This window comes from Haliotis cracherodii, unplaced genomic scaffold, assembly GCF_022045235.1.
Source record: "Haliotis cracherodii isolate W230 unplaced genomic scaffold, xgHalCrac1.p SCAF_7, whole genome shotgun sequence".
NCBI lineage: Eukaryota > Metazoa > Mollusca > Gastropoda > Lepetellida > Haliotidae > Haliotis > Haliotis cracherodii.
This window is the reverse complement of record NW_027266330.1, coordinates 27,480,742-27,539,383: the sequence shown is the minus strand read 5'-3', so window position 1 is coordinate 27,539,383 and position 58,642 is coordinate 27,480,742. Positions and strand designations below refer to the sequence as shown.

The 58,642-nt window shown below is 41.5% G+C and overlaps 3 protein-coding genes across 4 annotated transcripts; 1 reads left to right on the top strand and 2 right to left on the bottom strand.

The window, feature by feature from the left end:
• Window positions 1-2,205: 2,205 nt before the first annotated feature.
• Window positions 2,206-24,286, bottom strand: LOC139447497 (protein O-mannosyl-transferase TMTC4-like). Its single transcript, XM_071228896.1, has 17 exons — window positions 24,019-24,286; window positions 20,680-21,029; window positions 20,373-20,592; window positions 17,876-17,963; window positions 17,492-17,604; window positions 12,501-12,590; window positions 11,420-11,575; window positions 10,911-11,113; window positions 10,195-10,375; window positions 9,734-9,790; window positions 8,561-8,632; window positions 7,593-7,672; window positions 6,448-6,558; window positions 5,602-5,743; window positions 3,596-3,710; window positions 3,196-3,378; window positions 2,206-2,646 (listed from the first exon to the last, which is right to left on the bottom strand). Exons 2-17 carry the CDS (start codon window positions 21,009-21,011, stop codon window positions 2,471-2,473), a joined length of 2,319 nt encoding a protein of 772 aa, XP_071084997.1. The 5' UTR covers window positions 21,012-21,029; window positions 24,019-24,286; the 3' UTR covers window positions 2,206-2,470.
• Window positions 24,287-33,597: 9,311 nt separating this feature from the next.
• LOC139448773 (putative ankyrin repeat protein RF_0381) lies at window positions 33,598-35,490 on the top strand. Its single transcript, XM_071230309.1, has one exon. It carries the CDS (start codon window positions 33,598-33,600, stop codon window positions 35,488-35,490), a length of 1,893 nt encoding a protein of 630 aa, XP_071086410.1.
• Window positions 35,491-36,483: 993 nt separating this feature from the next.
• On the bottom strand, window positions 36,484-55,046 carry LOC139447298 (protein O-mannosyl-transferase TMTC4-like). Of its 2 annotated transcripts, none has more exons than XM_071228593.1 (17): window positions 54,967-55,046; window positions 51,937-52,284; window positions 50,909-51,128; window positions 50,159-50,246; window positions 49,610-49,722; window positions 48,993-49,085; window positions 47,547-47,711; window positions 45,255-45,457; window positions 44,592-44,772; window positions 43,343-43,399; window positions 41,495-41,566; window positions 40,435-40,514; window positions 39,919-40,026; window positions 39,286-39,427; window positions 38,636-38,750; window positions 37,994-38,176; window positions 36,484-37,650 (listed from the first exon to the last, which is right to left on the bottom strand). In XM_071228593.1, exons 2-17 carry the CDS (start codon window positions 52,242-52,244, stop codon window positions 37,514-37,516), a joined length of 2,265 nt encoding a protein of 754 aa, XP_071084694.1. In that variant the 5' UTR covers window positions 52,245-52,284; window positions 54,967-55,046; the 3' UTR covers window positions 36,484-37,513. The 2 variants fall into 2 exon arrangements, with proteins under 2 accessions (XP_071084694.1, XP_071084695.1); XM_071228594.1 differs by having other exon boundaries at window positions 37,994-38,074.
• Between the last annotated feature and the right edge of the window lie 3,596 nt (window positions 55,047-58,642).

The following is a 58,642-nucleotide window of genomic DNA, read 5'->3' as shown; positions in this document are numbered from 1 at the left end:
TGATGCCCAAATATTTATCATGTGTAATTCTCACTTTTAAACGTCTTTGCAGTGTTACGACTACATAGACTGCGTTTACATTTAACCATAGCCTTGGTATGGCATTACAATCAGAGATCCTATATTCTATGTAAACAATCAATTAACTGAAACGTCAAGACGTCAGGCATTTTCATATGTGTATCCTTGATATGAAACCAAAGAAGCATAAATGGGTCCAAAAGGTTTGAGCGCCTACACTTCACCTATCCTTACAGATAACCTGGGCCCTGTTCGTCAAAGCGACTTTAGTACTACGACTGTCCTTAGCGTTAAGATCGCTTTGTGGAACGGAGCCCTGACATAATTTCACCAAAAAGGTCTCTTTTTCAGGCATGTTATATTGTCGATGTGAAAGTGTGAGAAAACTGAGAAAGCCATTCGAGGGCCGTGCAACTGTCGCCAAGTGATCCACCAATCCCCAATGACCTGCAGATGCTTAATAGAAACATGTGGAACATCAAGTAAAATGTATTGCCTGAGACGCATATTTTTACATATATCCCATTTGAACATCTTGTAGACCCGTGAAGATCCGGGGTAGCATAGGTCTTCAGCAACCCATTCTTGCCGTAAAAGGCGACTATGCTTGTCGTAAAAAGCGACTAACGGGATCGGGTGGTCAGGCTCGCTGACTTGCTTGATGCATATCATCGATCCCAATTGCATGGATCGATGCTCATGATGTCGGTCACTGGATTGGCTGGTCAAGGCTCGATTATTCACAGACCGCCGTCATAACGCTGGAATATTGCTTAGTGCGGCGTTAAACAACAAAGAAACAAAACATATTGTGACAGCAGCTAAACAGAACATGTGTATGCACATGAGTTGCTGCCACAGACAGGGATGATCCAAATAACGGATACTGACGCATGAAAAAAAATATTCATAAAAATAAAAGTTTATTTATGTAGAGTGCGTACTATACAGCGTCATTATTGTAGGGTCACCTAGGTATGTTGGGTGTCAAACATGAACATATGCCAACAAGCATCAGAGGTCTGAGTATGTTGACAATGTGATAAACAGTGGAAGAACATGCTCTGAATGTCCATGTCACAGTGATTAGATGAGTTTTATAAAACTGGAAAACTTGAAAACGACTAATAAAAACAATGAAAAGTGCAAGATTGAAGGTGAAAGCTTCCCAGAACATATACATCTGAACGCAAGCAACTTAAGCCTATACATGACAAGTAACAGTCAATGTAGGTTAAAATGTATAATTCCAGATGCATCTGAACTTGGAAATTGAAAAAGCGACGCATCAACATATATGGGAAACCTATTCAAACATTATTGTATGTTTTGTCAGATAACATTGTATAGATACATTTATACATGTTGAGAGAGAAGTTAATGCATTAAACACATCCTTCATATTATATTGTATTGTATTCGTGTTGTGTATGTGTCTTAAGTGGTATTGGTGCTATTTCACAGCAGGAGACACAAGATAGTACATGTGTGCCTGTGGAGTAGGGCTAAACCCAACGCTGGTTTGAACACGATTCCAGCTGTATCAGAGAGTGTTAGTTTAATTCATTTGGAGGGCCCAAGCTGAGTCAGAGACGCAACTCAACACCGAAAATTGAATCGCTCGGTCACTCGCATCTCCGATACCTAAAAGGGTAAATAGGTTTCTATCTCTGAACATGTTGTTTTCACAAAGTCATCTGAAGTCTTCCTTTGGGCACAAAACTCGCCAATACAGGACGTTGGCAATACTTCAAGGACGTAACTGCCCTCTTTCTTTTCACTATGCAAACTTGTCATTACCCATCCTTAACCCTCCTGGTTACAGAAACAGATCCATTAGCATCACATGCATTGTGTCCCCTAAACCTACCATTACACGGCAGCTGTTAAACAGTTTGAGGTGAAGCTGCTTTGTCAAGTTTGTTAAGGCACATTATACGTTTCAATGAAACATGCTTGCTGTAAATATATCTGAAAACTATATGCCTTAAATTGGCTCGGTTACCGCTACTAAGAAGGTAGTGTCTGCTGTTTCATTGAATTATAACCCTATCGATGATCTTGTTATTTATCATTTCATCAGTTAGTTTGTAATCAAACTTTCACCTTCTACCAGTAAACTGTAACTTTGTTTCAGTTGGTAGAAATGTTACTCAAAATCAAACATAACCAATTCACTGCGAGGTAGGATAGTTTATTTTATTGTTCCCATCTTTCTGTGAAGTGCCTGGAGATTTTTCAGGATAAGTGAATCTATACATGTCTCTCCCCCCTCTACTTTAGATAACTTCATCATTGTAAATCCAAAGAGAATGAAAACGTACTTCAATTGATTTGCTGGCACAATCTAGCACATCAACACACGAGCACACATATAACATTCACTGATTTTATTATAAAGGAACAAAGACCATACAAAACGTCGACTGCAATACAAGATAAACATTGTTTATATTATTTTCCCATCTTCCATAACCAATTGACCGACAGGTGGGATTTTCCCCATCTTTCTGTGAAGTGCCTGGAGATTTTTCAGGATAAGCGGGTCATTTGGCGCTAATTTCAGTGCAATCAAGTAGGCCTTCTCCGATTTCTCATTGTTCCCTGTCCGATAGTATAGTACACCTGAAAACACAAGGGCAACGATATATTTAAATATATACCAAACACGCAGCGTGTATCCAAGTTTTGAACAGGACTGCTTCAACTTTACTATGCAAATGGGTGTCCCTTTGATCGAAGCCTTGCACATATTTCGAAAGATTGAGGATTTTATAAAATGTGAAATGTGAAATAACGTATGTATGGATCATTGTTTCTCCTGTCTTAGTTATATTATACACACTCAAGAATGGAAATTACATTACTAGACATTTCTTTGCAATAATTCACCGTAGAAGCAACCAATAATGGCGTGGGTACCGAGAACATGAAAAAATGGAAGTGATGTTTGTTATGTCATGCTCTGAATTTTCTTGTCTAAGCTCCATTATTTACAGACCGTCGTGATATACCTGAAATAGTGCTGAGTGCGGCGTAAAACAACAAACAAACAAATATTCAGAAGGGTCTGGGTGATATCGTCTTGATTTATGTAATTGAGCTTTAGAAGTAACAGGGTTTCACTGTACATCAACAGTAAGGAATGTTGACTCATTAGTACAGTTGCCATACCTAGATTTAGATGTAGATACGGATTCTGAGGGTCTCGCTGGATGGCCACAAGTAGGTGCTTTTCACTTTCCTTGTACCTCTCTTTCTTTAGGTAAATATTAGCCAGGCGAAACGTCAACTCTGGTTCATATTTCAATACCTTCAGAGCCTTCTCTCCAACCTCAATAGCATGGTCGTATTTCTCTGGATGAAAGAAAGTAATTGGGTTATATATATGCGATGAGCGCAGTGTGTAAGGAAAAATTAGCAGACATGTCTCTGCAAGGTAAGCGTTTATGAAACCAATAGTTTTAGCTTGTTTTACTCCACAGATAAACAGAAGGAATATATGGAGTTACTAGAAATAAGAAATGTCAAATTGTACTAAGCATATGATGATAGAACCCTTGAAGTCTCTTACTTAGAACATCGAGAAGCTGGAGGAACTTCACCCAGGCTGCAGTGTGTGTTGGTGCACCCTGTGTTACATTGTGAAAGGCGTCGATGGCTTGTGTGTGGCGTCCCAGGTGCCAGTACTGGAGGAAACAAACATTACTGTGACGGCTATGGCAATATGGCCGTGGAGTTTCCCACCTCTATGAAATATGCTCTTGTCGAATGGATGTCATGGATCACGTTAAGAACAGTTATATCCAATGTTCTGAGCAATACACTTCATACAACAGTGCCACCCAACTTGCAACTACCTTCATATGAAAACAAATAAACAGAGGAAAGAGGTAGCATGGTATGGACATGATTGCGGATGCATGAACTATTCGTTTTACCTAAAATGTTGGTTTGTGTCTTTTTATCCCAATAATGACGTAATGTGACTGCATCCCTTATTCAGACACCCGTGAAGATTCCGGGGTAGAATAGGTCTTCAGCAAACCATGCTTGTCATAAAAGGTGACTATGCTTGTCGTAAAAGGCGACTTACCGGATCGGGTGGTCAGGCTCGCTGACTTGGTTGAAGCATGTCATCGATCCCAATTGCGTGGATCGATGCTCATGATATCAATCACTGGATTGTCTGGTCCAGACTCGATTATTTACAGACCGCCGTCATATAGCTGGAATATTGCTGAGTGCGGCGTTAAACAACAAACCAACCAAACCAACCAACTTATTCAGAATACATGTACAGTTATGAGAAAAAGAGGGTGCGGCAATACCGATTTATCCCAGTAAGTTATGGTCACAATCTTTGATAAACAATTACTAGTACAGTACGTGTATAGGTTTAACAGAGCATTGCTCAAGTAAATTTCGAGGTAGATCTTGACCAAAACTCTGGTATGAAGTGTAGCTTAAGTATATACCAGGGTATAACTGTATCCACACGACCCAAAAGAAACACACACACTGGACCATGACGTTAAGCTGTGTCATTCGATATGGAAGACGAGACTGTTCACAGAGCTCATGGCGGTTTGAATACCACCCCACAATGGGCGTCAGTTATTATCAGTATTCGACTGCAGACGAATGCATTTGAATAAACATTAAATTCCATTTCTCTATCATTTTGACCTCACATACACAAGCGATTAAACATAATGTTTTAATGTTTACGACTTTGAAACCAATTCAAAACACCTATTACATGAATGACACCTCCATAACCCTGGAATCAAACTTACAGTTTTGTTTTCATTATCGAGCCTAGCTAGGTTCCCATAGTAGTCATGCAGACAGAGAAACTGATCCCGAGTCAGAAGTCTGTCTTGCAACATCTGTTGGATGTTCAGCTCAAATAACATATTGAATTCCTTATTAACGAGACATCTCAAGCTGCCTCGATAATGCAACAAAATGGATGATGGAAATGTAATTATTGACTGTGATGCACTAAATGTAATGACGAGTAAATGCAATATGAAGAGCGTAGTGCAATCAAGACGCTTTTTTGTAGATTTGTCACTTTGTGGAAACGTTACTTCCTGCTCTATATTAAATCTGATTAATATGGAATTGCTTACAATTGCTTTCTCGATCCCTTGGTTTATAATCAGCACAAAATGTAAACACATGTAACTTAACTTTAATAGATATAGTAACAGATGAAACATAACATAAACATAACATAAACAGATATGAACACCCGTAAGTCATTGACGTCTTTAAATTTCGAAGAACCTTTTGTTTGAGAGCCTTTGCATCTTATTTTAAGTTTGTGGAATGTAGAACAACATTCACTTGTGACATCGTGTTTTCTCTCAAGCGTACATCATGGTTAACATATGACGAAGAATCGCTAAAGAAATCCTGGCAATGGTCCTGAACAGGCAATGTGAATGATATGATGGCCGTCAGGCACCGTACTATTCCGTGAATGGTGTTCCTCTGTATGGCAATCCTCTATTAACAAGTCGACATGCCATATGCTGTTAACGGAGATAACAACTGAACATGGACACTTACCAGATTGCCAAGGCTATACATGCAGTCTGTGTGCACCTTACAGTGCAAGAGAGCATTGCGAAAGCTGGCGTCGGCTGATTCGGTCTTGTTCAACTCTGCCTGTATAACCCCCAGGTTCATCCATGTCTCCACGTGGTCTGGGCTGGGAATATAGTGCATGCAGATTGAGTTTAGGTAACTGTAACGTGTATATGTAGGGACAAAAACCAAAAGGGAGGCAGCTCCGTTTGCGAAACCTGCGAAGAAGAGACTTATGCTGATAGACCAAGGTTTATTTTCAGGTGAATCCCAGATTCAAACTCACGATTAGGAAACACACTGTCAGGTAACGCCTTAAACCACTGGACTACCATGAGAAGAATCCTTGATGCATTAAGTTTACAGCTGTGATTATAAGATTTGTTTGTTTGCTGTTTAACGCCACACTCAGCAATATTCCAGCTATATGACGGCGGTCTGTAAGTTATCGAGTCTGGACAGACAATCCAGTGATTGACAACATGAGCATCGATCCACGCAACTAGGATACAATGACATGTATCAATCAAGTCAGAGCAATACTACCATCGATATTGAAACGCACGTGCAGTAGACATTCCTTCACACGACGGATCAGTGCGCACTCGATTTTCATTCTTCGTTCCCTTGGAAGTAAACAACCCAAGCTGCCTTTGAGGCGATGAATGTTAACAGTCACATTATCATCTCATTCTACCGGGTACCCATTCATTGCGGGGTGATCTGAGGCACAGTCAAGCAATGTAGCCAATGAACTTCATCAAGGCCTAGTGCAGTAGGCAGAACTGCTGACTGACAGTGTGTAGTAGGGCGAACATGGTACAGTACCTGACACTTACAGCTTTCTCCAGCAGCCCCTCCGCCTCAGCCAGTATGTCTTTGTCTTTGAGGATCGAGGCCAAGTTGTTGACCATTGCACTGACATATTGAGCGTTCAGTCTGAGGAAGTATGAAAATAGGTCAAGAAGTTAGAATATATTAGCATAGGTGAGGTGAAATGGGGTTTAACGTCGCGTCCAACATGTATTGCGACGTGCATGCCAATTTGTAGTGCTAGTCCACTGAGAAACCATGCCGCGGTTTATCATGAATACCCTACTCAGACACAGTAAACTGACTCCGAGCCGACCAGTTTTTGCTTTAGCCCCTTAATGCCGAGCGCCAGACAGGGTAACAACAAGTACCATCTTTTAACGTATTTTGGTATGAAGCGGCCAGGGATCGAACCCTGGACCTTCAACTCTCTGGGCGGACGTTCTACCACTTGACCACGGAGGTGGTCTATTAGCATAGAAAGAACGAATCAAGGATGTGTTATACACATCAAGTTGCATGCTTCAGCGCGTTAATCAAAAGTTTAAATATTAGAAATTCAAATATTTACCATTTAATAAAAGCGACAAAACCGTTTCCATAATTACAAGAAAACTCTGCTAAAAGCAGAGCCCTATGTACGATCTCCTCTGTATCATAACTTTGTGTTGATTGATAATTATTGAATAGTTATGATACAAGGTGTTCGTGAAAATGTAAGCGTATCCTGCCCCACGTGTGGCATCCGTCACAAACACACGGAAAGTCAAATTAAATGTCCACCTGAAAATACACGGGAACATTTGGTGCAAGTCAAAATAGGGAATTGCATCGGACATAATTTGTGTCATGTTCATTGTGTTTACGGATATGTGAACATATCCTTCCTCACCAGTGGCAGGAGTCACAAATACATGCAAAGGCAAGTCAATTGTTCAATTAAAAAATGCAGGAACATAAGGTACACATAGGGAATTGCATCGGACATTATTTGTGTAACTGATGCGTCAAATTTGTAAAAAACAATAACTTCTGAAGCAGAGCACCAACATTAAAAGTCTCGTTGATTCAACCATTTATACGTGATATCCTTTTCATTTTGGATCCATATCGGAAACTGTTGCACCTGGAAACATGGCGACGCTACTCTGCATACGTACTTCAAAGCCACCCTGAATTCATCAACAGCAATGTCAGTATTGTTGTTCTCCTTCTGTAGTCTAGCAATGTTGAAGTGGATCTGCGAACATGTGACATCGTCGGGTTACTAAGTGGTAGTGCCCCATCAACTACAGAGTATAACACTTGAAGCAGCAGTGTATCTCCATTCTACCATTACAAAAACGTGACAGAACGTTTCACTGCAACGAGATGTGATTGTCATTTGCGGAACCACATCACGTGACTTTTAAACACCTTTGGCGAGTGTTACGTCACAAAAGTTTACATAAGTCAATTAACGTGACGTCAGAGTTCTTAATATTCTATGAAACACGGTGTTCCATGCATATAACTTTCTCCCCTATTTTGCCTTTTACGCCCAACTGGAATATGTTAATCGAGACTGGTTATCCTCAGGCATTGACGTTGTATATCTACATGACAGGCTCAGAAAGGAAATGCTTTTTCACTGATATCTTTCGTGTCAATTACCAGTATTTCTCTAAATTATATTAGAATCGAAATGGAAAGTATGTAGAAGGTCTTTATCATCCAGTTACAATGACGTACAACTCAACATGTGCAGTAGAATACAACACAACACAATACAATAAAAATACAAGCGACAAAACACATGCCATCATCATTATATATCTCTACTGGAATCAGCGTCAATTTTGACTATATCATGATTTTGTGTTTATGGAATTCCCATCAAACAGTGATAATACCAGGTGTTAGATAGTACAGCTGAGGTATGATATTTCATTGTACTTACAAAAATATGAATGCTTTCACTAATATTTAAGATTATATTACCATGTTGTTGCCGTTGGTAATTTAGAATCTGTTTGTTCATATTTTCTTCATCAGATTGAATTGATTGAATAATATAAAGATTTCGTCAACCCATGCGCGTAATAACGATAGTGGTCACCCCATGGTGGTCATGCGGACTGCTACATACCTTAGCATTCAGCGGACACACTTTGACTCCAGATGTGAATAATGCCATTTCATCTCGGTATTCCCTGCTTCTCTGAAGAGAAAGATGCACAATGCTCGTACATTTGTAACTTATCAAATTGGTAAAGGACAATCCAGTAAATCATGCACCAACTTCTTAATCCTTACCTTTTATCCTTAATCCCAACTGTCAAGGTATAAGCATGTTTTGAGTGAACGTTTAACCAAACTGGGGGCAAGCATTTTGGCTTCTGTATTAACCTTTATACTATTTTGAGTGATTACAACGGGAGATTATTAGAGGTCACGTTGCTGTGGACAATGGTTCCAGTTCATCACAGCTTAGCTTCGGTGAGGTGAAATTGGGTTTAACGTCAGGTCCAAGATTATTGCAATTATATAGCGACGTGCATGCACGTGTGTGTGTGTGTGTGTGTGTGTGTGTGTGTGTGTGTGTGTGTGTGTGTGTGTGTGTGTGTGTGTGTGTGTGTGTGTGTGTGTGTGTGTGTGTTGTGTGTGTGTGTGTGTGTGTCTGTCTGTGTCTGTCTGTCTGTCTGCTTGCACTAGTCCGGACTGATGCCGATTTATAGTGCTAGCCCACTGAGATACCATGCCGCAGTTTAACATGAATACCCCACTCAGACACAGTATACTGACTCCGAGCCGACCAGTCCTTGTTTTAGCCCCTTAATGCCTAGCGCCAGACAGGGTAACAACAAGTACCATCTTTTAACGTCTTTTGGTATGACGCGCCCGGGATCGAACCCTGCACCTTCCGCTCTCCGGGTGGACGCTCTTCCACTAGAACACGGAGGCGGTCTGCTTATCTTCGTGTTAGCTTAGTGTGGGAGGCAGGCCAATGTGCGTTGGTGCGAGTGTGCGACTCGGTGTGGCTGCTTGTGCTAGTCCGGCTTATGTCGACGTTACAGAGCAAGCCGACTGAGATATCATGCCGCAACTTTACAAGAATACCCAACTCAGGCACATTACTCCCAACCAACCAGTCCTTGTTTTATTCCCTTATTGCCTAGCGACAGGCAAGGATATAACAAGCATCATCCGTTTATTTCTTTTACTCTCCGGGGAGACACTCTGTCAACTAGACCACGGAGGCGGTCCCAGTATCACAATAAATAATCACCACATATATATAATGATAGTGAATGTAACTTACCTCATTAGAGCGAAGGACAAATACCAAAACAAGGAACATGAACACACCGGACATAACCTACAGAACAGAACACAATGTTGAAATCATCATTGACAGAACAGAATTTCAACAAAAAAGAGGGCGGTCGGGTACCCTAGTGGTTAAAGCGTTCACTCGTCACGCCGAAGACCCGGGTTCGAATCCCGACATCGGTACAATGTGTGAAGCCCATTTCTGGTGTCCCCCGTCGTGATATTGCTGGAATATTGCTAAAAGCGGCGTAAAACCAAACTCACTCACTCAACAAAAAAGCCAGACCATCCTAAGTTCTTTCATTGACTTCTATATAACTATTGGAGGCCAAAGTAAAACGACTATGCTGAAAACAGAATGTGTGTTACCTCCGTCCTGGGGAGGAATTTCATGTTTGTTCCCACCTCCCACTTAGTTACATGCAGAGGCTTACACGTTCACAAAGCTACCTGTTTTGCTGTGAGATGAACATGAATGCAGATCTGCCTTGCCCCGAGCACCACCAACATACAGAAGCCAGCACAGGACAGGTACAGGATCCTCTCTGCGATCACGAAGCCCACACGGAAAAACAGGTTGCTGGCGGGCAGGAAGGGAACTCCCAACACTGCCAGGGATGTTATCAGGATCCTGCAAGGTATAACACGGTAAAAGTACAACACTCTCTTGTTGCTAATGCTCGAATACATACATACATACATACATACATACATACATACATACATACATACATACATACATACATACATACATACATACATACATACATACATTTGAATTTCCTGAACTTAACTCAAAACGACCCAGCCATCCAGAAAACGTTGATAAATAAGAAGCAATATAAAGATATACATGCAAGATAATTACGTATTTTTTCTGTTAACAATGTGTTATTTACCACCAGGACACTTATAAATATAAGCGACAAAACCCTTTCCATATATATAAGAAATGAAAGGGTCGACTGTACGATTCCGACTATATCATGAGCATGTGGTTATTATAACTATCAAATAGTAATGACACCAGGTGTTCGCAAAAACGTGAGCGTCCCACAAGTAGCTCTCGTCCCAAACACATGCACTTACTTCACATAAACATGCAGTTACTTTACTAAATATTTCAAATGCATGTATATTGCACACATGCATATTAAACAATATACCTGCGATTTCTAGTGAGTTCACCCTTGTAGCAACCATAGAACAAGGCACCAAACCCAGTCCAGAGAGCTATGACTGCCAGTATTCTGGGATCAGCCAATGAGGTGATGACAGGTATACAGCCCATCGACCAATCACAACACAGCCACCATGGATTCAACAGCAACCAAGTGTTCATTGCATAAAGGTAGTTGTAGTTTAACATCTGAAACAAATTTGGAAGTCCTATTTTTATTCGAATCCTAACAAAAGTACTAATACCGATAATAATAATATGAGTTCATGATGTTCACGTACAAGTTCAATATCAAGTTACACAATTTCACAGCTATTTTGCCTTTTACGCCCGATGGCACCTGCTTCGTCGGATAATCGAGACTGGTTATTCTCTGGCGTTGACGGTTTATATGTGTATTCACATCCATGATAATGTGTCAGAAGGGATATGTTTCTTAGGGTATAGTACTGTGTGACATTCAAATGTTATCAGTAAACCTATACAGTATCTCACCTTCAACAGTGTGTCCTCTACCATGGCATGTGGATTATCATCCACTGAAAAGTTAGGTGTTGATGATCTCATTATCCACAGTCTACTGATGAGGAGTACCACACCAGTCAGTAGCAGGACGAGATGACGTTTGATGAGACCCAAAACCCATTTTTGCTGTAACCAACCAAGCAGATATAAAAACAAGCAGCCTAAACCGATTATCCATGCATCACCCATTGCATGTTTAGATTCCATTTGGGGAGCACGGGGGGCCCAGTCGTCTGAGGCGCCGCAATTCGCCAGAAACCTATGATTGTGGGTTCGAATCCAGGTTGGCCTCGATTATGTTTCTGGTTTGTCAGCACCATACCCGTGCTTCTGGGTTTCACCTAAGTGGTAAACGTCTGAGACCTGCATCACTTCGGGCTTTCCTCTCACATTAAGCTGACACGCCGTGATATAACTGGAATACAGTTAAAAGCGGCGTTAAACCCAACTCACTCACTCACTTAGATTCCATATGTTAAGGGCAATGTTACTTGGACATATACTCAGTCATATCACTATGTGTCACCTTAATGTTGGAGGAAAGGAAATAATGTTGTGTTATTAGCTTTCATTTTATTCGTTTATTGTGTTTTTAATGTGACTCTCCATCAACCCTTTGTTTCGGAATGCAAACAATTCAGCGGGGGTGTAATTTCTTTTAATGAGAAAACAAGAACCAACTAAACTAAAATATATACCAATGTTTGATTGTGGCTAAAATTGAAACAAACAAGAAAAGGTTGTTCGATGGTGATATATTTGATACAGGTTTCATAGTTCTGTTTTTGAAACTGAACCTCAAATGTATTCTTTCTTTTTCCGTCTGTTTATCATTTCAGACAGACAGACAGACAGACAGACAGACAGACAGACAGACCACATTTACCACCTTGACATGACCATGATATGACAAACTGGACATGGGCCAGTTTGCAGTTATTGTATAGAGATAGAACCAGTTCAAGCAATATGTTTAAGCAATATTATTGAGGACGAACAGTTCATATAATTCTTCACGGGGAATAAAAGTCATTATTTCTCTCACATTCACCTTGCTCTTGATGTGATTGCTTTTTAATGACATCAGCTGGAAAGGGTCGACTCTACACACAACGACGATGTCAAACACGCTACAAATACCCTGCAAATACAATATACATGTAAACGTGAGACATTGCAAGACGGTGTAACTAGCCTCTACACACAACGACGGTGTCAAACACGCTACAAATACCCTGAAAATACAACACACATGTAACTTGAGACATTGCTAGAGCATGTAACTAACAGCTACACACAACGACGATGTCAAACACGCTACAAATACCCTGCAAATACAACACACATGTAACTTGAGACATTGCTAGAGCATGTAACTAACCTCTACACACAACGACGATGTCAAACACGCTACAAATACCCTGCAAATACAACACACATGTAAACTTGAGACATTGCTAGAGCATGTAACTAACCTCTACACACAACGACGATGTCAAACACGCTACAAATACCCCCAAATACAACACACATGTAACTTGAGACATTGCTAGAGCATGTAACTAACAGCTACACACAACGACGATGTCAAACACGCTACAAATACCCTGCAAATACAACACACATGTAAACTTGAGACATTGCAAGAGCATGTAACTAACCTCTACACACAACGACGGTGTCAAACACGCTACAAATACCCTGCAAATACAACACACATGTAAACTTGAGACATTGCTAGAGCATGTAACTAACCTCTACACACAACGACGATGTCAAACACGCTACATATACGCTGCAAATACAACACACATGTAACTTGAGACATTGCTAGAGCATGTAACTAACCTCTACACACAACGACGATGTCAAACACGCTACAAATACCCCCAAATACAACACGCATGTAAACTTGAGGACGAAAGGGGTTCCTAGATGTAAAGGTATCGAAACATGGAGTGATAACTGTGTATTCATATACCCCCACATACTACGAAAGTATTTACGTTACTCTTTGCTGACGACGTTGTTACATTCTCAAGTACTGTGACCTTCTTAAGTTAATAAATCAATTAGAATTAGATTGCAATAATTTTAAGCTCAATATTAATATACATAATAGAAAGCTCATTGTTTTAAGGGCATGTGAATAGGCCTTCAGCAACCCATGCTTGCCGTAAAAGGCAAACTATGCTTGTCATAAGAGGCGACCAACGGGATCGGGTGGTCAGGCTCGCTGATTTGGGTGATGCATGTCCTCGTATCCCATTCCTTGGATCGATGCTCATGATGTCAATCACTGGATTGTCTGGTCCAGACTCGATTATCCACAGACTGCCGTCATATAGCTGGAATATTGCGGCGTTAAGCAACGAAGGACCAAAAGGACAAAGGCATTGTCTTCAGTAAAGCTAATAAACTTTCAAAAAAGGTCACATGGTGTTTCAAAGGCAAACCATAAGAAACAGTTACTTCTTATGAATATTAAGGTGTTACATTTTCAAATACGTTATCGTGGAAACATCACACTATTAATACAGCGAGTTAAGGGAAGGAGGTAATAGTCAGTCTCCTACATAATTCACACAATGTAAGTGATTTGTCATATAAGACATTCATTAAAATCTTTGATACCAAGTTTCCCCCGATTCTATCATTTGGCTCGGAAGTATGGGGGCTATATGAATCTAAATCGATTGAATTAGTTCATCTTTATGCGTGGGAAAGATTTCTAGCGACGAAGCAATGTACTGCAAATGTATTGGTGTATGGAGAGTGTGGACGTTTACCGTTATACGTTTCACAATATATTACAGTAATAAGTGCGTGAGTGAGTGAGTGGGGTTTAACGCCTCTTTTAACAGTATTCCAGTATTAACGCGGCGTGTCAGCTTAATGTGGGAGGAAAGCCCGAAGTGATGCAGGTGTTAGACGTTTACCAGTTCGGTGAAACCCAGGAGCACGGGTATGGTGCTGACAAACCTAGAAACATAATCGAGTCGAACCTGGATTCGAACCCACAATCATAGGTTTCTGGCGTGCCCAAGGCGCCTTAGACGACAGTAATAAAGTGTCAGATGAAAATACCTAAAATGTCATGTTACCGCTTACCAATGTTACACTATGGTTTTGTATGAAACTAACGCGAAGACCTTCCTCTATAAATGAGGTTACGGTCATTTAATGAACTATCAATGTGTCCCAAAAATCAAGATTCTTTATAATGTCACTAAGACAAACTTTTGCTGTTATATACATGGAACTGTGGATTATTGTTGATTCATCAAGTAAATGCTGCTACTAAAAGTTATACAAATCATTAATATCTACTGAAAGCTATCTAATGGATGTGAACCCGAGAAAGTCACTATCACAATTTAGATGTAGTCCACAGAGATTAATGATTGAACCAGGTAGGCACAATAATGCACCAAGATTGTGTACGCTATGTAATTCAAATTCAGGGGAGGATGAATATTACTTTTTGTTGGTATGTACTAGATATAAAATACTGATACAAATATATATTTAAAACGGTTCTATTTTGTTCATCCAAATGTATATACATTTGTTTCTTTGGTGAAATCTGTTAATATAAATATTATTCGTATCGTATCAATGTACTGATATATAAATGTCTTGTCATGTCAATTAGAAAGTAATTTGTGTGCACAGCATTTCTGCTTATACATTGTATTACATGTACTATGGAACTGTGGTCTTTCAGGATTGAGAATAGGGAGATTGATTGACTGAAGAATGACTGTGGATGTAGCTGCGATGGCAGATGTTTTTGCCCATGTCGTCTATTTCAGCTCATTCATACATGTACTGGGGTGGGAAACAGGATGAGGTGAAATGGGGTTTAACGTCCAAGATTATTGCACTTATATAGCGACGTGCATGCACGTGTGTGTGTGTGTGTCTGCTTGTACTCGACCGGACTGATGCCGATTTATAGTCCTAGCCCACTGAGATACCATGCCTCAGTTTAACATGAATACCCCACTCAGACACAGTATACTGACTCCGAGCCGACCAGTCCTTGCTTTAACCCCTTAATGCCGAGCGCCAGCCAGGGTAACAACAAGTACCATCTTTTAACGCCGTTTGGTATGACGTGGAGGCGGTCTACTGGGGTGGGAAACAGGATGACGTGTTTCGCGAACACCTGGTGTCATCACTGGTTTTCAATGATCCATTCACATAATTTTCAGCGCTAGTTGCCTTTTACTCCCAATTGAATCTGTTTCGTCGGTAATCAAGACTGGTTATTCTCTGGAGGACTTTTTTTCATATATTTGATATAGTGTTTTAGTAATCATATTGCAAATACCTCTCTAAAATTGGTATACTGTCTTAGTTGTTGAATACACAACGTGATCTCTGTAACCGATTTATACAGCTATTATACTTCAGTGATGTGTGTATGCAACATAAGGTTACATTTAATTTTCCCTGGGACATGTGGTTGACCCAGTTGTAAAAGTGTTGGCTCCGCACTACAGTGACCAAGATTCAGAAGGTGGACACGACACACAGACACATACTGGCCAGTACAGACACCAGAGAGAAGAACTCAGGACGATAACTGACCAGGGATGAAACACTGAATACACTTACTATGACAGTGATGCCCTGTTCCTTACAGAAGGTGGACACGACACACAGACTCATACTGGCCAGTACAGACACCAGAGAGAAGTACTCAGGACGATAACTGACCAGCGATGAAACACTGAATACACTTACTATGACAGTGATGCCCTGCTCCTTACAGAAGGTGGACACGACACACAGACACATACTGGCCAGTAGATACACCCGATGGAAGGACTCAGGACGGTAACTGACCAGGGATGAAACATTGAATACACTTACTATGACAGTGATGCCCTGCTCCTTACAGAAGGTGGACACGACACACAGACACATACTGGCCAGTAGAGACACCAGAGAGAAGAACTCAGGACGATAACTGACCAGCGATGAAACACTGAATACACTTACTATGACAGTGATGCCCTGTTCCTTACAGAAGGTGGACACGACACACAGACACATACTGGCCAGTAGAGACACCCGATGGAAGGACTCAGGACGGTAACTGACCAGGGATGAAACACTGAATACACTTACTATGACAGTGATGCCCTGCTCCTTACAGAAGGTGGACACGACACACAGACACATACTGGCCAGTAGAGACACCCGATGGAAGGACTCAGGACGGTAACTGACCAGCGATGAAACACTGAATACACTTACTATGACAGTGATGCCCTGTTCCTTACAGAAGGTGGACACGACACACAGACTCATACTGGCCAGTACAGACACCAGAGAGAAGTACTCAGGACGATAACTGACCAGCGATGAAACACTGAATACACTTACTATGACAGTGATGCCCTGCTCCTTACAGAAGGTGGACACGACACACAGACACATACTGGCCAGTAGAGACACCCGATGGAAGGACTCAGGACGGTAACTGACCAGGGATAAAACATTGAATACACTTACTATGACAGTGATGCCCTGCTCCTTACAGAAGTTGGACACGACACACAGACACATACTGGCCAGTACAGACACCAGAGAGAAGTACTCAGGACGATAACTGACCAGCGATGAAACACTGAATACACTTACTATGACAGTGATGCCCTGTTCCTTACAGAAGGTGGACACGACACACAGACACATACTGGCCAGTAGAGACACCCGATGGAAGGACTCAGGACGGTAACTGACCAGGGATGAAACACTGAATACACTTACTATGACAGTGATGCCCTGCTCCTTACAGAAGGTGGACACGACACACAGACACATACTGGCCAGTAGAGACACCCGATGGAAGGACTCAGGACGGTAACTGACCAGGGATGAAACATTGAATACACTTACTATGACAGTGATGCCCTGCTCCTTACAGAAGGTGGACACGACACACAGACACATACTGGCCAGTAGAGACACCAGAGAGAAGAACTCAGGACGGTAACTGACCAGCGATGAAACACTGAATACACTTACTATGACAGTGATGCCCTGCTCCTTACAGAAGGTGGACACGACACACAGACACATACTGGCCAGGAGAGACACCAGGGAGAAGGACTCAGGACGGTAACTGACCAGGGATGAAGCTGAAAGAACATATGTCACTGCATACAAAAGTGTTACAAACAAGTACACAGAGACAGCGAATTTCAAAAATATTATCTACATACAAGTTATAACAAAATTAATGTTCCCTTTCAGACTGCAGACAAGCTGTTGCAGTTGCGTCCAATGCGTCCAAGGACCTCATAATATCAATGAAACGCCACATAATTGTTTGGTTAGAAAGTGTACAACAATCGTTGTAATGATTGCATACACACAAGAAGCATCAATAATGTTGACAAACAAACTTACAGTCGAGGCAGGCCCTCGCGTAAAGGAGGAATGACAGAAGGAAGGTCAAGGCACAGAGCAGGTCAGCCCGACCCACGACTCCAGCAACCTGGAACAGAATGATGCCAAGGACATCTTGCTTAGTTTAATGTTTGATATATAAAGGTAACTTGAGATTCGAGTTTCTCCAGATCTTGAATTAGTGTATGTGTGTGAGCATCGGCGCAGCGAGAATACTGGAGTTTGTTCAGCCACATTGTCCTTTACAAAAAAAACAGTATAGAAAAAACAGGATCTCAATAAGGAGATAAATATATAAATGGATGTACGGAAATTTTTCATTTGAACACTCCGCCTTACGGCGTCGTGTTCAAATGAAATTTCCGTACATCCATTCAGCATAACATCACGCAAATCTTACAAAACGAAATATTTATCGACATTGTAACATGAACGTTAAATAAAATCGATATTTAGGAGGAACTAATTTACTGAGCGCATGACACAACAAAACTGTCGTTAGTAATACGTCTCCTCGTGCTCACCTTCGAAAAGATGCATGATATGGGGTGCCGCGAAACCGATCAATGGTTTCGAGGTACTCCAATAATGATGGTCCATTTTACGAAAGGGGTGGTCACATGTTCAAGCCCATTTCTCAGAAAATAAACAAACAACAGGAAATATCACAAATTTAATTCTTTATCACAGTTCCTAATCCTACTTGTAATTGGTAGTTATGCGTATCTATGCAACTCAAATAATCAAAATTAGAAAAGACGTACATACTGTTTGGCCCCTGTACAAGATAGTGTCAACTCGCCTGAAACTGAGGTGGTGACAAGAGACGTCAAACATGTGCGAAATTTCAGACATGCAGCTTAGCTGGGATGGAAAAAGTTGTTTACTGTTACAGTGGAAAAACATATGTGAGAGAGACCGTGGGAATTAGCAGAAGAATTAACCTGGAAATTATTCACGGGAGCAGTGGACAGTGGCAGGATATTTGTATCTTGGACAGGTACCAAATTACGTTCGTTAGCGAGCTGCTGCTGTCCCTGAAAAATGTTCGAATTATGTCGTTTTTGAGCCGAGCTCGTGTCAATGGAATACGACTTCAACGATTCATCGGTTTTGTGGCCGGTAATTTTGCAAATCTCTCGATTTTCAATACCTGCGTTTGACAGCAAACTGACGGCAGTTTGCAGTGTGAAATTCCCGGTCTTGGATAATGTTTATGCTGTGCTGATATGCCTGTGTATGGCAGCACGCAACCCAACAAAACTCGATTTTGAGTAAAGGTCTCCCTCAGCATTTCTGACTTCGGCATAAAAGAACCTCAGTCTCTCGTTCAGTTGAAAAGCAGGAAGCTCTTCGAACGTGGATTCAAAACCTCGGAAACCAAACCATTCTGGAAGTGAAAAGATTGCCTTGTTCAGGGTACAAATGTGACGGTAAGTGGGAGTAAAATATTCGTTATTATTACGGTGTCGTGTTTAAATGAAATTTCCGTATATCCATTTAGTATAACATTTCTGAAATCTTACAAAACGAAATATTTAATTTATGTTAAGATTTTGGTCAATCTCGTTATATTATTGCCAATTTTTGCGATGACACATTGGTCACGCTTTACATTGCTGTCATGGCAATGGTGTAAGGGAGGTAACTCTCGCTGATGTTGATCGAATCTGCGTAGGAAATTTTGGTATGTGTTTATGTATTCTTTTATGATTCAATGGCTGACGTCGAAATATTTTAACTGCCTGTAGATTTGGAGAGGTTCCCATCCACGATGTCCTGTACTGCTTTTTCATCAAGGGACGCGAAGCGGTCACTGGACGTTTGAACTTTGGGCTCTACGGAAACGCTGGCTGTACTTCCTAGTTCAGGGGCCATCTCAGAACGGTTTTCAGCTTCAACAGCTGTTGTGGGTTATAATAAGAACAAAATTAGGTGGGTGTATGAAAGTCATAACTATTATAGAGTTGCAATAAATGTTTTTACTATGTTAAAAATTGATTTTGTTCTGTTTTTTCCTTTGGCCAAGCCCAAGAAAATTACATTAATTATGATTATTGTTTTGTAATTAATGGAAAAAGGTAAATTTCATTTACCTTCAAATTCTTGAATTATCTCAGAAAATGTCTCGTCGTCCCATTCACTCAATATTTCATCGAAATCTCCGATGTGGAAGTCAGGGTAAATTTCAGTCTGTTCCTCCATGTTGATGATTTCAAAAATAGTTCCATTAATTAATGTATACATACACGGTGACGAGACCCCAAAAATTCAGCGATGTTATGCTCATTCGACAACACTTTTTAACCAATCAGATCAGGGAACATACCTACTTTTATGTTACAATATCTGTTAAAGAAGATGGTCGTTTCAGATGATACAAAAGAGGGCAAGTATAATTCCTATGTGTATTGAAAATGTGAAGATTGTGTATATCATGCACATGTTAAATTCGTCCCATTAACTAACTTGAGCTCAATGGACAGTTTGTACTCACACTCTCAGTGTGAATGGGATGAACAGCAAACAACACAGCACACAGGAGAGCAGCTCGGGGCGAAGCAAAAACAGGTCTGGAAGATTCCTGGTCCACCTGGTAACCAGACATGAGGACAGAGAATACTGCCAGGAAGATGACCGACACCAAGCCGTGCAGGACGATGTTGACAACGTGGAAGCCTTCAGGGTGCAGAGATCCTGACCATGCGTAGTTCCATCTGCAATGGAAAGATCCCCGTGGAAGTGATGCTGGGAACTGCAATGTGACGTTTTATGGACTTGTTGAAATATGTTCTAGTTCTCACCTGTAGGTCATCACAGTAAGTGGTCTGTAGGACATGTGACTCTTTCCATCCAACACCTGTCCCCAGAAATCATGAGTAAATATAGCTGTGAGTGGAGTCTCAGGTAATACATCTTGGTTGTTGATGATGGCCCATGTGTCGTCATACACAAAACCTGCATCATGGCTGTTCGCGAAGCACAGTACCGCCAGACAGAAGACGATGACAGATGCCACAGAGAAGCTGAGTTTGGGTACAGGCAGCGCATCATCCCACTCTGGTTGCTGGTAGCTGCTTACATAGCCATCGGTCTTGGAGGATCTACTTGACCATCTACCACTGCTTGCCATCATCACCACGAGTATGGAATTCTGTAGAAATGATTACATATGCAATCCCATATAATCACCATATGACAATACCACAAAATGTTAACCATAAAAGAAATCAGCAGTCAAATTTTGGAGCATTGTAAGCTTTTTTACGTGCCGGTAAATTTGCAATACACAGAACAGCTGTAACAGACACATCAGAATTCAAGAGTATGTTACACATGTAATGTGAAGAACTACAACACACATCAATACACAGACTTGGCAACACCCGTTGTCATTACTGGTTTTCATATATCCATTCATATAATTTCCATTGCTATTTTTGCTTTTTACAACCAATGGATCTGTATCGGTATATAATCGAGACTGATTATTCTCTGACATTGCCTTTTTATATTTCTGTAAAATGACTTACCTTCTGGCATTCAGATAATTGGAAAACCTAATCTACAGATAACTGCATTGTGTCATCTTTAAGTGGGGGACCGCCATATATTGTGGTTGCATAAAAAGCTGTAGCTGTGGCCTTGAATAGGCATCAATTCCACCGTATGTACACGTATATGAATGATATAGAATAAAATCACCGAGGGATTTAATACGAATCGTTTGTTCTTCGTATGGTAACATGAACAAAATATTCGCTACAAGCTGTTCAATATGAATTAGTGAGTACATAGATAGATTTGTTAGGCAATGACATCATGTGAAATGATGCATCACAATGTAAAAATGTTTGCATGTCACTGTCTTCATTTAGTGTCTAGCATACCTCTGCCAGGTAGTCAAAGTATACACGTTGCAAAGCAGTTTAAAACGTCATATGGTTTCACTGTGGTCAGGGGGCGGTAGGGTAGCCTAGTAGTTAAAGTGTTCGCTCGTCACGCCGAAGACCTGAGTTCGATTCCCGACATGGGTACAATGTGCGAAGCCCATTCCTGGTGTCCCTCACAGTGATATTGCTGGAATATTGCTAAAAGCGGCGAAAAACCATAATCACTCACTCACTCACTCACTCACTCACTCACTCACTGTGGTCTGTCTATTGTAATATTGAATTTTACATAATTTGGAATCCATGTCCGCTTCCCGTTTCATTCCGTATGTTCAATGTATGTGCCTGTGCGTCAGGTGGCACATACTTACTGTCGGCGTGTAACATGTTGTATTGATCGAATGCTCCTTTACCAACAGGCTGCAAGCTTGAGGTCGATCCTCCAATATTTGCTAGTTGTGATCTGTCCTCTCAGGGAGGTGAGGTGAAGTGAAATTGGGTTTAACGTCGCGTCCAAGGTTATTGCACTTATATAGCGACGTGCGTGCGTGTGTGTGTGTGTGTGTGTGTGTGTGTGTGTGTGTGTGTGTGTGTGTGTGTGTGTGTGTGTGTGTGTGTGTGTGTGTGTGTGTGTGCGTGCCGCAGTTTAATATGAATACCCCACTCAGTCACAGTCTACTGATTTCGAGCCGACCAGTCCTTCTTCAGACCCTTAATGCCGGGCGCCAGACAGGGTAACAACAAGTACCATCTTTTAACGTCTCTTGGTATGACGCGGCCGTGGAACCTCTCAAGGATACTTAATATTTGGCTATGTATGGTACGAGAAAGACATTTTGTTTGCATACAACGAAATTATTGAACAACCGAGTATCAATACAAAATACTTTAGTAAGGTGTTCACAAAGTACCATGACGAAGTCTTCATATGCCTTGGCTCTATATATGTAGGGTGTGGATGGAAGTCTCATATGCAAGCGTTAATGTCAGCAGACAGAGTGATTTATCTCTTTCAGCTGTCAGGTTTTTGAGGTCGTGTTCAGACAACAGAAACATCAGTTCCTTGATGATTTCTATTCTATTACTCTGGCAGCATTGTTAGAGATACATGTGTGACCGACCATGAGATAAGGGACCTTATGGTTGAAAAATCACATTTTCACTTTTAAATATATTCTAAAACTACAATATCGGAACTCTGAAATACAATTCACAAGCTCCAATTCATTTTTATTATAGAGATACATGACATCATGACATTGGACTCATTTCCGACTTATAACTGTTTAAGTAATAATTGCAGTTTTTAGACATAATGTCTGATGACATTGAAAAATAGACATGTATGCAGAAAGATTTTGACATAATGATTATATTACATTACGAACTAACGAGCGAATTGTTTTTGTACAGTACGCATACATAGCAATCTTCACTGAAGTAAGTTCACGTCAAACGTCTTTATGACTTCAAAACACAATTGTATCCTTGTACCCATAAGGTCTCTTTTCCCCTGGCGGGTCACATACATTATAAATTGTCCATCCGTCTCGAGGGGAGATGGGTTATATACTAACATAGAGGGAACATCAACCGATGTCCCCTCGAGGTATCGCTAGGCAAAGAACATATCTACCGCACACCTAATTATAGTTGGTCCGAATCCGTAGAATACTACAGTTAGGCATTTATCGACTTAGTTCCTTTTCCCATTCATCGAAGCAACAGGTGACAAAAAACAAATTTATTTCCCCTAGATCTACTTCATTCGGAAAATGTCGTAAATATCCGGAAAATGAGGTCTCACCTAATTAATTCTAGATACAAAATTACGGTTGGCATGTTTTAGATGTAATGCCGTCAGTTCGTCAATACGAGCTGGGAACACAAGAGTTGTACCTTACATGTACTTTGAAAATAATGAAATGGTTCTTAGCCAATCAGAATCCGGCATTCGTGTATAAGGAAGGTTAAATGTCATGATATCCCACTTGGTCATTTACCCCATAAAGGCGCGAGACATAGCCTTGAACTGTTATGTACACTATAGTTATTATTCATAATTCTTCTTGTCATAACTCTGTCAAACTTCCAGATGACTATAAAGACTCTGAGATACAACCAATCAGTGTTTGTATCACAGCGTTATTTATAAAACTAGGACAATGACGCATGTTAAAATCTTGAAACGTGTCCTTTAGAACACTGAGTGGGTGTCAGTTGGATCTATCGAATGACGTCATTTCTTACCTTGACGGGGTACGGGTGACAAGGTTGTCTGGGACGCCACAAATCACGTTGCAAGCCGTGCCAGGAGCCACACGTGGTGGGCTTGAATCCCTTGGTTTGTCAGCACAAAACTCCACAACCTGCGTCACTTCAACTTCCCTCCTATCAGGACGACACGCCTTTGAACGGATTGATGTACGTTTATTAATACCAATTACGTGGAATGCGTTCGAGAACAGTCACACAAATTGCAAACATAAGTTGTGCATTTAGTGCATTCTCGCGTGTATCGTTCAAACCCATGACACAAGAAACGTGGATTTGTGCAGTCGATACGGCACATATGTTCACACAACAATCTATATTGGACTCAATAGGACTCCTGCGACACAAACCGCTATGTGAATGGCTAGATTTTAGTACGTGAATTTACACCTACATCCGTGTGTAGACATATGTCTTGTTGGAGGATAGGTGTGTCATGCGAGTAGCAAGCATGTTATCGGGAAAGTAATTTGTTGACTCATATGACAACGTGGTCTTTTTGTGTCAGCCATCATTGCCAGACACAGAGGTACCGGTGTGAGTTGGAAACGCAGCATGCTGTATACAGATCAGTTACGTGGTAGCATCCCTTGCTTGCCGTAAAAGGTGACTATGCTTGTCGTAAAAGGCGACTAACGGGATCGGGTGGTCAGGCTCGCTGACTTGGCTGATGCATGTCATCGTTTCCCATCTGCGTTGATCGATGCTCATGATGTCAATCACTGGATTGTCTGGTCCAGACTCGATTATGTACAGACCTCCGTCATATAGCTGGAATACCGCTGAGGGCGGCGTTAAGCAACAAACGAACAAACGAACGAAGATGTTACGTGGTTGTCAAACAGCTATTATTACCCAATGCACCGTGTGTCGGGGCATGTCCGATGATTGAGTAAAGCTATGGCTGATAAAAGAATGCATCCAATATGTGTAACGCTTGGACACTTGACATGACATCAACAGATATTTTACCAGCCATTTCATATGCTGTCGGGGGCACGGGTGGTCTAAAGCGCCGCGATTCACTGTGCAGAGTTGCGTCCCTTGGGCATGCCAGAAACCTTTTAAATCGCCTCGATTATGTTTTTAGGTTTGTCAGCACCATACCCGTGGTCGTGGGTTTCGCCGAAGTGGTAGTCTGAGACCTGCATCACTTCGGGCTTTCCTCCCACATTAAGCTGACACGCCGTGATATAACTGGAATAATGTTTAAAGCGGCGTTAAACCCAACTCCCTCACTCATATGCAGTCGGAGACCTTCATCACTTTCTTTCTCTTCCAACACCAGACTGCGATGGACGCTGGCATGTAAGAAATTGGCGTTGAGTGCTGTTTACTGATGAAAGTCGGTTTAACTCGTTTCGAAATGACGGCAAAGAACGAGTTTATCGACGCAGAGGGGAACGTTTGGCTCCGGCGTGTATTCGAGGGGTCCATCCATTCGGCGGGGGAGGTGTCATGGTGTGGGGCGATATTTGTGAAGATCAGAAGACTGATTTGGTGATTATACAGGAAAACATGAACGCTGTGCAGTACAGAGACCACGTGTTGCAGCCAGTTGTGCTTTCGTTCTTACAAAACCAACAGCAGGGGACATTGTTTCAACACGACAATGCCAGGCCCTATACTGCAAGACTGACTCGCAACTAAACCAGCAGAACGTTGACGTTTTGCCCTGGCCTGCCCACTCACCCGATATGAATCCTACTGAACATCTGTGGGACCATCTTGACAGACAGATTAGAGCACGCCATCAGCCTCCCGTCAACAGATAAGAATTGCAGCAGGCCCTGAGAGACGAGTGGCAACGGTTTCCAGTCCACGTCATCAGAAAACTGACGTCATCGATGAGGCGGCGTATCACAGCATGCATTGGGGCAGCTGGAGGTCATACACGCTATTGAAGGCAACTGTGTCGACAATGAACTTGTAGTGTGTCTGACAAAAAAAATTGACATTTCAGACAATTTTTGAAAATTAAATTTCTTACCCCACCATTGTTTACCTTGAGTTTCTAATACCAGTGATTGCACAATTCCATTCAAACTGTGGTTGATCAATCATTGGTTACCCCTCCCTAGATTATATTATAATTCACAACAAAACCTCTTCGTGTTATTTTTGTATCGATCATGGAACTCGACCTATACTTTCTTTTGCAGCCCATTTTACAATACAGAGAGTCTACTACATGATATATACTACTCAAAACAAGTTAAGGGTAATAAAATTTGCTGATGATATTTTGATACAATACAGAAAGAGAAATATTATAAATTCATTGCAATACAGTTTGGTCAGATGTGAGTACCAGAAGCATGCAATTCAACACGCGAGACACGCCGTGAAAGTCCCAGACAATACGTCAGCACTCAGGAGTCAAACCGAACTCTGTTACACAACGTTTACCAAGACAATACCGATTGAAACAACCTCGTGCTCGTAAACAGTCGACACGCCGTTCAGGCATGCTGTCGAAAGAACGGTTGTGGAATTCTGAATGAAGGAACTGGGCCAATTCTTGAATGGTATCAGGTTGTCTATGATTGTCTCTCACTCGTCTGCCCAACTCGTCCCATGCATGCCCAATCGGTGCCAAATCAGGCGAGTATGCAGGCCAATCCATTCGTTGAATGCCATTTTGGTTGAGAAAATTATTCACGAGCCTGGCACAATGGGTTCTAGAATTGTCATCTTGAAGAGCGAAACGGCTCCATTTGGTGAGGGGGAACAACAAATGGGTGTAAAATCTCATGTCTGTATCTGATACCGGTCAGATGTCCTTGGACGACATAAGGAGGAGCCCTTGGAACACAGAAATTCCATCCTAAACCATCACTGTACCGCCGCCAAAATGATTACGCTGTCTGACGTTGACGTCAGCAAATACGTCAGCAAATCTCTCTCCAAACTGTGAGTAGAGTCTGCCATCGTTGAATTGTAAAGCAAACATAGATTCATCCGTGAAGATTATCCGCCCCCACTGACGACTCGCCCTGTCTCTGTGACTTGTGCACCTGGCCCTACTGAATCCCTATGATGTTGGAGAAGCAGTGGTCGAACTGCTTGCTGCTGAGATCGAATAGTGTGGGCTCGCAAACGATTCCGTGTGGCCTGTTCCGATACCCGAATACCAGTTGCATGTCGCAGTTCATCGCTCAGATGTCTAACTGTGACGGGGCGTTGACGTAATGCCATGTGTAGGATATACCGGTTATAGCGCTGTGATATTGATCTTGACCCACCAGAGAGGACTATTCTGAATGAAATTGGTGGCTTGGAATCGCTGCCATTGTCTACCAATCACACTTTGGCTACAACCAATTCTCTGGTCCAAAGTCCTCTGTGAATAACCTTCCTGCAGCCGCGCAATGGCTCTTCCTCTCTCAACATTGCTCAGTTGACGTATTCATGACCATGATGAACTTTCAAGTGATAACATCACGATCATGGTAGCGATTTGTATGTCCTAATTGTTCACAGAGAACACAGAATGCGGGTGCATTGACAAAACAAACGCACAATGATCGGGCAACACTGCGTTCGGGCGATGCAAACAGTTTCGTTGACCCATGTTTTTCAGGCTGAATTGGTGATTTGTCAAAATATTCTCACAGTCGATGTGGTTTCATAGTGAATACGATTTGCACACAATTCAAAGCTTTAGGCCACATTAAACTCATTTCAACCGGTCTTGCCATTAGAAATTTGTAATTTGTCAAACTAAATATCGTTCAGGAATATACGTTTGACCCTTAACATATTTTGAGTAGTATATATCAGGACGACTACTCTACCACTAAACCAGATTGCCCTGCTGCTCCGGTAGGCTATTTTCAGACGTATTGAAATATGCCTCCATCCACCATTTAGATATTTTATGTAAATACTCCTTTTACCTTATATACATAGTATCATTTCATATTGATTCAACTGATATAAGCTGAGCAGGCCCTATATCTTATCTTTTGTGTATGTATATAAACTTGATCTGAACATATCTACAGTATAAGTGCATGGGTTTGAGGTCTACAAGCAAGACTTGTAACATTTAAACAATACTACAGGAATTATACTCTGAACGGTATCATGTTTGCGTCTTTCAGAGTGGTAAAATATATTTTGCGATGATATATATCTATATATCTATCTTCAAACAATCTCAGAACTATCAGTCTGATGACCTTTGCTTATAGCAAATATGACACTCATAGGACGAGTTAGAGTTCACTTAATCTAAAGTATCCATTGCAAGGGCACAGAGCAGTAAATGTTAATCACAGTGCATTTGTAGATACAATATAAATATAAATATATGCTGCATTGAATATCATTATTAAGTTTCAAAATAAGGTTCATTTACAATTAAATTTACGATATAGATAAACTATAGTCTATAAAATAAACTATAAGGCTGAGATGTTGATCCATGTTATGGGACAAACACCAGTGCCCGTCGTGAAGACAACAAGCACTTGTTTCCTAAGAAGGTTTAAGGATCTGGTACAATATAAAAACAACCAATCACTAAACAGTCCAGGATCATGTATCTGATTCTACCCTGTCTTATCGGGTTCTTCAGTGCCAGCAATGGACTAATGAAACATTCTCACATTAAGGAAGAAATGATAGAAAATAAGGCAGAAGAAATATTCGACAGCGTTGGCATCAAGTTGTGTCATGAAAGATGTACAACCAGAAGTTTATGTAGAAGCTTTGGCTACGATTCGGTTAACCTGATGTGTTATTTGTTGAGACTGCAGCTGGAGCAGACAGTGAAATGTGGAAGATTTCTCTTAATACCAAAACCAAACACAAAAGTAAGTATTTAAAGGATTCTGTAATGTGACTTGCATGACAGGAATGTTGAAGAATGTTTCAACACGTTTTATAGCTAAAATGGATAGAATTATCATTAAACCACCTGCATGTTATCAAGAATCAGCGGGCCACTGTAACTTGATAATGCCCTCATATTGCTTGACGACAGACCATTATCATGCCCGTTGTTAGGTGACGTCATAGGGTAGGGATAAGTGACGTCATGTGGTTTGTTCTATGACATTTCCATATTTGTAAAAGTGGGTCAGTGACATTTGTGTTGATTGCAGTAAATGTTTCAAAACCGATATTGTTGTTTCTTATTATTTGATACAAAATTCCATCCATTTTAGCTATAATAACGGTAACGCTCTTTTTCAGGGCATTATCATTTGCAGAGGACCTCAGTCTTTTCAACTGCCCTCCTTCGTCGGGCACTTAATGGAAGACCTCAGGCTTCTGCAAATGATAATGCCCTGAAAAATCGCGTTACCCTTTTAATAACCAATTATCTGTCTTCAATGATCCAGCAAGGTATTTATCTGTCTTCAATGATCCTGCAAGTTATATATCTGTGTTCGATGATCCTGCATGGTATTTCATCTGTTTTCGATGATCCAGCAAGGTATTTATCGGTGTTCGATAATCCGGCAAGGTATTTTAAAAGTGTTTGATGATCCAGCAAGGTATTTATCTGTGTTCGATCATCGGCAAGGTATTTTAAAAGTGTTTGATGATCCAGCAAGGTATTATAAAAGTGTTCGATGATCCGGCTAGGTATGTATCTGTATTCGATGATCCAGCAAGGTAGTTTAAATGTATTCGATGATCATGCGAGGTATTTATCTGTTTTGGATGATCCAGCAAGGTATTTTAAAAGTGTTCGACTATCGGCAAGGTATTTATCTGTCTTCAATGATCCGGCAAGTTATTTTTCTGTGTTCGATGATCCTGCAAGGTATTTATCTGTGTTCGATGATCCTGCATGGTATTTCATCTGTATTCGATGATCCAGCAAGGTATTTATCTGTGTTCGATGATCCTGCAAGGTATTTTAAAAGTTTCGATGATCCAGCAAGGTATCTATCTGTGTTCGATGATCCGGCAAGGTATTTTAAAAGTGTTTGATGATCCAGCAAGGTATTTATCTGTGTTCGATCATCCGGCAAGGTATTTTAAAAGTGTTCGATGATCCGGCTAGGTATGTATCTGTATTCGATGATCCAGCAAGGTAGTTTAAATGTATTCGATGATCATGCGAGGTATTTATCTGTTTTAGATGATCCAGCAAGGTATTTTAAAAGCGTTCGACTATCCGGCAAGGTATTTATCTGTGTTCGATGATCTAGCAAGGTACTTATCTGTGTTGAATAATCTAGCTAGTTATTTATCTGTGTTCGACTATCCGGCAAGGTATCTATCTGTGTTCGATGATCCGGCAAGGTATTTTTCTGTGTTCGATGATCCTGCAAGGTATTTTAAAAGTGTTCAATGATCCTGCAAGGTATTTTAAAAGTGTTCAATGATCCGGCAAGGTATTTCAAAAGTGTTCGATGATCCGGTAAGGTATTTTAAAAAGTGTTCGATGATCCGGCAAGGTATTTTTAAAGTGTTCGATGACCCTGCTAGGCATTTATCTGAGTTCGATGATCCGGCAAGGTACTTCAAAAGTGTTCTATGATCCGGCAAGGTATTTATCTGAGTTCGATGATCCTGCAAGGTATTTTAAAAGTGTTCGATGATCCTGCAAGGTATTTATCTGTGTTCGATGATCCAGCAAGGTATTTTATCTGTATTCGATGATCCTGCAAGGTATTTTAAAAGTGTTCGATGATCCTGCAAGGTATTCATCTGTGTTCAATTATCCAGCAAGGTATTTTATCTTTGTTAAATGATCCAGCAAGTTATTTATCTGTTTTCAATGATCCAGCAAGTTATTTGTCTGTATTCAATGATCTAGCAAGGTATGTATCCGTGTTCAATGATCCAGCAAGGTATTTATCTGTGTTCAATGATCCAGCAAGGTATTTATCTGTGTTCGATGATCTAGTCGGCCACGTGGCTTGGCTACAACGAGCCACCACACTGTGTGTTTTGGGTGCAATGGTCGTGCTCACTTTCTGATCTTGGCAACACGAAACAGAAAGTTCCATGATCTGAGTACAACGACCCAGCAGCAGTGCAATGATTACCTTGAACATTTAGAGGATGTTCGCTACACAGACATTGTTTGGTGTGTGCAGGATACCTAGTTGTTTTTGTCGAGGAACCTAACCAGGCATTTTTGAAAAGAACAAATCCTTGAGTAAATGGTTGTGAGAAGTATTTTAGTATTTCAAGACACAGTGGATCCCATGTAGAAATATACATTTAAACATATTTAATTTCCTGGTTCCCTCAATTCCATAAGACGGCACATTAATAAAGTGTCATAGATACTGCATTAAAGTGTTTTGTCAACCGTATGATTTAATATAAATATTCTGTAAGGAATAATTGGGGACATTTTTGTTCAAAATCCACCTTTTCTGATGATAAGTAGCATCCAAAAAACACCACACAAAAAACAATTTACGCTGTGTACCCGATAGAACAGTTCCAGTCAAATGTCGGTATACCTGATGGACTTTCATTATTGTCACATTAATATTGTTTTCAAAGTACGTTTGATTGAGTCATACTGTATAATGGTGTTTGGTGAGTAATCTCTCAACTCCATAGTAAAGCCGAAGGATATCCTTTGAGGAAACAACTAATTCCCTTGTATTTCTCCTTGTTTGTTTCTGTTTTGCATGAGGACAGATGTCATTTCAGAATAAACAATTCTTCCAAATCATCGAATGGCATCTCTTGCGAAAGTGTGGTGTTACCTGGAAGCAAACTAGCATTTCACACGTACCAGTCCAGTTTCATACTCTATATGTGCGTGCGTGCGTGCGTGTGTGCGTGTGTGCGTGTTGCAAAGACAATCGTGCATTTGCTGGAGAAATAATGATTTATCTACCAAGTCAAAACAAGACCAATTATTTGCCATTTTTTCCAAATCACTTCTTTCTTTAGGTCCACACTGGAACCTATTCCCCAACATGCCAAGGTGTTAGATGCCTCGAGACCCGTGCAGGGAAAGGTGTCTGTGTGGAAGGTAACTGCCGACATATTTTCTTCTAAACTCGTATCTAATCATTCATCCATCTTCAGTGCATGACAGTCTTTTGGTCAGTTCCTGTTGACGTCTCCATTGAAACATGATGTTTAGTTAAACTACAGACTGTCATCTTTATCTAAACCCATTTAACCGACAATGTATAACTACATATTTTGTTTTTAGTTTAAAATATTTGTAAAACATATCTTTCGCAATAGCATGTATTGAATGGGTGAGTGAATATGGTTTTACACCGCTTTTAGCATTACTTTAGCAATAGCACAGCAGGAGGACACAAGAAAATTGGATTCATACATGACCATGTGGGGAATCGAACCCGGGTCTTAGGCGTGACGGGAGGAACGCTTTAAACAAATGCATTGAGGAGATTGCCTTGTGATGAAGTCAACCATAAGGATCTCTATATATAAAACGGGGGCATGGGTGACCAAGTCGTCTAAGGCGCCGTGATTCGCTGTGCAGAGTTGCGTCCCTTGGGCATGCCAGAAACCTATGACTGTGTGTTCGAATCCTGATTCGCCCCGATTATGTTTCTAGGTTTGTCAGCACCATACCCGTGCTCGTGGGTTTCACAGAAGTGGTAAACTTCTGAGACCTGCATCACTTCGGGTTTTCCTCCCACATTAAGCTGATACGCCGCGATATAACGTGAATACTGTTCAAAGCTGCGTTAAACCAAACTCACTCACTCACTATATTTAAAACGTCAACGCAACAGAATAACCTAACTCGATTATTCTGCGAAACAGATTCCATTGAGCGTAAAAGGCATAGAAAGGCCTTTCCTGGTTTGGTGCTTTTATTGCAATGAATGTATATGCCTTCAACGAGTGTCCTAAAAGCGTGAGTGAATGAGAGTGTACAACAGCCATCAGTTATGTAGGCATAGCATGAATAGAATAAAGTCCATGCATGTGTTTCTAATACATTATAAACGCCTGTCACCTATGAACAGTATTACACCTAGAATATCACAATTGTTTTATTCAGAGTGAGTGTGTATGGTTTTAAGCCGTTTTTAGCAATAGTCCTGCAATATCACGGCGGGGGTTACAAGAAGTGGGTTTCACATATTGCACCCATGTGGGGAATCGAACCCGGGCCTGTGAAGCGGACATGATAGAAACCTGCCATTTTATAGATTAGCTAAATATATTCCAAACTTAGCAGTTTACATGATATCGACAATAACTGTCGCTTTTATTTTCAGACATTAAATGTAGCTTAATATATCCAACATGTGATAGGCAGCAATGCATAATTATGTTGTTCTATTATACGATGTTTTTATGTCTTAATGTCGTGATAACTCCACTCACTCACTCACTCACTCAACCACCCACCCACCCACCCACTCACTCACTCACTCACTCCGACCGACCGACCGTCAGACCGTCAGACCGAACAACCCACTCACTCACTGTTGTCTTACAGTAAAAGAAAAGAAGCCGCACCTCCTGACACGGGCTAACAGCCAACTTATCAGTGCCAGTATCGATGGAGACCTGTCCCGAGTCCAATGCCTCTTGTCTATGGGCCTGGCAAACATCAACGCTATAGAGCTAAACATGAAGACATCAGTGATGTTTGCAGCAGAGAAAGCACACAAAGATGTGTTCGACTTACTTGTGAGGGAAGGCGCTGATCTGCTCCCCGTGGATAATGACGACAACTCGATTCTTCTCCTGGCCTGTGAAGGAGGAAACATAGATATAGTGCAGTATCTCCTCACACAGAACTTGACGGACATCAACAGTGCAAACCAAGACAAGCAAACGCCAGCAATGAAAGCAGCATTCAAGGGACACGAGGACATGTTTGGCCTACTTGTGGGAAAAGGGGCTGATCTGTCACTTACGGATTTAAACTATTCCAGCATATTACACCTAGCCTGCACAGGGGGAAATATCGAGATAGTTAACTATCTCCTAACAGAGGCACTTGTGGACACAAACAGTACAGACGAAAACAACTACACACCAGCAATAATTGCAGCCACCGCTGGACATAGAAACGTCTTTGACTTACTCGTGGTGAAAGGAGCTGACCTGACCATATTGGGTGATGACGATAACAGTGTTCTTCACGCCGCCAGTCGAGGAGGCAATATCGAAATAGTAAGGAATGTTCTCACGCGGAATATTGTGAACATAAACGCCAGAGGTATTGACGAGATGACACCGGTGTTAGAGGCAGCATTAAATGGACATGATGAAGTGTTTGACCTGCTTGTTGAGAAAGAAGCTGATCTGTTAATTGTGGCCCATTACGGTGACACCATCCTTCATGAGGCTTGTAGAGGAGGAAATGTCCAAATAGTGAAGTACGTTCTCAATCAGAACATTGTAGATGTCAACAGTAAAGGATACAATGGATTGACACCAGCAATGAAAGCAGCCGTTGGGGGACACAAGGCTGTGTTCTATTTACTTCTGGAGAAAAGACCTGATCTGTCCCCAACTGATGACGATGGCAACAACCTGCTCCACATGGCATGCGAAGGGGGAAATGTGGAGTTAGTTAAGTATGTCCTCGCGCTGAACAGTGTGGATATTAACAGCAGAACAGAGGATGGGAGAACGCCAGCAATGGTAGCAGCATCCAAGGGACACAAAGACATGTTAAAGCTGCTAGTGAACGAAGGAGCTGATCTGTCCCTCGTTAATAATGATGGTGAAGACGCTCTTCATATTTCCTTATTGTGTGAAAATATGGAGATGGTGAAATATATCCTAACACAAGACGTTGTCAACATCAACGGTGCAGAAAAGAATGGAATGACACCAGTGCTACTGGCAGCAGAGCATGGATGCATAGACTTATTTGATTTAGTGGTAAGTAAAGGAGCTGATCTTTCAAGTAGATATGTTGCAGGTAAAAGCATTCTTCAGTCGGCCTGTTTAGGAGGAAATGTGGACATAGTGGAGTATGTCCTGGCACAGGACAACGTGTTACAGGACATCAACAGAATAGGTTGGAACGGCTGGACACCAGTGATGTTTGCAGCATTCCAGGGTAACAAAGAAGTGTTCGATTTACTTGTGAAGAAAGGTGCTGATCTGGCACAAATAAATAACGATGGCAACACTATTCTTCATCTGGCTTGTGCACAAAATTGGAAGATAGTCAAATTCCTCCTTTCTCGCAACATTGTGGACATCAACAGTAGAGCGAGGAATGGTAGGACGCCATTGATGATGACAGCACTTTCTGGTAGTAAGACTGGATTTGAGTTGCTCACAAGGAAAGGAGCTAACCCATCACTAGTAGATAAAGACGGCAACAACATACTTCATCTTGCATGTATGAGAACACATGTTGACATTGTGAAATACATCGTTGTAAATGCGATTGTAGATCTAACCCTCAGAAATAAGAACGGATTAAATGCAACAATGGTAGCAAAGAAAGAAGAGAATGAAGTAGCGTATAATTTTTTACTGTCTCAAACCTCTATTTAGAGGCTAAACTATTTGATAGTGAGAAGTAAAGAAGTAAACTTCATCTATCCCCAAGAGAATGTGGCTGTGAACCGGGAGAGCTCCCTTGGCTCCTCCATACAAACGAACGTGTGTGTCTTGAAGCGACGACTGTACAACATGTATCATAATGAAGCCCACACCATTCCCTTTGGAATATTAAATGGTCCCCGACGTGTTACGTGGCGAATGTTGTTAATAAGCAAGGTAAATAAAAGCTGTAAACAAGGTTGGTCGATTGCAACAATCTCTGTGTTTCTAAGGCGCCGCAAGTCCATTCCTTCAAATCTATGATCGTGGGTTCGAATCCAACATTCGCGCTGGTGTCTCCCCGTCATCCGTGACCGAAGTGGTAAACCTCAAAGATGTGCATCACTTGGATCTTTCATCCAACATGAAGCTGACACGCCATGATGTAACTGAAATACTGTTCAAAGTGGCGTTACAATTCCTCTTACTCATTCACTATAGTGTCATCCTATACTATATTTCATATGACACACGCCCTGATTAGAAAGTGCAGTCATGTGTATCAGGTATCGGGTTTGCGGGGGATTTGAGAAAAGGGTTCCAACGGCTGTTCATGTTTCGTTTCCGCAGCATCATTCATAAATCCAGTATTTCTCCTTGAAACGTTTTATAATATATATACAGAGATTATTTAATATTTCTTTCCAGAGAAAAACATTGAATTTAGGTTCAAATGAGGGTTGGGATCGTTACCGGGGCATAATTCAGAAACGGTTTATCTTTCCTCGTGAAGCGAAAAATAGGCAAGTGTTGAACCGGGGGCTTTTGCTGTTCAAGAATGTGAGATTTATTTATATTATTGTTTTTCGAATTCAAAAAGTTGGACATAGGTTCAGAAATTGGGTTCGTTTCTGGTGTGTAGAATATTATTTTGTGAAACTAAATTATATCATCTTAATCAAATTTAGTAATATTGAAACAGAAAAACCAAAGCATTGCCAATGTAAGAGTTTATTGTGAAACGTACTCAGCTACTAGGTACTTTGAGATTGCTTGACATTTGGCGCTACTCTCTTCCATTCTGTCACGATATCCTTACCTTATAACCAGCAACATCCTCACATTATGAGTGAGTGAGTAACTATGATTTTACGCTGCTTTTAGCAATATTACAGCAATATCACGGCGGGGGACACCATAAATGTGCTTCACACATTGTACCTAGTCGCTGGTTAAAAGTAGTTCACGATGCCAGGATATTTCAGGATATTTCAGGTCAAACCAAACATAACTCCAAAGCTACTCGCTGGTTGAAAGTAGTTCACGATGCCAGGATATTTCAGGTCAAACAAAACATAATTCCAGAGCTACTCGCTGATTGAAAGTATTTCACAATGCCAAGATATTTCAGGTCAAAACAAATATAACTCCAAAGCTACTCGCTGGTTGAAAGTATTTCACAATACCAGGATATTTCAGGTCAAACCAAACATAACTCAAGAGCTATTCGCTGACAAAGACGTTCCTAACAGTAAACTCACAAGAACCATCAGTGTCAAAATTCACAGTTAACGTATTGGTAGTATACCTTGTGGGTGTCATCTTCGGTTACATAATCCATTTCAGTCTGTAGATGAGCTTGTTTGTGGATTGATTGTGTGAATATATTCCACGCGCGTCACTGATGCTACCTTGACTGGCCCTTCGTAGATGTGGGTCATCATTGCTATATTAGCTCAGTCTGGGGTAACCACGCAGGCGTCCATTCCAAGTTTTATCACACTTAAGTCCTGAGTGGTTGTTACACCGCTGAAGTCATGTACAGAAAAGAAATTTCGTTGTGACAGAATTTAGGTTACAGTACTTTTCGGGAGCCAGCCTTTTAGTATGTGCAGAAACAGTTTCCCATCGGTATATTGAGGCCACGCGTTACGTTATATCATCCAGCCTTTGGTTTCTTTGAATGCCAAGTAGCTGCCACTGAGTTTATAGTTTCTAACGAATATGAAATTGGTATCTGCACGTCAAATATTGCCTATACGTTGTTTCTTATTTTGGCTTGAATCAGTTGCAGGTTTTTAAGGTACGTCGCATCATTTGGGTTAAGTTGTACTGCCCGCGTAAAGGCTGCCTCGGCTTTCTCATTCTTTCCCCATCGATGATATAATACACCTGGGAATAAAATAAAGATTAAACACGCAAGACAGGACAATAGACTGGTGGAAGAATATTTATCTTTCATAACCTTAATCAACCGACGCGTTAAACTAAAGGTTTTGATAATACAATCACATTTAGGAGAGTACGACAATTCATCAACCTTACAAAAAAGTTATGAAATTGAGAGTGGGATTTTGAACATTTATAAATGGGAGTTAGAGTTATGTTAGAGCTTTCCACTGGATAGATTCATAACTCAATGCAAGAGGTCTATCAGTATCTTGAACAGCACAGAAAATATTTAGGACATCCTTTTCGCACAGGAAAAGATTTAACAACGACAATGCAATATTACCTAGATTTTGATGGAATCGGGCGCTGTATTCGTCGATCTCTATAGCAGCCAGGAAGAGGTCTTCACTCTCATTGTACTTATCTGCCATGATGTAAATATTGGCCACATGAAATATCAGATCTGCTTCTTTTGGGAGTGCCTTCAATGCTGTCTTACCAACCTCAATAGCATGGTCGTACTTCCCTGAAGGAGAGACAAGCATGCGGATTTCCAAACCATGTGTATACAAAATGTATAGAATATTCAAGAACGTAAATGTTCATAATAATATATCAAATAACCTACTATTATGCAATTTGGATAAATATAGATTTTTAGAGAATGTTTTCATAACGAAAAATGTTATTATATCACTGGAAGGTTATTTCAAACTTAAGAATAGTCTATTTTTTCCTTTTCTGTTCACATATAATTATGAAGATCAATATATGTGTTTAAACAGGTTTTCGAAATTAAATGATTTATGTCATCATCGTTGGATGGATGGAAGCTGTGCCTTGTTGCGTGTCGTCGTAATTGTCGTGTGAGTCGTTGCTCACAATATCGATCACTGGATTATCTGGTCCAGATTCCACTATTTACAGGCCGTAGTCATATTATTGGACTATTGCTGAGTGCGGATTTAAGCATAAACAAACTTACCCAGGTCATCAAGAAGCAGGATGGAGTTTTTCCAGGCTGACGTGTACTGGGGGTAAATATGTGTAGCATTCCCCCATGCACTGACCGCCTCTGTCGGCCGTCCCGTGTCTCGATACTAATAAAACATGAAGGTAACGACTATCATAACGAAGGTACTGAAGCTGACATTCCATGTAGGATCTCATAAAATTAATACTTTTAACACACGAATTCAAAACGTTACATTACGAGTATCATGGATAAGAATGTTACACAAAGGTAACGAAGGCAACATTATTTCTGTGGATGTCGCTGTGTGAAACTTTCGACAAGTGTACTATAACGAGAGAAACTAGAGGTGCAATGGCTATTAGAAATATACATGAACGTTCAACCAGTTTTGAATTTCTTCGGCGATGACAAATGCCCTCACAGGGGGCATTACCATTAATCCAAAGGTGTTCAGTCGACCATAAACTTGTCACAAATATATCGGCTACAACATTATCATTATGTTGGAGAATGCAAGAATCATCTCAAATCACAAGCTAACCTTTGTTGCTAGTACTCATTACCTTTTCCTAAAATAGTCTAAAGGCATTTCAGTAAATTTAAGGAGGTACAGACTGGGTGTGTTTACAAAATAAATGTATCTGTAGAGGAAAACAAACCAGGTTCCCAAGATTAAAGTAGCAGTCTGCGCATTTATTGTTTTGTCGAATAGCCTCAAGAAGGCTTTCCTCTGCCAGTTTATTCTTCTTCAGTTCTGCTCGAACCACGCCGAGGTTCATCAACGTTTCTGTGTTGACCGATCTGTCAATGTACGAAACGTTAAGTAAAGGCCTCTTTTTAAAATGCTCGACTCACATATATTTTCTTGGATACGATGTCAAAATAAACATAATACAACATCTAACGTCAACGCTAGACAATAATCTGCCGAAACCGATTCCACTGGGCGAAAAAGGCCAAACAGCTATGTAAATTATAAGAATGGATCACTGAAAATCAGTGATGACACCAGGTGTTCGCGAAAAGGGTGCGCATGTCCTGCCCCTATCGGTTGCAGCCGCCACTCACACACTGTGCATACAAAAGGAAGTTTTTGATTGTAACCTGACGCCGAAGACTCGATATACAAGAATAGGGCCTGATGCAAAATAATTTGAGCGAAAGAACGTGATACAAATTAATTTTAACGAAAGCGTGTAATGAAAAATATTTTTAAGGTCCTGACAGAAAATAATGTTAATGAAGGGACGAGGTAAAAAAAATGAGAGAGGGCGTGATGACAGATGCAGTACCCGATAGTGATAGATCTCTCCAGCAGCTGTTCGGCTTCAAGGATTTCGCCTTTACGTCTGAGGATGACGGCCAGGTTGAGCATTGCTGTGTTCTCTCGAGGATTCAACCTGTCGGGACACCGATCTTTCAATGACAATATACTAATGTTCCGGACAATGTAATCAGCCATATTCAAGAACATGTGTGTGACAATAACTCATACCTATTTGTAATTCAAAATGCAATGACTGTTGGTGTGTGTGCCGTTAGTAGTTGGACTTTGACGCAATGACACACTGTTATTATATTTACTCAAATATTTCGTAAATGCCCTTTGAAATTGCCAGAATGAGGAAGCCAAATTTGGACACGTATGATTCTTTCTATGATGACATCACATCTTCTCCAAATCATTAGGATTTTAGTATCAGTGCACGTGTTTAGTCCTCAATATTTATGTCGGAAGTATCTGGAAAGCAACAATACTTAATATGCTCATGAAAAAACTCTGACCAATTGAAAAAATGAGCACCTACTCGATAGTCTGTCTGTATTTTATCATGGCGTAGTCTGTATTGTTGACAGAATCATAATACAGGGCTTGTCCCAGCTGAATCTAAAATTACAAAAATATGGTTGTTTAACACTGCACACAAATAGAAGAGTTTAGACCAGATAAACCAGTGATAGATTAAGTATGCGACGTCCGACGTCAGTGTACGATCGCCGCTATCAGCCCCGTCACCTGACCACCCGATCCATTAAGATCGTTTCTTGCAACAAGCATAGGTTACCAGAGACCGATTCTAACAAGGAGGTCCCACTGTGTTGGGGCTACAGTATTGTATGACTACAGCAAAGTGTGATTTATAAAAAATTAAAAAAACATCGGTGGACATGTTCCTGATTAGATGAGTGCTTGATGGAGAAATTAGAGGACTCGTGAATAGATGAATTGGATTTTGAAACGTTTCATGGAACTTCGCATTCAGGGCCCAGAAGAGATTTATGAGGTGAGGTGAAATTGGGTTTAACGTCGCGTCCAAGAATATAGCGACGTGCATGCACGTGTGTGCCGATTTATAGTTCTAGCCCACTGAGATACCATGCCGCAGTTTAACATGAATACCCCACTCAGACACAGTATACTGACTCCGAGCCGAGAAGTCCTTGTTTCAACCCCTTAATGCCGAGCGACAGACAGGGTAACAACAAGTACCATCTTTTAACGTCTTTTTATATGACGCGGCCGGGGATTGAACCCCGCACCTTCCGCTTTCCGGGCGGACGCTCTACCACTTGACCACGGAAGCGGTCTTAGAGATTTATGAAAAAATAGAAGCTTATTCACTTGAATGACGATATGTTTCTTTTATAACATAGCATGCCAGTCAATGTGAAATACACGATAGATACAAATAAGGTATGGTTTTAACGACTTGGATTATATCTCGGATATATACATGCTATGATGTACACTGGATCAATGTCTTTCACATAAAATGTCAGCGTGTTATTCAGGACTGTTCATTCTGTTACAAGGTATGTTGTGATGGACTATAATAAAGACTTTAGAGGTAATGCTACCAGGCTTACCTTTGCATTGTTTGGGCAGACTCTATCTCCTGACGTGAACAAAACCAGCGGGACTCTCCATTCGTTACTTCTCTGGAAAGGAAAGCCCGTGTGTGTCTCTTACATGTGTGGGTAAGTGAGTGGGTGGGATGGATTTAACGCCGCTTTTAACAGCATTCTAGTAAAAGCAAGGCGTGTCAGCTTAATGTGGGAGGAAAACCCCAAGTGGTGCGGGTCTCAGACGTTAACCACTTCGGTGAAACCAAACCTACATGCAGGTTTCTGCACAGCATTGCGGCGCTTTAGACGACTGGGCAACCCGTGTCCCCACCAGCACGTAGGAGATGTCTGGATAGATAGAACATGGTGAAGGTTGGAGTTGAATGATAGGGAGATAGGGGCGTGGAAAGGGAAGTAGGTGTGGACGGTGGGATAGGTGTAGGGGAAATAGATTCGTACGGGTGGATGGAGCAGGGTTAGGGGTGAATGGATAGGGGGTAGGGAGGTAGGGGTGTACTGATAATGATTTGGATGAATGAATAGGTAGGGATGAATGAATAACGTGATATGTAGGGACATGTTACTGAGAAGGATTTGGAAGGACTGGGAGGTAGGAGTGAGTGAGTATGGTCTTAACCGATTTTAGCAATATTACAGCAATTTCACGGCGGGGGACACCAGAAATGGGTTTCACACATTGTACCCATGTCGGGAATCGAACCCGGGTCTTCGGCGTGACGAGCGAACGCTTTAACCACTAGGCTACCCGACCGCCCCTCACATGTTGGATATATTTAGCTACATTTAATGTCTGAAAATAACACAAGCAACAGAGTTATTGTCTGCCAAGTTTGGAATACACTCTAGCTAATCTATAAAATGTCAGGTTTCTATCAGACGGGTGTGCAGACACATGCGATGGCATGTCCCCTTCACAGAGCCCGGGTTCGATTCCCCACATTGGTGCAATATGTGAAACCCACTTCTGGTAACCCCCACCGTGATATTGCAGGACTATTTGCTAAAAACGGCTTAAAACCATACACACTCACTCTGAATAAAACAATTGTGATATTCTAGGTGTAATACTGTTCATAGGTGACAGGCGTTTATAATGTAATAGAAACACATGCATGGGCCTTATTCTATTCATGCTATGCCTACATAACTGATGGCTGTTGTACACTCTCATTCACTCACGCTTTTAGGACACTCGTTGAAGGCATATACATTCATTGCAATAAAAGCACCAAACCAGGAAAGGCGGACCTTTCTATGCCTTTTACGCTCAATGGAATCTGTTTCGCAGAATAATCGAGTTAGGTTATTCTGTTGCGTTGACGTTTTAAATATAGTGAGTGAGTGAGTTGGGTTTAACGACGCTTTGAACAGTATTCACGTTATATCGCGGCGTATCAGCTTAATGTGGGAGGAAAACCCGAAGTGATGCAGGTCTCAGACGGGTCTTCGGCGTGACGACCAACGCTTTAACCACTAGGCTACACCACCGCCCCTGAGGGAGGTAGGACTGGATGTACTGAGGACCTGATGGATAGGAAGATAGAGGTGAATGGGTAGTGAGACAGGTAGGGATAGGTGTACTTAGCAGGATTTCAATGGATAGTAGTAGGGAGGTAGCTATGTGAGATGTTGCTGTAGAACTGTATTGAAACAGGTGCTAGTAGTTACAGTGAGTGAGTGAGTTTGGTTTTACGCCGCTTTTAGCAATATTCCAGCATTATAACGGCTGGGGACACCAGAAATGGGCTTCACACATTGTACCCATGTCGGGAATCGAACCCGGGTCTTCGGCGTGACGAGCGAACGCTTAGTAGTTACAGACTTCGGCAGGAACTAATTCTCACCTACCTGAATTGACCGAAGAACAAACACAACTATGAGGAATGTGAAGCCAGCTGAGACAATCTGTAAAATAGACAGGGTCAAATATAACATGGGGACATTGGGGAAACACATACAGTTAGATTTACGTTGTTGTTCACTGGATATTACAGCATGCACTAGAATTGATCAAACTATTGATAGTACGACTTTCCTAAGGACTACTAATGAAAATATCCACGAAACAGTGTTGATGATGAATTCGATACAAGTTTAACCAATATTGACTATTACAGATTTAACGCTGTATATAACAGCGGTCGCATTCATTTGGAGACGCATTAATTTCACGATTTACAGTAGTATCGCACTTCTAGAAGACATTCGCCATGTCTATATTTTCGGTGGTATGCGTATCATGCAAACATAAATTGTCAATGCAAGAAAGACCCGTGTAGATCCGGGGAAGAATAGGTCTTCAGCAACCTATGCTTGCCGTAAAAGGCGACTGCGCATGTCGTAAGAGGCGACTAACGGGATCGGCTGGTCAGGCTCGTCGACGTAGTTCATGCATGTCATCGTATCTCAATTTCATGGATCGATGCTCATGGCATCAATCACTGGATTGTTTGGACCAGACTCGATTATTTAGAGGCCGCCGTCATATAGCTGGAACACACTGAGTGCGGCGTTAAACAACAAACAAACAATGCAAGAACATAAACACGCTAGACTTAGAGTATCCGCCGAAACAGATTCAATTGGCGTAAACCATTTCGAAGAAGTGGATATTTTGTCAATGACCACTGGTGTCCTCCATATGTACGCATGGAGTGAATGAGTGTGGTTTTACGGCGATTTTAACAATATTCAATAGTCCCATATAGTCATGGGAACCTACAGGAATACAGTAGAGTGAAGGGCCTGGTTAACCGGAGACGCCGTATGTACTCACAGTGGCTATTCGCCATGTGGCGAAGAAGCAATATCCAGCCCTTTCACTCAGTGTCTGATTTAAGTACTTCTATAATAATGCACTATGGAAATTTCGTCTCAATATCTGTAACCAACTGAACTATGTTCTTAGGACAAATCAGAACAGCGGTGAACTGATATTATTTGTATCCAAATGGTTTGTTGGTCCTTCGAAAGTGTGCTAACATTTCACATCAGAGATACCTCTCAAGGGTGTTTTGTTTGTTGTTTAACGCCGCACTTATTATTCGAGTCTCTTTCAAGTATGAAATAAACAGCATGAGTGTACATATAAATTCACCTGTCTTGCAGTGGAATGAAATTTGTAACATATCTGCCTTGCCCCGAGCACCACCAACATACAGAAGCCAGCACAGGACAGGTACAGGATCCTCTCTGCGATCACGAAGCCCACACGGAAAAACAGGTTGCTGGCTGGCAGGAAGGGAACTCCCAACACTGCCAGGGACGTTATCAGGATCCTGGACAGAGACACATTTACAATATGGAATCTTAAAAAACAGACGAACTAGGCGTAAATATCGAAATGTCAGTGTATCAAAAAAAAAAAAAACGTTCAGTGATTCGGTGTGCACTCGAAAATGCATTCTCAGCTCTCTTGGGAGTATAAAAACCTAAGTAACCGTTTTTAAAGAAGGTTTTAATTTATGCTACAATGCCCCTTTCACTGCTTGTGGAATAGATGCATTCCGAAAATTTTCGGAATGCATCTATTCAAAATGTACTTTTTGTTTTCATGTGGGGCTGTACGGAAGTCCGAGAAGGTCTAAAGATGGGCGAACACAATCTGTCAGTGATTAATGTCGCCTGATTTGAGACCCGTGCGCCGTGAGCAGTAGCACGTGCCGCCAGCATATGCGTGATTGATATTTACACGACAAACAAACAACAACCCGAATGCAACTTGTATACAGTAACCCCTAAGTCTATGAGGACAACTCACCGGCGATTACGTGTAAGATCACCATTCCAACAACGGAATATCAAGGCACCAAAGACAATCCAGAGAGCTATGTCTGCCAGTATTCTGGGATCAGCCAATGAGGTGATGACAGGTATACAACCCATCGACCAATCACAACACAGCCACCATGGATTCAACAGCAACCATGTGTTGATTGCGTAGAGGTAGTTGTAGTTTAAAACCTAAAACCGTAAAAAGGTAGTTTTAAAATATGCCACGAGCTGATCATACATACTTGCTTATGCAAGCCTTCCCAAAATTTCATTTGATATATGTTCAGAGGTAATAAAATGAAATCATACGAATAGTTATCACAGTTTTCCAGTCAGCGTTATTCATAGCTTTATACGGGAATATGACCAGAGTGAGTGAGCATGGTTTTACGCCGCTTTTAGCAATATTTCAGCAATGCCACGGCTTCACACACTGTACCCGTGTCGGGAATCGAACCCGGGTCTGCAGCGTGACGAGCGAACGCTTTAACCACCACTGGGCTACCCGACCGCCCCGTATATATGACCAGAGCTACTGCAGGGCAAGTGTTACTCCCCGTCCCTTAATGACAACTAGATGGCACGTGATAGTCTTTGGCAGAGGAGTTTCCCTCCCCGTCACTTAATGACAACTAGATGGCACGTGATAGTCTTTGGCAGAGGAGTTTCCCTCCCCGTCACTTAATGACAACTAGATGGCACGTGATAGTCTTTGGCAGAGGAGTTTCACTCCCCGTCACTTAATGACAACTAGATGGCACGTGATAGTCTTTGGCAGAGGAGTTTCACTCCCCATCACTTAATGACAACTAGATGGCACGTGATAGTCTTTGGCAGAGGAGTTTCACTCCCCATCATTTAATGACAACTAGATGGCACGTGATAGTCTTTGGCAGAGGAGTTTCACTCCCCATCACTTAATGACAACTAGATGGCACGTGATAGTCTTTGGCAGAGGAGTTTCACTCCCCATCACTTAATGACAACTAGACGGCACGTGATAGTCTTTGGCAGAGGAGTTTCACTCCCCATCACTTAATGACAACTAGATGGCACGTGATAGTCTTTGGCAGAGGAGTTTCCCTCCCCATCACTTAATGACAACTAGATGGCACGTGATAGTCTTTGGCAGAGGAGTTTCACTCCCCATCACTTAATGACAACTAGATGGCACGTGATAGTCTTTGGCAGAGGAGTTTCACTCCCCGTCACTTAATGACAACTAGATGGCACGTGATAGTCTTTGGCAGAGGAGTTTCACTCCCCGTCACTTAATGATAACTAGATGGTACGTGATAGTCTTTGGCAGAGGAGTTTCACTCCACGTTACTTAATGACAACTAGATGGCACGTGATAGTCTTTGGCAGAGGAGTTTCCCTCCCCATCACTTAATGACAACTAGATGGTACGTGATAGTCTTTGGCAGAGGAGTTTCACTCCCCGTCACTTAATGACAACTAGATGGCACGTGATAGTCTTTGGCAGAGGAGTTTCACTCCCCGTCACTTAATGACAACTAGATGGCACGTGATAGTCTTTGGCAGAGGAGTTTCACTCCCCGTCACTTAATGACAACTAGATGGCACGTGATAGTCTTTGGCAGAGGAGTTTCACTCCCCGTCACTTAATGACAACTAGATGGCACGTGATAGTCTTTGGCAGAGGAGTTTCACTCCACGTCACTTCATGACAACTAGATGGCACGTGATAGTCTTTGGCAGAGGAGTTTCACTCCCCGTCACTTAATGACAACTAGATGGCACGTGATAGTCTTTGGCAGAGGAGTTTCACTCCCCATCACTTAATGACAACTAGATGGCACGTGATAGTCTTTGGCAGAGGAGTTTTACTCCCCGTCACTTAATGACAACTGCAGGGCACGTGATAGTCTTTGACAGAGGAGTGTCACTCCCCGTCACTGAATGACAACTGCAGGGCACATGATGGTCATTGGCAGAGGAGTTTCACTCCCCGTCACTTAATGATACCTAGGGGCCACGTGATAGTCTTTGGCAGAGGAGGGATACTCCAGGTCACTTAATGACAACTGCAGGGCACGTAAGAATTGTTTGGCATATGAGGTCATGAAAGCAATATGTATGGGAGTGTCATGGAAAAAGAATTTAAGATTCTCATGCACAGTTATATCATTGTCCATTGCGTCACGTTCATACGATTTACGCCTTTACAGGGAACACGAAACACAGGAAACATGAAACATTTGGGGACAGTTTAAAACTATGAGCTTAAAACCTATTTTCTGCTGACTATACTCACTCTAAATATTGTGCCATTGACAAAAGAATGTGGGTTAGCATCCACTTCGAATACAGGAGGTGTTGATCCCATGACCTGCAGTCGGATGCTGAGGAGAGACACGCCGGTAATGAACAGGATGAGGTGGCGCTGGAGGAGACCATTAACCCATGGAGGTCGGTTAAACTGGAACATAAAGGAAAGACAACCATTAACCCATGGAGGTCGGTTAAACTGGAACATAAAGGAAAGACAACCATTAACCCATGGAGGTCGGTTAAACTGGAACATAAAGGAAAGACATAAAACAATATCGTACATGCTGCTCCGCTCTTAATACCCGGGAGGCACGAGTGGCCCAGGCGTCTTAGGCGTTGCGATTCGCTGTGCAGAGTTGCGTCCCTTGGGCACGCCAGACACCTATGATTGTGAGTTTGAATCCCGGTTTGCCCCGATAATGTTTCTAGGTTTGTCAGCACCATACCTGTGCTCGTGGGTTTCACCGATGTGGTAAACGTCTGAGACCTGCATCACTTCGGGCTTTCCTCCCACATTAAGCTGACACGCCGTGATATAACTGGAATACTGTTAAAAGCGAACTCACCAAATCACTTAATATCCGACATCTTCTGACTGATAATTGATAGCTACATTGTAAGCTTTGCCCCTTTATGAGGGTTTACTGAGGTCGGATGCTGATGTAGAACATGCCTTCAGAATCTCCGCCATGGTGCTTATCACAGAATATCGTGGACATGATTATACCTCCTTGGTCCGATACCCTTGAATACAGAATGTGTTTTGAATGTATATTGTTAAGAGTTATGAGACGACGTTACTGCCGGTGCTTCTGTGTCTAAAAACAGTAGCACATTCTTTTTAAACCTTTCCGACCTCACCTAACGGGAATTACGTTGATTCGTATCTGTCCAGATCGTGGTTACACAAGGATACAAACAAATAGACTCCCAATACTCAATACAAAACAAGTAAACAATCTAACAAAGCGCCGACATAATCCTACACATTCAAACATAATCAAACACAGTCAAACACAACCAGAGACAATCCGGCACAATCCATACAAAATAAGATGTCAACGACAGAGAATAATGTCTCTATCTGCCCAAACGGACTCCACTGGGCGCAAATTGCAAAATTGTGAGTGAGTTGTGTTTAACGCCGCTTTGAACATTATTCCAGTCATATCATGGCGTGTCAGCTTAATGTGGGAGGAAAGCCCGAAGTGATGCAGGTCTCATACGCTTACCACTTGGGCGAAACCCACGAGCACGGATATGGTGCTGACAAACCTAGAAACATAATTGGGGCGAACCGGGATTCGAACCCACAATCATAGGTTTCACTCACTCACTCACTCACTCACTCACTCACTCACTCACTCACTCACTCACTCACTCATTATATCAGAGTTTGGTATGTTAAGTTTCGTTATGATTTACTCACCTTCTTTAAAGAGTCCTTTGCCTTCTTGAGTCCGAGCCACTGGAATGGGTCGACTTCACACACAACGACGATGTCAAACACGCTACAGATGCCCTGCATATACACCGGGTCCATACTCACTATACTATTAATCACCATAAAACAAACTCGGATAATGTGTATCAAGCTGAATAGATACAAAGAGAGTTTCTATGGAAACTGAGCTGTGTCGAATTATAAAAGAAATTGAGCAGTCGCTGTCATTGAATAGCATTAATGGAGTGTCTATCTGCCCAAATATATGTGAAGAGAATTATATTATATAATACATAAAGTAATCACGTCAGCGAGTATACAGAGTGGCAACACGAGTCGTGTGCTAGAGTGCTACTTTTCATTTATGAGAGAATCATGTAAGATGCATTCTGATGCAGACGGTAGTGTTCGGGGTGACGGGACTGAAATAAATATGGCTCACATAAAAACGATGTACAATGGCACCGACTTACTATGACAGTGATGCCCTGCTCCTTATAGAAGGTGGACACGACACACAGACACATACTGGCCAGTACAGACACTAGGGAGAAGGACGCGGGACGGTAACTGACCAGGGATGAAACACTGAATACACTTACTATGACAGTGATGCCCTGCTCCTTACAGAAGGTGGACACGACACACAGACACATACTGGCCAGTAGAGACACCAGGGAGAAGGACGCGGGACGGTAACTCGCCAGGGATGAAGCTGTAAAACAGCAATAAGATCCATGATATTAGAGAAACCAGTGAGTGAGTGAGTGAGTGAGTGAGTGAGTGAGTGAGTGAGTGAGTGAGTGGGTTGGTGGGTGGGTGGGTGGTTGAGTGGTTGAGTGAGTGAGTGAGTGAGTGAGTGACTGACTGACTGACTGAATGAGTGACAGCTGTAATTGGCTTCATGCAATATATCCACGCATGGAGTGGACGCCGGGGCTTGACGTGCCTGCCCGTTAATCACATTGTTAACACACAACCTCTTCCCAGAGATGAAACCGCAGGAACATTATAACATCTACGATAGACATCAACGAGAAGAGTCTCCAGGTACACATAGCCACAGTAGTCATACCTTCTACACCCAGTTCACAGAAGATATTTGAAACCAACTTGTATGCTAGGGTAGGAATGTAGCTATAGAGACTTACGTGAGAGGCAGGCCCTGGCATACATCAGGAATGAAAGGAGGAAGGTCAAGGCACACAGCAGATCAGCCCGACCCACGACCCCTGCTACCTGTGACAAGTGGGTATTAAAGAGACACATATTTAGTATGTGGTAATAGAAGACAACGTGAATGAATAAATTAACTTTGAGCGTCCTGGTGGTCCGAGATTCGAACCCACAATCATAGGTTTCTGGCGTTCCCAATGGACGCAACTCTTAGACGACTGGGCCACCCGTGCCCCCACAAAACATTGAGGAAAAGATTAATTGTCTTTACCCCTTGAAAGAATCGTGTGTACATTCATGTCCTGTTCTGATATGCATATCCTTCAAATCAAGTCAAATCAAATTGTAAAATGTATACGGCCTTGCCAGTTCAATCCAACTGGTCCATTGATTTTATTGTTTTCAAAGCGGACCTTATCAACGCATTGTCGCAAAGAGACGTGAGAAGAAGACTTTAGAATTAAATTTACTGAACTGATGTGTATTCTTGTGATCGGAAAAATGCACATTTTGCTACATTTTCTTCGTAACAAGACAACGGGTCATGAATGCAGTTACTGTAACATCCGAATTACGATGAATTACGGAAGGTATGTCCTTCGTGAAGTATTGTTGAAAGTCAATCGCCAAGACTTGAGACTTTTAATTCACCCAGGATAGTAATTCCTACTTCCTTGTTGTTTGTTTGGTATTCCCCCGATACACAAGCATTAAGATTAACTCACACTCTCGGTGTGAATGGGATGCACAGCAAACAACACAGCACACAGGAGAGCAGCTCGGGGCGAGGCAAACACCGGCCTGGCAGATTCCTGGTCCACCTGGTAACCAGACATGAGGACAGAGAATACTGCCAGGAAGATGACCGACACCAAGCCGTGCAGGACGATGTTGACAACGTGGAAGCCTTCAGGGTGCAGAGATCCTGACCATGCGTAGTTCCATCTGCAATGGAGAAGACAAAGATGTTATTCTGGCAAATATCACCTGGCGTGAAATGTTACTTTTATTAACTTGAGAACATCACGTCTACAAGCAATAACATTAGCATTTAATGTACTGCTGGGATTTTTTGACAAAATGCATATATTCTTGGAAATGTTCTCAGGTTTAACTTCGCTGGACCAGCTGGGTGTGAAATAGTATTTGTTACGGCTCCTTTCAGATAATAATATGTGTCTTTGTAGCAGTATCTCACACCACTCCGTGTTTGATCAAAACAACAGTATAAACATGGCGACTATCCAAAGACTGTAGGGTCACTGGCACGATCAACATAAATTGGTCAAACCAACATGAAACAGGAATTATGTAAGTGAAACATAATGGGTCAGTTATAGTGAGTGAGTGAGTTTGGTTTAACGCCGCTTTTAACAGTATTCCAGTTATATAACAGCGTGTCAGCTTAATGTGGGAGGAAAGCCCGAAGTGATGCAGGTCTCAGAGGTTTACCACTTCGGTGAAACCCACGAGCACGGGTATGGTGCTGACAAACCTAGAAACATAATCGGGCGAACCGGGATTCGAACCAATAATCATAGGTTTCTGGCGTACCCAAGGGACGCAACTCTGCACAGCGAACCACAGTTGCTGATAATAATGAACTTCCTCACCTGTACGTCATATCATTTCCACAGCTATTTTGCCCCTCACCCCAAATGGAATATGTTTCGGTAGGATGGTTATTCTCTTGCACTGACAATTTATATCTACGTTACCAACCACAGTTGCTGATAATGATGAACTTCCTCACCTGTACGTCATGACAGTGAGGGGCCTGTAAGATTTGTGGCTTCTATTGCCCAGCGTGTTCCCCCAGAAGTCGTGAGCAAACAGGGTAGAGAGTGGTGTCCCGGGAAGCAAGTCTTTGTTATGTTTGACGGCCACGCTGTCATCAAGAACAAACTCCCCATCATAACTGTTCGCGAAACACAGTAGCGCCAGACAGAAGACGAGGACAGATGCCACAGAGAAGCTGAGTTTGGGTACAGGCAGCACATCATCCCACTCTGGTTGCTGGGAGCTGCTCATGTTAGTCTTGAGGAATCTTGGCCTGGACATCGCAGCGCTTACTGGGATGACTGATGACTGATATATAATCCTGGGGAGGAGAGATTGCGTGTAATACTAGTAGATGGTAGACGTGTTTTATATTTAAATAAGAGCACTTTCACTAGGGTAGTGAGTATGTGAGTCCATTTTTGCATTCTCTCTTTAACGACATATTCAACAAAGGTATATATCCGTCAATTTGGTCAAAATCTATCATTGTTCCTCTATTTAAGAAGGGTGATACAAGCGATCCTGATAAGTATAGAGCAATGCCATTTACAAGTATTTTAGGTAAAGTTTTTGCTATAGTTTTAAACAAGCGTTTAACGCTCTGGTCTAATGTTTATGATAAAATTCCAGAAAATCAGGCAGGCTTCAGACGATCATATTCACCTATCGACCATATTTTTACACTTTATTCTATTGTACAAAAATATTTTGGATGCCGGAAACGAAAACTGTATGTTGCATTTGTGGACTTCAAAAAAGCTTTTGATAGCGTTAATCGTTGTAAACTTTGGGATTGTTTGAGAAAAACGGGCGTTGGGGGTAAAATGTAAAAAATGTTAAAATCTATATATGCAAATGTCAAATCATGAGTTCGTCACAAAAATGGTGTCACTGATTACTTTGATTGCCCTATCGGTGTGAAACAAGGCTGCATTTTAAGCCCTCTCCTTTTCTTTTTCTTTATCAACGAATTGTCCCTTGAAATCCAACAAAACGGAAAACACGGTGTCCAACTTTATCCAGATATGTATGAATTGCTAATATTACTTTTCGCAGACGATGTTATACTAATTTCTGATACTGTTAATGGGCTTCAAACACAAATAGACATATTGTTTCAGTATACCATCTCCTGGAAACTGACTGTTAATACAGATAAATCGAAAATTGTTGTTTTTAGAAAGGGGGGTCCTCTTGCATCCAGGGAAAAATGGTATATAAATGGGCAACAAATTAATGTTGAAAAAACTTATAAATACCTTGGTGTCATTTTTCCTTTTAATCTGAAACTAAATCACCTCGTCAACGATCTTGCGCTACGAGCTAAGAGAGCCCTCATTACTTTATTTGTTGTTCTTGATAAACTCGGTGTGTCTTCTCCGTCTGTTTTCTTCAAACTTTTTGATTCTCAAGTTAAACCAATTCTGTTACATGGTTCAGAGATTTGGGGTCTCGAAAAATATCACATCTTGGAAAAAAAACACTTAACTGCTTGTAAACGATTCTTAAATGTTGGCAAATCTACCCCATATTGTATGGTGTATGGTGAATGTGGAAGACATCCCTTATATATCTGTTCTTATGTACGCGGTCTAAAATATTGGTTAAAGATTATAGAAATGTCACCTGATCGTATTCCACGTAAATGTTATGAAATGCTGAAATACCGCGACAACGTTGGTTATATAACATCACTAAAATCAGACAACTTTTTTCTCTTCATGGATTTGGATATGTTTGGATTTACCAAGGTGTTGGAGATAAGACAGCATTTCTTAGTGTATTTATACAAGTTGCATCTGATATGTTTATCCAAGAATGGAGAGCTACATTGGAAAATAGTTCAAGATACGACCTTTATAAAACATTTAAATCCTACTTATCTCCAGAACAGTACTTAACAGAAATAACAAACCGAAAACTTAGAGCGTGTTTTACACGTTTAAGATTAGGTTTGAACAATTTAGTATGTAATACGGGTCTTTTTTTCTCAGTTTAAAAAAATATGCGTTTTTGTCCTTTTTGCCCCCACATTCATTGAAAACGAATACCATTCTATGCTTATCTGTCCATGTTATGAATCGCTCAGAACAAAATATTTCCAAGGTTTACCCCAAAACATCAATACACTAATCAAGCTCCTCCGTTTTGATGAAATATCTAACGAGCAACAAAAGAATACTTTCCTATACATTAATTATGGTTTACGACATCGCAACCGTCTTTGTACAAATGACGTTTAATTATTCTTTAGGTTATTTGCCTTCATTAATCAAATGCTTTTATCTCTTCTTGTTGTGTTGTGTTGCGACTTATTTTTCACAAAATTGTACACGTGCACTACTCTGTGCATATAAGTCTGTATGTTTATACTTGTACATGTACAAAATTGTATGTATATAATGTTACTGTATGTATATGGGCCTATGGCCAGAATACAATAAATGATGATGATGATGAGTCACTATTACAGCAATATAACGGCGAAGGAAGCCAGAAATAGGCTTCTCGCATAGTATTGTGTGTTTTGTTTGTTTGTTATTTTGCGCCGCACTCAGCTATATTCCAGCTGTATCACCGCGGCCTGTTAATAATCGAGTCTGTATCAGATTGACATCATGAGCATCGATCCACGCATTTGGGATGCGATATCGTGCATCAACCAAGTCAGCGAGCCTCACCAAGCGATCTCGTTTGTCGCCTCTTACAACAAGCATAGCCGCCTTTTACGGCAAGCTTTTTTGCTGAAGACATTATATTGCCCGGATCTTCACTAGTCTTACACATAGTACCAACTGTACACTTACTAAAGTACGAAAGCCTAATGGTGCCACTCTGGTACCATTTTTGTTTAATCGAATTTTCTCGCTATTTCTATTATTTATAGAAACAACGGGAAATTTCGATTTGACAAAACATTATGTTACTAAAGTGGCTCCAGTAGGCTTTCGTACTAAAGAAAAATGTAAATATTACACATTTATATGAGTATTTCACTTACTGGCTATTCCATGCTTCACCAGGTCCTGTTTGTGCCGTGAATGTATTTTAGGAACGCTTGATATTCAGTGGCGTATTCATTGACCCGACAGTCGAAGGGGCCGTTGTGGTGACACGTGTATCATATCGACTACACAAGTCAGACTGCACAAATCAATTTTGCTTGTGACAAACAATTTCAACACGTTTAGTAGTGTGCATTACAGACACTGGTCCCTGTATAATAAATCCTAAACTAAACAGAGGTGGTGACTGAAGTGCTACATTGTGCTTGTATGCATAACAAACAATCTCCCAGCTCGTGTATTGCAACAAACCATGGAGATTGTGTACATGTACACGACAAACAATCTTCCAGCTCGTGTATTGCAACAAACCATGGAGATTGTGTACATGTACACGACAAACAATCTTCCAGCTCGTGTATTGCAACAAACCATGGAGATTGTGTACATGTACACGACAAACAATCTTCCAGCTCGTGTATTGCAACAAACCATGGAGATTGTGTACATGTACACGACAAACAATCTCCCAGCTCGTGTATTGCAACAAACCATGGAGATTGTGTACATGTACACGACAAACAATCTTCCAGCTCGTGTATTGCAACAAACCATGGAGATTGTGTACATGTACACGACAAACAATCTTCCAGCTCGTGTATTGCAACAAACCATGGAGACTGTATACACGACAAACAATCTACCATCCCTTGTATTGCAACAAACCATGGAGATTGTATACACGACAAACAATCTTCCAGCTCGTGTATTGCAACAAACCATGGAGATTGTGTACATGTACACGACAAACAGTCTACCATCCCTTGTATTGCAACAAACCATGGCGATTGTATACACGACAAACAATCTACCAGCTCGTGTATTGCAACAAACCATGGAGACTGTGTACATGTACATGACGAACAATCTACCAGCTCGTGTATTGCAACAAACCATGGAGACCGTGTACATGTACACGACAAACAATCTACCATGCAGCTCCTTTTATTGCAACAAGCTAATCCACAATTTGATTAGGAACAAATGATATGAGTTAATGTTAACCAGGTAAGTAGCTGTTGTTATGTATATATAGTTTAAGCAGAGTGTTCCCAGCCGAGAGACTCCGGCTGTTTTTCAGATCAATTGGCAGCCACGCGTGTTTCAGGTTAAATGTAGCCGCAGTTAACGTGGAGAACCTGCAGCGCCTGATTTCTCCACTGTGTTGAGAGTTGAACAGAACAGATGCCGTTTAGTGCTGTAGCGTGGTATTGATAACGTCGATATACGGTGGCTGTTACATCAATACAGCATTGTTCACAACGCGTCCCTACACCGCGACCGTGTCCGCGACTTTTTAGTAGGTTTTTGACACCGGAGGACTACAAACCAAGAGATTGCAGGTCCGTATCCCGCCGAGGATTATAAATAAATATGACTAATTATCGAATTAAAGTATTTCTCTTATATGTTAAGCTGACAATGAAACTATATCTGATTACTCCGACAGACCCTTAACGGGGTTTTTTTAGGTATAACCGGCACCCCAATTAATCCAACAATACTACAGGGGACACGGGTGGCCCAGTCGTCTAAGGCGCCGCGATTCGATGTGCAGAGGTGCGTCCCAGAAACCTATGATCGTGGGTTCGAATCCCGGTTCGCTCCGACTATGTTTTTAGGTTTGTCAGCGCCATACCGTGCTCGTGGGTTTCACCGAAGTGGTAAACGTCTGAGATCTGCATCACTTCGGGCTTTCCTCACACATTAAGCTGACACGCCATGATATGACTGGAATAATGTTCAAAGCGGCGTTAAACACAATTCACTCACTCACTCCCAATAATAACTCTAAAATAGTGTTCAGCCGTATTGCAATGACGGTGTTATATCAAGGCATGTCCGTATGGTGTGGGATGAAAGACCGGCGGGCTGCTGGCCCCAGGCCTTTACGAGTTTTGTGAAATCCACACACACGGGTATGCTGCTGAAAAAACTAGAATCAAAATCAGAGGAAAAGTTTGGATTCGAATCCACGACTATATATTTCTGGAACGCCCAAGGACGCAACTCTGCACAGCGAATTGCGGTTCTGAAGACCAATTCTAACCAGGGTCTTCATAGGTCCAAATGCTCATGTAATCGCTAGCTTTTCGTCTACTATTTAGCACAAGACAATATTGGTAGCAATTTTGCACACATAGAGACACATTATGTCACATGTACGGAATGATATACAAAAATATGTGGAAAAATATGAATTTGCTTTCATTTTGTGATCATAAACATCGCAAGCCCTGACTTTCATGCTTTCTGACTTTTTTACACTATAAATGACCTTACCACATCGACTTTTCACAATGTGAAAATCAATTCTAAAGTATAAGGTTTATCAATTATGCAAAACGGCTACACATCTCGAACACTTTAAGTCAGTTGAAAGATGGGAAACACTGAGTTGTGAGATTACAGCAAAGAAGTAGTTATATTGTGACAACATCCAGGCAACATTGTGTAAACGTGTATTGTGTATTTTGAATCATTTTGGTACGTTATAATTCGCATTTTTGTGAAGATATGTATTTATTTTGAGTTGATTTTTCGTCATCATATGTTCGACTTCAGAAACACTGAAACCAGTGAAAAAAGGGGCTTGACAGATTGTGTTGATATATATTTCAGCACGAATAACACAGACATTTTAAATAATAATATGTATCTTCCCAAATAATTTGCTCGAATCGTTCTTTCCATCCAGTACATCCGTGAAGATCCGGGGTAGAATGGGTCTTCAGCAACTCATGCTTATCATAAAAGATGATTAATATCATGAGCATCGAACCACGCAATTTGTTTGTTTTGTTTGTTTGTTGTTTAACGCCGCGCTCAGCAATATTCCAGTTAAATGACGGCGGTCTGTACATAATCGAATCTGGACCAGACAATCCAGCGATTGACATCATGAGCATCGATCCACGCAATCTGGATCGATGACATGCATAAACCAAGTCAGCGAGCCTGACCACCTGATCCCGTTAGTCGCCTCTTACGACAAGCATGGGTTGCTGAAGACCTATTCTACCCCGGATCTTCACCGGCACCTACCGTATTAATAAGTGTGCGTGTTCGTTTCAATGCAGAACACCGATTCTGTTTGCTGCATCAAATAAATTGTGTTTTTTCCTAAGCGGCTTTCTTAAGACACAAATCAATTAGGCAACAATTGACTGTATGGAAGATGAAGCCACTCCTGGTCTTCCTGCTGCTACAGGCGTACTCTGGACGTATCTTTGCTGAAAGAAGACGTGTTTCGTTCAGGAGTTGCCCGTTCACAAGAACAAACAGTGACGTTGTGACAACCAAGCGAGCCAGAAGCAGGATCGAGTGCTCGGTGATCTGCCTGAACGACCCGGAATGTCTCTCAGCCTCCTACTGCAAGATTCCAGGCTACACGTGTCAGCTGAGTCGGTTTTACACAGGGGGAAATTGTTCAGGGATTGCAACTACTACTGACTGTAGCCAAACGGCAATAGTAAGTAACTGGCTGGTTTGTTGGTTTGTTGTTTAACGCCGCACACAGCAATATTCCAGCTATGTGACGGCGGTCTGTAAATAATCGAGTCTGGACCAGACAATCCAGTGATTGATATCATGAGCATGGATCCACGCAAT

Excerpts from the sequence above, each read along its gene's own strand:
- LOC139447497 (XM_071228896.1), bottom strand. The coding sequence starts at position 21,011 with ATGATGGCAAGCAGTGGTAGATGGTCAAGTAGATCCTCCAAGACCGAT. Across the intron at positions 6,559-7,592 it reads GAATTCAGGGTGGCTTTGAA|ACTGAACGCTCAATATGTCA; the intron begins GTACGTATGCAG and ends ATACTTCCTCAG. Across the intron at positions 3,711-5,601 it reads TGTATAGCCTTGGCAATCTG|TACTGGCACCTGGGACGCCA; the intron begins GTAAGTGTCCAT and ends TGTTTCCTCCAG.
- LOC139448773 (XM_071230309.1), top strand. The coding sequence starts at position 33,598 with ATGAAGACATCAGTGATGTTTGCAGCAGAGAAAGCACACAAAGATGTG.
- LOC139447298 (XM_071228593.1), bottom strand. The coding sequence starts at position 52,244 with ATGTCCAGGCCAAGATTCCTCAAGACTAACATGAGCAGCTCCCAGCAA. Across the intron at positions 44,773-45,254 it reads GATCTTACACGTAATCGCCG|GATCCTGATAACGTCCCTGG; the intron begins GTGAGTTGTCCT and ends GTCTCTGTCCAG. Across the intron at positions 37,651-37,993 it reads CCGATTCCATCAAAATCTAG|GTGTATTATATCATCGATGG; the intron begins GTAATATTGCAT and ends TTTTATTCCCAG.